The following is a 72,089-nucleotide window of genomic DNA, read 5'->3' as shown; positions in this document are numbered from 1 at the left end:
ATTGGCTATATATGTTTGGGTTAATGTCTGGAGTCTCTATTCTGTTCCACTTGTCTGTGGCTCTGTTCTTGTGCCAGTACCAAACTGTCTTCATTACTGTGGCTTCGTAGTAGAGCTTGAAATTGGGGATCTAGATCCCCCACCCCCCCACTTTATACTTCCCTCTCAGGATTGCTTTGGCTATTCAGGGTCTTTGACGGTTCCATATGAATTTTTGAACTATTAGTTCCAGTTCATTGAAGAATGCTGTTGGTAATTTGATAGGGATGGCATCGAATCTGTATATTGCTTTGGGCAGGATGGCCATTTTGACAATATTAATTCTTCCTAGCCAAGAGCATGGGATGAGTTTCCATTTGTTAGTGACCTCTTTAATTTCACTTAAGAGTGTCCTGTAGTTTTCAGGGTATAGTTCTTTCATTTCTTTGGTTAGGTTTAGTCCTAGGTATTTTATTCTTTTTGATGCAATTGTGAATGGAATTGTCTACGTGATTTCTTTCTATTAGTTTATTGTTAGTGTATAGGAAAGCAACAGATTTCTGTGTGTTAATTTTGTATCCTGCAACTTTACTGAATTCACATAGTAGTTCTAGTAGTTTTGGAGTGGATTCTTTAGGGTTTTTTAATTACAATATCATGTCATCTGCAAATAGTGACAGTTTGACTTCTTCTTTACCAATCTGGATTCCTTGTATTTCTTTCTTTTGTCTGATTGGCATGGCTACGACCTCTAATACTATGTTGAATAACAGTGGGGAGAGTGGGCATCCCTGTATTGTTGCTGATCTTAGAGGAAAAGCTTTCAGCTTCTTTCTGTTAAGTATTATGTTGGCTGTGGGCTTTTCATATATGGCTTGTATTATGTTGAGGTACTTGCCCTCTATACGCATTTTGTTGAGAGGTTTAATCATGAATGGACATTGAATCTTGTCGAATGCTATTTCAGCATCTATGGAGATGATCGTGTGGGTTTTGTCCTTCTTTTTGTTTATGTGGTAGATGATGTTGATGGATTTTTTAATGTTGTACCATTCTTGCATCTCCAAGATGAATTCCACTTTTTCATGATCTATGATGTTCTTGATGCATTTTGTAATTGGTTTTCTAATATTTTTTTGAGTATTTTTGCATCTATGTTCATCAGAGATATTGGTCTGTAATTTTCCTTTTTGGTGGGGTCTTTTCCTGGTTTTGTTATTAGAGTGATGATGGCTTCATAGAATCAGTTTCTATGTATTCCCTCTTCTTCTAATTTTTGGAAATCTTTAAGGGGAATGGGTATTATATCTTCTCTGCATGTCTGATAAAACTCTGTGCTAAATCCATCTGGCCCAGCAGTTTTGCTCTTGGGTAGTTTTTTGATTACGGCTTCATTTTCATTGCTGGCAATTAGTCTGTTTAGATTTTCTGTTTCTTCCTTGGTCAGTCATGGAAGGTTGTATTTTTCTGGGAAGTTGTCCATTTCTTCTAGGTTTTTAAGCTTCTTAGCATATAGGTTTTCACAGTATTCTCTAATGATTCTTTGTATTTCTGTGGGTTCTGTCATGATTTTTCCTTTCTCATTTTGAATTCTGTTGATGTGTGTAGATTCTCTTTGTCTATTAATAAGTCTGGCTAGGGGCTTATCTATTTCGTTTATTTTCTCAAAGAACCAGTTCTTGGTTTCACTGACTTTTTCTATTGTCTTATTCTTCTTGATTTTATTTATGTCTTCTCTGATCTTTATTATGTCCCTCCATCTCCTGACCTTGAGCCTCATTTGTTCTTCTTTTTCCAATTTTGATAATTGTGACATTAGACTATTCACTTGGGATTCTTCTTCCTTCTTTAAATATGCCTGGATTGCTATATACTTTCCTCTTAAGACTGCTTTTGCTGCATCCCACAGAAGTTGAGGCTTTGTGTTGTTGTTGTAATTTGTTTCCATATATTGCTGGATCTCCATTTTGATTTGGTCATTGATCCATTGATTATTTAGGAGCATGTTGTTAAGCCTCCACGTTTTTGTGAGCCTTTGTTTTCTTTGTACAATTTATTTCTTGTTTTATGCCTTTGTGGTCTGAGAAGTTGGTTGGTAGGATTTCAATCTTTTGGAATTTACTGAGCTTATTTTTGTGGCCTCGTATGTGGTATATTCTGGAGAATGTTCCATGTGCACTTGAGAAGAATGTGTATCCTGTTGCTTTTGGATGTAGAGTTCTATAGATGTCTATTAGGTCCATCTGTTCTAGTGTGTTGTTCAGTGCCTCTGTGTCCTCACTTATTTTCTGTCTGGTGGATCTGTCCTTTGGAGTGAGTGGTGTGTTGAAGTCTCACATAATGAATACATTCCATTCTATTTCCTCCTTTAATTCTGTTAGTATTTGTTTCACATATATTGGTGCTCCTGTATTGGGTGCATATATGTTTACAATGGTTATATCCTCTTGTTGGACTGAGCCCTTTATCATTATGTAATGTCTTTCTTTATCTCTTTTTACTTTCTTTGTTTTTAGGTCTATTTTGTCTGATACTAGTATTGCAACACCTGCTTTTTTCTCTCTGTTGTTTACATGAAATATCTTTCTCCAACCCTTGACTTTTAATCTGTGCATGTCTTTGGGTTTGAGGTGAGTCTCTTTAAGCAGCATATAGATGGGTCTTGCTTTCTTATCCATTCTATTACTCTGTGTCTTTTGATTGGTGCATTCAGTCCATTTACATTTAGGGTGGTTATTGTAAGATATGTACTTATTGCCATTGAAGCCTTTAGATTTGTGGTTACCAAAGGTTCAATGTTAGCTTGTTTACTACCTTACTGTCTGACCTCACTCTCTTATTGGGCTGTTATAAACACAGTCTGATGATTATTTCTTTCCCTTCTTTTTTCTCCTACTTCATTCTTCATATGTTGTGTGTTTAGTTGTGTGAACTTTTTAGGAGTGCTCCCATCTAGAGCAGTCCCTCTAAGATACCCTGTAGAGGTGGTTTGTGGGAGGCAAATTTACTCAACTTTTGCTTGTCTGGGAATTGTTTAATCCCCCCTTCATATTTAAGTGATAATCGTGCTGGATACAGTATCCTTGGTTCAAGCCCCTTCTGTTTCATTCCATTAAATATATCATGCCATTGTCTTCTGGCTTGTAAGTTTTCTGTTGAGAAGTCTGATGATAGCCTGATGGGTTTTCCTTTGTAGGTGACCTTTGTACTCTCTCTGGCTGCCTTTAATACTCTGTCTCTGTCTTTGATCTTTGCCATTTTAATTATTATGTGTCTTGGTGTTGACCTCTTTGGATCCCATCTCTCGGGAGTTCTGTGTGCCTCCGTAGTCTGTGCAACTATTTCCTCCCCCAGTTTGGGGAAGTTCTCAACAATTATTTCTTCAAAGTCACTTTCTATCCCTTTTTCTCTCTCTTCTTCCTCTGGTACCCCTATAATGCAGATATTGTTCCTTTTGGATTGGTCACACAGTTCTCTTAATATTGTTTCATTCCTGGAGATCCTTTTATCTCTCTCTGCATCAGCTTCTATGCGTTCCTGTTCTCTGGTTCCTATTCCATCAATGGCCTCTTGCATCTTATCTATTCTGCTTATAAATCCTTCCAGAGATTGTTTCACTTCTGTAATCTCCCTCCGAACTTTATCCCTTATCTCTTGCATATTTCTCTGCAGCTCTGTCAGCATGTTTATGATTTTTATTTTGAATTCTTTTTCAGGGAGACTGGTTAGGTCTGCCTCTGCAGATCCTTTCTCAGGTGTAACTATCTTGGTCTGGACCAGGTTTTTTTGCCTTTTCATGGTGATTGCAGTGGCTGTTGGCAGATTGCGGGTGTGTCAGCTGGGAGAAGAAAGTCCTTTCCTGCTTGCTGGATGCCTTGCCCTTTTCCGCTGCCTGTGATGGCTACCTGCACTCCTGGAGCAGCCACCAGGTTAGTCTCCTAAGCTGCTTTGGGCGGGGTGTCTGTCAGAGCAGCGCAGAGCCCTGTGGGGAGTGGCAGGCACACCAGGTGCTCTCCTCAGTGCTAGTGGCAACCCTGCCGGGCAGCTGTGTGGCATCAGCGGCCTTTGGGTTTGGCCCGGGTGGCTGTGCATTGGGCTGGGATTCTGGTCAGCTCCTGGGAGCGCACCTGCTCCCTCTGGCTCTGCTGCTGGTGTGTGCGGGGCTTTTCCACACAGGCTTCTACCAGGCTGTGGCTTCACTGCTGCTGGTGTGTGTGAGCCACGCCCGGGCTGTCTGGTTGCACTGCTGTGGGCTAGCCCTGTGTCGCACGGATCTGCTCTCAGTTCCTTCTAGCGCTTCCACCCCCGGCATGCGCTCCCACTCTCCTGCTACTGGGCCCATGTGTTGGGATCCATGCTACTTGGAGGAACGACTGGCAGGCTGCCTATTCCTGTGAGGGTCTTCAGAGCTACACTGCCTCCATTTAGGGTGCCTAAGTTTCCCCGATGTTCCCAGCTGCCGGGACAACTTCTTCCAGCTATGGGGTCCCTGTCTCTTTAAGACTCGCAGAAAGCACTCGCTTTTCTTTTGTCTCAGGGGCGCCGTTTGTGGGGACCTGCCCACAGGTTTTGCTTTTCTGTTTCTCTAATATCCATCACTCCATGCACCTTGTGTCTGCGTTCTGGGTGCGGATTTCTAGAGCTGGTTGTTTAGCAGTCCTGGGCTTTCACTCCCTCACTGTTCTGACTGCTTTCTTCCTGCCGGGTCTTGGGGTAGGGGAGAGTTCATGTTCCTTCCTGGCTGCGGCTTGTATCTTACCCCCTTTGTGTGATGCTGAGTTCTTGCATATGTAGATGTATCCTGGCTGTGGTACTGTATCCACTGGTGTCTCTTTTAGGAATAGTTGTATTTATTGTATTTTCATAAATATATATGTTTTGGGTAAGAGATTTCCTCCGAACTACTCACACCGCCATCTTCCTGTGATCCCCCACAATAATTCTTTAGAGAGAATTCAATAATATAACATACATAGTTGGTTAGGCAGATCTTAAAGGACTAGAAATATAAGAAAAGAACACCTAGATAACACAAATAGTAAATACAGGATGCAGCCACCACCCATTATACTACAGAATAAAAGGAAGAGATGGGGGTTACACAAACATGGAAAGTTGGAGGAGAGCCCTGAGGAGCCAGATCCTAAACCCTTGATGAGTGAAAACTGTCCAGTTGGTGCTAGTGTATTAGGAATCCAGAAGAGGGGCTCCATAGAGCTAGCTCTTGGACTTTGAAGAAGGAACTCTGGCTGGTGAGACACCATGGATCTGGGACTAACTACTTGCTTCCAGGGGGAAGAATTATTGCTTGGAAATCATGGATCAGAACTTCAGGCAAACATAAATAAGCAATTATTTTCTCCCTCCTGCTGCCTTATAGTCTTCTTTTAATGTCTCCTTTTGGTAGACTCTAACTGGAAGCCAGCTGGAAAAAGGAGAAATTTAGTTTGTAGAGTTTTATACCCTGCATAACAGGGCATAATATGGAAGCTGTTGATTGAAACTGAGGGACCATAGCTTAATAACCAGCTCCTATGATATAAGCTAAAATTATAAAAGAAAGACTATGTCTTTTGAATTTGCATTTTGGCTAACTCTGGTCAGTATTCTCTTTTTTTTAATTCTGATTGATGCATACTTTAAATGACACTGTCTTCTAATTGAAGTGAAGAAACATAAGCTATAAACTGAATTGGAGGAAAAATATTCAGAGTCTAAAGGATCTTCTAATTAGAACTGAATACCCCTTCAGAAGGTGGAATAAGCTCTGATATAGAACATCTAAGAAGACAAAACAGAGTCCATGTATCCAATATCTTATCAAAGACTTCACACATTTCAAATGAGCACTTCCCTACTCCTTTTCGTTTCTTCAGGCTAGAGACAAGTAGATAGAAGAATACTCAGTTAAATAGTTGTAGTTTAGAAGGGAAAGCAAACAAGTCACTGAACAGTGGGAAAGAAAGACTCACCTTATATTAGAGCTGATAATAACTATGGAGAGTGCTCCAATAATGGACAAAATAAAATAAATAGTAAATCTACACTGAAGGACAGTGACTGCAATGGGGTGTGAGGATGACTTGATAATATGGGTCAGTGTTGTAACCACAACATTGCTCGTGTGAAACTTTCATAAGATTGTATATCAATAATACCTTAATAAAAAAAAGAAATAGTAAATCAATTATACAAATTTAACAGAAAAAAAAATAAAACACCCAGAAGTTAAACAAAAATTTCTAATAAAATTCCAAGGTCATAATGTCCATGATATGTTATAAAACATAGAGAATGATGGAAAATTACCCAATTTTAAGAGACCAGCATAACTGTAATATCAAACTAGACAATAATTTGAGATGAAGACATACAGTGAGAACTATAAAATATTACTGAAGAAATTAAAGAAGACCTAAATAAATGGAAAGACATGCCATATTCATGGATTGAAAAATTTAATATTGTTAAGATGGGAATACTATCCAAAACAATCTACAGATTCAATGTAACCCCTCCCAAAATCCCAATACCCTTTTTTCTTTTACAGAAGTGAAAAACTGATACTCAAAGTCATATGGAACTGCAAGTGTCCCTGAGTAGCCAAAACAATACCTTTTTTTAAAAAAGCACAAAGTTGGAGAAATCACACATGCCAATTTCAATACTTACTACAAAGTTACAATGATTAAAGTAGTATGGTGTTGGAATAAGGATAGACATACAGACTAATGGAATAGAATTGAGAGTCCAGAAATCTTCAGTTATGCTTAATTGATTTTCAATAAGGTGGCAAGAGCATTCAATAAGAAAAATAATAGTCTCTACAACAAATGTTTCTGGACACAAGTGGATAGTAACATGAAAAAGACCAAAGTTGTACCCATAACTCAAACTATGTATGAAAAAATAATTTCATTGATATGTCACTAAAATGTAAGAAATAAAACTATGAATCTCTTAGGAGAAAATACAGGGATAAATTTTCATGACCCTGGATTTGGCAATAGACTCTTAGATATGATGCCAAATGTAGGAGCAACAAAAGAAAAAAAAATTGGACTTCATCAAAATGAAGCGCTTTTGTATATCAAAGGCTATTTTCAATAAAATGCAAAGACAACTTACAGAATTGTAGAAAATATTTGCAAATCATATATCTAATGGTCTAGAATCAAGGTTATATAAAGAACTCTTACAACTCAACAATAAAAATGCAACCAAATTTTTTAAAATGGGCAAAGAACTTAAACATTTCTCCAGAGAAGATAGACAAATGACCAATAAGCACATGAAAAGACATTCAACATCAGTAGTCATTAGAAAAATGCAAATCAAGACCACAGTCTGATACCACTTCACACCCAGCAGAATGGCTACATAAAAAAAGAAATGAGACTGAAAGTGTTGGGAAGGATGTGGAGAAAGTAGAAACCTCATGCACTGCTGTTAGGAATGTAAAATGATGCAACAATTTTAGAAAACATCTTGGTCGTTTTTGAAAAATTTAAACAGAATTACCATATGACCCAGGAGTTCTATTACTAAGAATATATATATAAAAGGATTGAAAACAGGTGCTCAAGCAAATACTTGTACACACATGTTCATAGCAGTACTACTCACAATAACTGAAAAGAGGAAACAACACAAAAGTTTATTAACAGATGATGTTATAAATAGAATGTGGCATACATGTAGAGGGAATATTATTGAGCTATAAAAATTAATGAAGTACTGATAAATGATACATTTTAAAATGAACTTGAAGGCATTATGCTTAGTATAAGAAACCAGACACAAAAGGTAACATATTGTGTAATTCCATTTATATGAAATATCAAGAACAGTAAATCCATACAGTAAGGAAGTAGGTTAGTGTTTTCCAGGGACCCGGAGAAGAGTAAATGGGGACTGACTGCCTAATGGGTATAAGATTTTATTTTGGCTGATGAAATGTTTTAGAAAGGGTAACATCAAAAATATATAAAGAACTCATATGCTTCAACACCAAAAAATAAATAAATAACCTGATTAAAATATGGATGAAAGATCTGAGCAGACATTTTTCCAAAGAAGAAATACAGATGACCAATAGGCCATGAAAATATGCTAATCATCAGGGAAATGCAAATCAAAACCACAATAAGACATCATCTTACACCAGTTACAATGACTACTATCCAAAGGACAAGAAATAACAAGTGTTGGCTAGGATGTGGAAAAAAGGAAAACTTCTTACACTGTTGGTGGGAATGTATATTGGTGTAGCTGCTATGGAAAGCAGTATGGAGGTTCCTCACGAAAACTAGAAACAGAAATACCATATAACCTAGTGACTCCACTCTGAAGAATTTACCAAAACAAAATCTCCAATTTGAAAAGATATATGCACCCCTATGTTTATTGCTGCATTATTTACAATAGACAAGATATGGATGCAACCAAAAGATCCATTAATAGATCAATAGTTGAATGGATAAAGATGTAGTTCAAACACACAATGAAATATTATTCAGCCATAAAAAAAAATAAATCCTACCATTTGTGACAGCATGGATAGTCTTAGAGGGTATTAGGCTAAGTGAAATAAGCCAGGTGGAGAAAGACAAATACTATATGATTTCACTTATATGTGGAATCTAAAAACAAACAAAACAAAATGAACAAAGTAACAGTGACTAATTGACACTGAGAAGTGACTGGTGGTTACCATCGGGGAGGGGTTGGGGTGAGTGCATGGGTGGGGTGAATGTGGAGGATAAAAGGCACAAAAATCGCAATCATAATGTAAATTAGTCACGGATAGGATTACAGCACAGAGAATATAGTCACTGATTCTGTAACACCATTCTGTGTAGATAGAAAGTAACTGCACTAGTTGGGGTGAGGGTTTAATAATGTGGGTAACTATTGAATTGCTATTGTATACTTGAAACCAATATAATATTGGATAATAACTATACTGCAATTTAAAAAATGAAATATGTATTTTAAGATTGTGTAATAAAATTAAGAATTTGATTAAGAAAAAGAAATGTTTTGGACCTTGATATAGTTTGTGGTTGCACAACATTGTGAATGTACTAAATTCCTCTAACTTGTACACTTAAAATAGTTAATTTCATGTTCCATGAATTTCATCTCAATTTAAAAAATGACCAACAGTAAGAATATTAAACTATTTTAGTAACATAAAACTGAATGCAAAAATTCCAAATGGAATACTAATTATATCAAGCGTGATATTAAGAAATATATCATAACCAAATGAGATATATTTGAGGAATACAAAGATAGTTTAAATTTATAGAATGTTCCAAGTATTTGACTACAAAAAATTGTTGAATAAAAATCATGAAATTGTATCAATAAATGTCTTCCACCTAACTGCAGTTTATGAAATTCAAAACAAATTAATGAAAAATCACAAATTAAAAAAAACTAAAAAAACTTGGGACAAGACATTTTCTTAGCTGATAAAGGAGATGTAAGAAAATTCTAACAAATAATATGTTAGAAAACTTGCATTAAAGAAAGAACCAAGACCATGTTGCCTGCTGTCACCACTATTATGTAGCCTTTCACATACAGCCCTAGTCAACTCATTAAGGCAAGGGAAATAATGATGGATTTAGAAAATAAGGGATATCTTCATAAATAAAGAATCAATTGAACAACAATTGAGATTAATAAACACAGAGAATGATGAAGGAAATGAAAATATTATTTGAAAGTGACATAATAATCAGGAGCATTCATACATAAATACAATAAAAATCATCTTATTAAGCAACTAAAACAAAAATTTCAAATGATTAGGAAACAAACTTACAAGAAATATGCAAAAATTTTAGTATAAAAGCATGAAACTTTACTGATGGATGAAAATGAAATTCTTTGGGGAAACTGATAAACACCCTGATTTTTTTTTTGAGAGAGCATCTCTCATATTTATGGATCAAATGGTTGTTAACAACAATAAAATTCTGTATAGGGGACTCAATGCACAATCATTAATCAACCCCAAGCCTAATTCTCAACAGTCTCCAATCTTCTGAAGCATACCAAACAAGTTCTTACATGGTGAACAAGTTCTTACATAGTGAATAAGTTCTTACATGGTGAACAGTGCAAGGACAGTCATATCACAGAAACTTTCGGTTTTGATCACGCATCATGAGCTATAAACAATCGTCAGATATGATTATTCATTTGATTTTTATACTTGATTTATATGTGAATCCCACATTTCTCCCTTATTTATTTATTTATTTTTTAAATGAAATGCTGAAGTGGTAGGTAAATGCAAGATAAAGGTAGAAAACATAATTTAGTGCTATAAGAGGGCAAATGTAGATGATCAGGTCTGTCCCTATAGACTAAGTATTAATCCAAGCTAGACAAGGGCAACAAAACATCCACAGATGCAGAAAATTTCTCTCAAAACATGGGGCGTGAGGTTCTAAGCCTCACCTCTGTTGATCCCCAATTTCTCACCTGATGGCCCCCCTGCGACTGTGCCTGTCTTAGATTGTTCCTCCCTTGAGGAATCTTACCTGTATCTGGCTAACCAGCCATCTTTCAGGGTCATACAGAGAAATGTAAAGTTGGTAAGTGAGAGAAAAGCAATATTCCTTGAAAAGGTTAGCTTTTCACTTCTTTGCAGATTTATGCCCTGTGGCTTCTATGCCCAGCATTTGTCTTGAGGTGCTTTGCTACTTGGAAGAATTATGATACTCAGTAATTTTTGATATGAGGCATGAATTCTACTAACAGGCTGTAATTAGGAAGGAAGAAGAAAAGCTATAAAAGTAGCAGATGGAAGAAAACATGGGAAGATTGATTATTTCTTTGACATAACTTCTTGTAGAGTAACATAAGCATGTATAGGTTTTAACAAACTACTAATTAAATTGTGTACACACATTAACAGAATAGGAATACAGATACATATCAAATGCTGACCTACAATTACCAGCCATATCCAGTGAAACCAAGAAAACCAGTTAGGTATCCTAGGCATTTGTGAAAACTTATCAATAACATAATAGATATTGTCTAACTGAATTTGAATAGTTTGAGAAAAATCAAACAAATTGAAACAACACATTCATGGGAAACTGTTCACATACCATATGTTCTTTTAACAACAGACAGTCTATAGTAGCATGACTTTGAAGCACTGCAACTTGCACTTCTCCTAATTCTTGGTTGAGTTCCGACAATATAGATCCAGTCAAATTTGTTGTTTTACTGTATGCACAGGCCAGCTTAGATATCTCCTTCTTCACTCTGATGACAAGTCCAGGAACCAGCGGGATGAGTGCAGCTGCAACTGCAACAGTGCCAGGATCTTTGTTGAAGTTTTTTGATGATCATCTTCTGGAGTGACTCTTCCAGAGGATGTTGATGTTGGAAGTTCTTCTTCATATCATATCTTAATTCATTTTCTGGGTAGCCAAATTAGGCCTTGATCATCTGTATAAACACAAACAAACACTTTGCCCACACTTTGATATGACCTTTACACCACTGTGAAGAACCTATTGGAGACCATCACACCAGAACTGCTTTTTTTTCTTTTTAAGAGAAAGAAATATTATCAGAAAAATGTACTTCCACAGCTGATCATCCAACACCCTTTAAAAGATCAAAATTAAGGATATGTAAAGCATGCATTAATCATTATTTTGCAGTTAATTTTATCCTATCAGGGAGTAATCCCCCCCTTTTTTGTTATCATTAATCTACAATTACATGAAGAATATTATGTTTACTAGGCTCTCCCCTACACCAAGTCCTCCCCACAAACCCCATTACAGTCACTGTCCATCAGCATAGCAAAATGTTGTAGAATCACTACTTGTCTTCTCTGTGTTGCACAGCCCTCCCCTTGTCCTCACCCCCCACATTATACATGCTAATCATAAGACCCCCTTTCTTCTTCCCCGCACTTATCCCTCCCTACCCTCCCATTCTACCCAGTATCTTTCCCTTTGCTAACAATTAGTCCATTCTTGTTCTGTGATTCTGCTGCTGTTTTGTTCCTTCAGTTTTTCCTTTGTTCTTATACTCCACAGATGAGTGAAATCATTTAATACTTGTCTTTCTCTACCTGGCATATTTCACTGAGCATAATACCCTCTAGCTTCATCCATGTTGTTGTGAATGGTAGGATCAGTTTTTTTCTTATGGCTGAGTAATATTCCATTGTGTATATGTACCACATCTACTTTATCCATTCATCTACTGATGGACACTTAGGTTGCTTCCATTTCTTGGCTATTGTAAATAGTGCTGCAATAAACATAGGGGTGCATCTGTCTTTTTCAAACTGGAGTGCTGCATTCTTAGGGTAAATTCCTAGAAGTGGAATTCCTGTTTCAAACGGTAAGTCTATTTTGAGCATTTTGAGGAACCTCCAGACTGCTTTCCACAATGGTTGAACTAATTTACATTCCCACCAGCAGTGTATGAGGCTTCCCCTTTCTCCATGAACTCACCAACATTGGTTGTTGTTTGTCTTTTGGATGGTAGCCGTCCTTACTGGTGTGAGGTGATATCTCAGTGTGGTTTTAATTTGCATTTCTCTGATAACTGGTGCTATGGAGTATCTTTTCATGTGTCTGTTGGCCATCTGAATTTCTTTTTTGGAGAACTGTCTGTTCAGTTCCTCTGCCCATTTTTTAATTGGATTATTTGCTCTTTGTTGTGGTGCATAAGCTCTTTATATATTTTGGATGTCAACCCTTTATCGGATCTGTCATTTATGAATAAATTCTCCCATACTGTAGGGTACTTTTTTGTTCTATTGATGGTGTCCTTTGCTGTACGGAAGCTTTTCAGCTTGATATAGTCCCACTTGGTCATTTCTGCTTCTGTTTTCCTTGTCTGAGGAGATATGTTCATGAAGAAGTCGCTAATGTTTATGTCCAAGAGATTTTTGCCTATGTTTTTTTCTAAGAGTTTTATGGTTTCATGACTTACATTCAGGTCTTTGATCCATTTTGAATTTACTTTTGTGAATGGGGTTAGACAGTGATCCAGTTTCATTCTCTTACTTGTAGCTGTCCAGTTTTGCCAGCACCATCTGTTGAAGAGACTGTCATTTCCCCATTGTATGTCCATGGCTCCTTTATGGAATATTAATTGACCATATAAGTTTGGGTTGATGTCTGGAGTCTCTAATCTCTTCCACTGGTCTGTAGCTCTGTTCTTGTGCCAGTACCAAATTGTCTTGATTACTATGGCTTTGTAGTAGAGCTTGAAGTTGGGGAGTGAGGTCCCCCCACTTTATTCTTCTTTCTCAGGATTGCTTTGGCCATTCGGGGTCTTTGGGGTTTCCATATGAATTTTTGAACTATTTGTTCCAGTTCATTGAAGAATATTGCTGATAATTTGAAAGGGATTGCATCAAATCTGTATATTGCTTTGGGCAGGATGGCCATTTTGACTATATTAATTCTTCCTAGCCAAGAGCATAGGATGAGTTTCCATTTGTTAGTGTCCTCTTTAATTTCTCTTAAGAGTGTCTTGTAGTTTTCAGGGTATAGGTCTTTCACTTCTTTGGTTAGGTTTATTCCTAGGTATTTTATTCTTTTTGATGCAATTGTAAACACCCTGATTTTTGAATGAACATTTCAATATAATATATATGTCAAGGGTACCCAAATTATTTAAGAGAAAAACGGTCATCTTTGTGAAGAAGATATTGTTCTTTCTAAAGTTATTCTTGATTTGGATTATTTTCATTTTTCAAATATAATCTATTAATTATAGAATTAAAATTTAATAGGAACATTTTCCTTCATACCTTGTTTTATTTTCTGAAACTGCAATTACTTTTACTTACATTGTTGCTCAGGTACTTTGATAATAACAAATCAATTGTATATATTTTGTCTTGTTAAGGTGAATTGAGGTTTAAATTAAGAGTATGGATGGTTGATCTCCATAGAATGCTATGGGGTAGGGAATACTGAGCTGGTAAAAATTCACCCACTTTTGCTCAATTGCCTTTCTTTGTGCCATTCCACTTCTGTTAAAGATGATGAGGGTAATGTTTCAAGTTGTAGGACTTGTGAGCTTTAGAAAATCTAGGAACAGCATTTGTCAGTTTTTATTTTTGTTGGCATTTTTGAAACTAGCACAAGTAAATCAAGTATTCTAGAACTCCCACACTATTCTAGTAGCCTAACTAATATTGAATGGAGAAAACTTTGGCTTGGTGTTTTTGTAAAGTGAGAATAGATTACAAATGATTGGGAGAGTCCCCTCCCTCAAATTGTATTCCCTGCCCACTGTTAATGTTAATGAAAGTTCATCTTTGCTCAGATGGTAAAAGATAGGGCATGAACATGATTTACAGAAGCTATCTTACACTGATTACAAAGGTTTTCTCACCCTTTGTCTTTTTCATGTGTTTGACTTCTTTTTGTAGCATTTCCCATATGTATCACATGTAGCAGCCCAAATTAGTTAAGATGAACTAAGACTTGTTTTAATTGTTTCTTTTCAATTAATACCATACCTGGTATTCGATATTTTTCTTCAGACTCTGCAACCCAAGGGTGCACTTTTCCAATAACTCCAATTTTCTCTTCTTTAACTAGTTCCTTCCTCTCATCTCGAGTGTCTCCCATCCTTACTCTCTTAACTTCCTTTCTCTCTACCTTGACCACATACTTCTATCTGATGACACGCATTTTTTCATTTTACCATTCTAACCCAAACCTCTTGAAAGAATAACCTAACCCTATGTATACATCCTCCCCTCTCATTCATATCTCTACCCTCTCTCTGGCTTCTGCCACCAACCCAGCACTACAATATCTCTACCTAAAGTTGCTAGGCCCCTCAGATATCCCCAAAATCATTATGAAGTCATTACATTAAAATGTTCATGCTGAAGCATTGGAAAATTTTTTTATCATTGTCTCATTTTTAAAACTTAATAATTCTTAACTCACATAACACCACTCTTTTGATTCTCCTTGGGCCTGTTTTCTTCCTTTTTCCTCTCATTTTTTGTTCCATAGTTTCAGCGCTAAGTTTTCTTACTGTTTTATTGTACAGATTCTATTTGAGTAATATAGTTGCTATTTATGTTTTAACTAATACCTATATGTTGAAAATGAAGATCTATATCACCACCAAACCCACTATTTAACTTCAAATATGTACATCACACTTATTATTGCTAGATATCTAACCCTAGATATCACACAGGTAACTGTAACACAGAACGTCAAAAACTAAACTCTTCAACTTCATTATGAAAAATTCTGTCTCAGGAATAGCTATTTACTTTCCCCTTAACTGCCTGAACAGGAGGCACCTGTACCCTGTACCAGGTGAGAGCTAATATCAATTGTAACTTTTATCAGAAAGATTTATTGGCAAGGCATGCCAAGCATTTGTTTAACATTTGTTCTCTTCTTCCTGTGAATTGTCTTCCTCCCCCTTTGAAGTCTCCTACCCCTATTCTGCCCTTCTTAGCTCAGGATGGCATGTAATCCTCAATTTTCTGACTGTCTTTGGGGCTCCTGTACTTAGAACATTTGTTTTTCTCCTGTTCTGTCTTATGTCAGTGTAATTATTAGACTAGTAAAGGAACCTAGAAGGGATGGAAGGAAAAGTTTTCTGCCCCTGCACTTCCGTTCAGTCTTGTGAGGTTGCAAAATCAGAAGTGGTGTCAGCAACATATGGCTTCACCTGTTCAGGCATCTGTTATAACCAAGTGAAGAACAATGCCATCTCTTACTTTGAGCCTCTTCCTCAGTGTCAGTGTAATATTGGATTTTTCTCATTGCATAACCCACTTATTCATTCTTTTGTCACAGCTACTATTTTTCCTTCTCTCCACCTATACCCAAATATTTCTGCATTTTGAAGGAACGTTAGTTTGGCCACTGTGCTCATGTAGATGGAAGGCAGCAATACTAGCCTAGCATGTCTCTCCTTTCAGTCCACTTCTATTCATATAAGGTAAAGATATATAGGAGTAGAACTAGTGATCTATTTTTACCACCAATCAATTTAGCTGGATTCACTGTTAATTCCAATTATGTCAGATGGGGTGAAGGCACATCCTGACCCAAAAGTCTTTATGAATTCTGATGTAAAGGTTGAAAACATAATTACAGTTCCTTGCTTAGGAATCACCCCCATTTCTAGCCTTTGTAATTTCAGGCATGGTCCTTTGACTACTGCACTCAATAAAAATTCAGATCAAATGGGGAAGAAGAAAAAAAAGTATAGTCATTATACCAGTATTCTCCCTTGGCAAGAATTACATAGCCATATCAGTATCTTTCCCAACCCTTCTTGCCCAGATTGACCAGAACAACAGAAAAATATATCCAGTGGAGACACTCTTTTGTTCCCACTCATGTGAAGTGTGAGCACACACTCATGAAGGTGTGTAAACCTACCTTTCATGCCTTTACCTTCCCCATTTTAGACAATCTTTGTCTCAATTGACCATTTCCATTCTTTATCAAACTACTCTGAGGAAAATAGTTCTCTGCCCATTGTTGGAAATTATGCGCTATAAAACATATTCTTTGGTCTAAAGGAATGACAGTAATCAAAATTGGTAAAGTTTCTTCTGTTCTGTTTTTTTTTTTGGTTTTTTTTTACAGAACTCTGAGCATTTGCATCTACCACTGGGTAAACAAAGCCTAGGCCAAAGTCAGTGTCTATTCCTGTCAGGACCCATTTGTAGCCACCAAGGACTATCAGCATTTGTCTTACTTGCCAGCTATGTTCAAGGCTTTCCTGCACAAAATCTATCCCATAGACTTTTTTTGTCTCTGTCTCTTTTCCTAGCAGACAGAATAGCTTTCAATGTCATATTCTCCCTGAAAGGGTGCAAAAAGACTATGTCTAGATTCAGCCCATCTTGGCATTGCTATAGTATCCACACATCCACACATTTCATGGACTAGGTGGCACCTAAAGTGACCACATAGGGAAAATTTACTGATTCCAATCACCTTATGAACCTGGAAGGTGGTTCTTCTGATGGGCATGCGCATGTCCTATTTTAATGCAACCGTCAAATGTGCACAGTGATTTCCATGTCCCATATTGATGACATTTTAATAGGACAGATTTCCATTGTCCTCCTGTCTAACCATATTGCCAGGACACTGACCACTACCCATGAGTCAGTAAAAACCCAAACAGGGTTTTTTCTACTATTCAATTCTTTCATCACTGCTAGGAAAGCAGAATGCAGTTCAGCTCACCAAGCTAATTTGTTTTTACCTGCATTGCTCAGAGTGGAGGCCTTCTAAACAAGATAATGTCAACCACAGTGGAACTTCTGCCTACAAGCTAAGCAGCAAATTATTGGCCAGCTGAGAGTAGTTGATAGGACAGTGCCCAAATGACAAAAGAATTCAGCAACTCCTCACAGTTTCAAAGCCAGTCTTACAGGAAAAGATATTCCCTTCCTCTGCCTACTCTTTGTATTCTCCCAGTATTAAGATCTGGTATAAACCATTTCCATATTGTAATGGAAATCTTCTAGGCCCTGCAAACCAAATTAGAGTGTTTCTTCTCCACTGTCATTATTTCAGGTTTCAAAATCATTTTATGTTCTTCAGTCATAGGGGTAGCTTCAAATAATGTCTGATAGCAAGATAGTAAATGGCTCTCAAAAGGAATTTCTCTAGTCCAAAATCCCAATTGTCTTCACTGGGAGGTGCTCACAGGCTTTTGCGATAAGCCCCACTCTATGTTTCACATAGGGATATCCCATGGAGAAGCTTCCAGCTTCTATTCCTCAGTGCGTGGGCTCAGGCATTCTTACTGATTCCTATTTAGCATTTCCAATTAATATTGCTTAACGGGCAGATTTTTACATGCCTTCTGTTTTATAGTTCTATGTAGGGGAAGTATTCCCCAGAATGGCATAATATCCATTCCCATAAAACATTTAGGTAAAGGAGAAACAAATTCTTTATATAAAGCCCATTTAAACATTCCAACTTTCATAATCTTACTGGTTTTTCTCTTACATGTTTATGTTCTGTCAATCTAATTGTAGCCCCAGCAAGAGCTTCATCAGTGGGTTTTGGTACCACAGTAAATGAGGTTCCTATATCAACAGGTCCTGGAAACTTTTCTTCTTTACCCTCGGACCTTTTTACACATTCTTGTGCAAAAGGCTTTGGTCTCCAGCGAGAGGTTAAGCCAAGGGATCCTGGCCCTTTGGTTAATCTTTAACTTCCCTAACTGGCTTAATCACTGCCACAACTGATTATTGGTTAAATTTCTTTGTACTTTCTACCTTCCATCTTTTTAAATTTCTTTAAATTAAAATAAATAGAGTGGACTTGTTTGGGGCCTTTTAATTTTGGGAGACCATCAAGGTATCACTTTGGCCTACTCATCTTTTTGTAGTGTTATATTAAAATATTTTTTAACCCCATCAATTTCTGTTTTATTTATCCCATTTCTTAATAATTACATAAAGATTTCCAGCTTGTTGGGATGAGTCCTATGACACTTCTCTTTTTCTTCTTTGTTCCAATCCTATCAATATCTATTCACCTTATTCCTTAATAACCATTTAGAAATTTCTATACTGCTGAGACCAGTCTCCTGATTCTATACTCATCCTTTCCCAATTCTCTTGTTAATTAGCTTAGCATTTTAATTAGCATCTTTAAGACCCATGAAGGGAAGCTGAGATAGCAAATTCAATAAGGTTTCCTGAGCTGTCCTTTGGTTTCGTAATGATAAAATTACAGTAAATGCCCATGTGAAAAAGGTCCCCTTAACTCAAGCATTTGCCATGACCTGGGTAACCAATGGGTATATTCAGCAGGTGAGTATCCCTGTCACCATAAAGGCTGTCATCCCACATGGGTTGCATATGAAGCATGTCAGCTGCTTCATCTGGGGTGTTCCACTTGGCACTTATAGGGTAAGTTGTGCAGTTAACCTTCTCATGGTAAACAGACCTACAGTGGCTTTTAATCCAGTCTACCAGGCTGGATGATCCTTCAAGATAACCTCCTGTGTGTCGGGATGTAGGCCTGGGGAAAGGAAATCCCAGGGCAAAATACCCCTAAAAAACCAAAATCAGTCAAAGGGAGAAATAAAGTTTAAAACCTGTTTATTGCTCACAAACTGAAGTCTCAGGCTGTCTTTTTTTGCTCCAACAGCCACAACACTGGCCTGCCCCCTTACCTCTCAGGTACAGATAAGACCTCTGTTGCCCAGGTAATCACCCATTGATATGGAGATGAACTTCTCCACCCCGAGGAAATATGCAAATGCACTAAAGCCATACTTCTTTCCACCTCTGAATGCCTATTGATATGCAGATATAATAAAGCCAGTCAAGATATTCTGGAAATGTTTCAATTTTACCCACAATCCACCCTTCCAGAAATCTCGCCCTACAATGTAATCAATCCCCCTCTTCCGACCAATCTAGTAACATGCAAAAGCAACAGCAATAAAATCTTAATAATCCTCAAACCAGAGGATTCAGCCTATGCAGATTAAGCAAATGTACTTTACAGCACAATCTCTCACTAAGCACAAAATGCGTTTCTACACTTGTTCTCTCATTCCTAACAATCATGCTAAATTGCTCACAAAACTTTTACCAAACATTAGACAAAGTCTAGACTCTCTTTGAACATTATTTTCTTGACAACAGCAACACAATCATAATTCTCAAGCCAGAGGATTCAGCTAGGTTCAAAGTCCCATGCAGATTAAGTCCAAAGCTCGTCCATTCCAGCCATCACATGGCAGCTGCAGCTAGGGGGTGCATCCAGGACACAAATACTGTAGAAGCAAATAACCATGATTGTAGAGGGCCAATTTGCTGTTATTAGAGGAATACACTGAAGGCCAGCTTCCAGGCCTTTTCCCCAAGGTGCCAGAAGAGCCAGCCATCACCAATCCATGTGTTGAAATGTCCAGGGCCACATCCATTTTACTCCTAAATGCTGCACCCATCCTTGCAACACATGTCCAATAAAGTGGGTGGTCCAGTCTCACACCCACTCCAAGATGGGATAGGAGGTTATTTCCTTGGTCAGAGCTCTTCCAGTGATGGGCTCTGTAGCCAGCAAGGCATGGTACACAGCAGCCAGTTGCTTCAAGGTGACCTGGACTTCTGCTCCTTTCCATGGTTGTAGCCAGGCTCCAGCTGGCAGCAAGAGCAGCAGCACTGGCAGAAGCAGTAGCCTTAGGCTCAGGCCATGGGCTGGCATCGGTGTGGCCAGAAGTGGTGGTGGCGCTCCATGACCACATGAGTATAGACACATGTCCCTCAGCAAAAGCGCCACTTCTCCCCATCATTTCTAGGAGCGGCCCTCCCAAAGGTCACACCCATTATGACAGGTTTGGGTTCAGAGGAACCCTGCCAACTGCGCCAATTGTAAATACAGGAAGAGGAAATCCTCGGGCAAAATACCCCTAACAAACCAAAATCAGTCAAAGGGAGAAATAAAGTTTAAAACCCGTTTATTGCTCACAATCTGCAGTCTCAGGCCGTCTTGCTTCTCTGCTCCAGCAGCCACAACACTGGCCCTCCCCCTCACCTCTCAGGTACAGATGAGCCCTCTGTTGCCCAGGTAATCACCCATTGATATGGAAATGAAGTTCTCCACCCCTGAGGAAAGATAGAAATGCACTAAAGCCATACTTATTTCCACCTCTGAACGCCTACTGCATATCAGTGCAGATATCCTAAAGCAAGGTGAGATATTCTGGAAATGTTTCAATTTTATCCACAGGGTACCTCGATCGCTCTCGGTAACCAGCAACTGACTATAGGCTGCACAGAGATGCTCTAGGCCCCTGTTGGTGGTTTGCTGATCTGCACAAAGTGCAGGGGACTCCTTCCAGGCTCGGCTAACTTCCTCAAAGGTGAAAAACAAGACACACTGATGGTCCCACATTGTCTTTTGAAGTGTCTGTGCCATGCCACTCTGTAGCCTTTGGGTCCAGTCTTGCACCCACCCTGCAATGTGATAGGGGGTTATTATCTTGGTCGGTGGAGCTGTTCTGGCAATGGGCTCTGTAGCCAGCAAGGCATGGTACACAGCAACCAGTTGCTTCAAGGTGACCTGGACCTCTGCTCCTTTCCATGGTTCTGGCCAGGCTCCAGCCAGCAGCAAGAGCAGAAGCACTGGCAGAAGCAGTAGCCTTAGGCTAGGGCCATGGGCCGGTGTCGGCATGGACAGCAGTGGTGGTGGCACCTCCATGACCACACGAGTGTAAACACATGTAACTCAGCGCGAGTGCCACTTCTCCTCATCATTTCTAGGGGCACCCCTCCCAAAGTTCGCAACCATTAAGACAGGTTTCCGGTTCACAGGAATCCTGCCAATACTATGCCAATTGTAGGCCCGGGGAAAGGAAATCCTGGAGCAAAATACCTCTAAAAACCAAAATCAGTTAAGGGGAGAAATAAAGTTTAAAACCCGTTTATTGGATGGGATTAAAGATGCCGGCATGAGAGGAGAGACAGAGGCTTCCTCCTAAAACTGGATACAATGAGAAAATTTGATTGGCACAACTAATCCTGAGAGAGCAACAGGAAAGAGGACGGCGTCCAAATGCATACACCTGGAGAAAAGAGCAGACCTCACTGAATGGGGTAACATACCAGAGCTGTGTCTCTGTGGGACCTGAGCCCCTCCCCCACCCCAGCTCACCAGTGGGAGGAAGAGAAACAGAGCAGGGAGGGAGTGGAAGGCTTGGGACTGCTGAATACCTAGCTCTGGAGATCTGCTCTGGGAGCACAAACCTACATTTCATGGTGCTTTTATGAGACTCGCATGACTACTGGGTTGGAAAGTTAATACAGGCAGAGTTACTGGGGAGACTGGGATTCAGGCTACTTGTGGAAAGCAGGGATCCATATCCGGCTGCTCTGGGACAAAAACATACCTGTGTGACTGGCCCACTGGCTCAGGCAGTGGAGACAGGCACAGGAGCCAGGAGGCGGGGAACAGCTCTTTCCTCCCAAAAGGCACCAGTACCGCTCCCCTGCGACCCCTGACATTGCTTCAGGGGATGAGCAGCTCCAGAATAGAGCTTCTGGACACTAGAGGGTGCCATATACAAACATGAAATGCCAAACAAACCTTGTCCAGAGTAAAATTATTAATACAACTCCTGAGAAAGATTTAAATGATATGGACCTCGTGACTCTTCCTGAAAGGGAGTTCAAAATAAAAATCGTCAATATTCTAATGGAGGTATGGAAAGACATCCTGGAACTTAGGAATGAATTCAGGTTGGAGATTCAATCATTGAAGAGCACAATGGAGGCTATTAAAAGCAGGTTGGATATGGTGGAGGAGAAAATAAATGAAATAGAAACTAGAGAAGAGGAATACAAAGAAGCTGAGGCAAAGAGAGAAAAAAGGATCTCTAAAAATGAAAGAATATTGAGAGAACTGTGTGACCAATCCAAGCAGAACAATATTCACATCATAGGGATACCAGAAGAAGACAAGAGAGACAAAGAGATAGTGTCTTTGAGGAGGTAGTTGCTAAAAACTTCCCCAGTCTGGGGAAGGAGATACTCTCTCAGGCCATGGAGATCCACAGATCTCCCAACACAAGGGATCCAAGGAAGACAACAGCAAGACACATAGTAATTAAAATGGGAAAGATCAAGGATAAGGACAGACTGTTAAAAGCAGCCAGAGGCAGAAATAAGATCACATACAAAGGAAAGCCCATCAGGCTAACATCAGACATCTCAGCAGAAACATTATGGGCCAGAAGGGAGTGGCATGATGTATTTAATGCCATGAAGCAGAAGGGCCTGGAACCACGATTACTTTATATGGCAAGATTATCATTTAAATTTGAAGGAGGGATTAAACAACTTCCAGATAAGCAAAAGCTGAGAGAGTTTCCCTTCCACAAACCATCCCTGCAGTCTATTTTGGAAGGACTGCTATAGATGGAAGTGTTCCTAGGGTTGGATAGCTGTCACCAGAGGTAGTAAAACCACAGTAGGGAGGGTGGAGCAGCTGATTGTGAGGCAAATGGAAAATTAAATTGACTATCCCCAAAGTCAATCCAGGGATAGACAAAAAGTACAGAATTTGATACCTAATATATAAACAATGAAGGAGGAAGAAAAAGGAGGAGAAATAAAAAGGAACATTTAGATAGTGTTTGTAACAGCATGCTGAGTTAAGTTAGACTCTTAGATAGTAAGGAAAGTAACCTGGAACATTTGGTAACCATGAATCTAAATCCTGAAATGGCAATAAGTACACACCTATCGATAATCACCCTAAATGTAAATGGACTGAATGCACCAATCAAAAGACATAGAGTCACTGAATGGATAAAAAAACAAGACCCATCTATATGCTTCTTACAAGAGGCTCACCTCAAACCCAAAGACATGCACAGACTGAAAGTCAAGAGATGGAAAAACATATTTCATGAAAACAATAGGGAGAAAAAAGCAGGTGTTGCAGTACTAGTATCAGACAAAATAGACTTCAAAACAAAGAAAGTAACAAGAGATAAAGGACATTACATAATGATAAAGGGATCAGTCCAACAAGAGGATATAAGCATTATAAATATATATGCACCCAACACAGGAGCACCAACATATGTGAAATAAATACTAACAGAACTAAAGGAGGAAAGAGAATGCAATGTATTCATTTTAGGAGACTTCAACGCACCATTCACTCCAAAGGACAGATCCACCAGACAGAAAATAAGTAAGGACACAGAGGCACTGAAAAACACACTAGAAGAGATGGACCTAATAGACATCTATAGAACTCTACATCCAAAAGCAACAGGATACACATTCTTCTCAAGTGCACATGGAACATTTTCCAGAATAGACCACATACTAGGCCACAAGAAGAGTCTCAGTAAATTCAAAAAGAATGAAATTCTACCAACCAACTTTTCAGACCACAAAGGTATTAAACTAGAAAAAAATTGTACAAAGAAAGCAAAAAGGCTCACAAACACATGGAGGCTTAACAACATGCTTCTAAATACTCAATGGATCAACAACCAAATTAAAATGGAGATCCAGCAATATATGGAAATAAATGACAACAATACAAAGCCCCAACTTCTGTGGGACACAGCGAAAGCAGTCTTAAGAGGAAAGTATATAGCAATCCAGGCATATTTAAAGAAGGAAGAACAAACCCAAATGAATAGTCTAACATCACAATTATCAAAATTTGAAAAAGAAGAACAAATGAGGCCTAAAGTCAGCAGAAGGAGGGACATAATAAAGATCAGACAAGAAATAAATAAAATTGAGAAGAATAAAACAATAGAAAAAATCAATGAAACCAAGAGGTGGTTCTTTGAGAAAATAAAGAAAATAGGTCAGCCTCTAGCCAGACTTATTAAGAGAAAAAGAGAATCAACACACATCAACAGAATCAGAAATGAGAAATGAAACATCACTACAGACCCAAAAGAAATACAAAGAATTATTAGAGACTACTATGAAAACCTCTATGCTAAGTAGCTGGAAAACCTAGAAGAACCTTCCAAGACTGGAATACCTAATACCAACCTTCCAAGACTGACCAAAGAAGAAACACAAAATCTAATCAAACCAATTACCAGCAAAGAAATTGAAGCAGTAATCAAAAAGTTCCCCAAGAAAAAAACCCCCAGGTCAGATGGATTTACCTGAGAGTTTTATCAGACATACAGAGAAGATATAATACCTATTCTCCTTAAAGTTTTCCAAAAAATAGAAGAGGAGGCAATACTCCCAAACTCAATCTATGAAGCCAACATGACCCTAATACCAAAACCAGGCAAAGACCCCACCAAAAAAGAAAATTACAGACCAATATCACTGATGAACATAGATGCAAAAATACTCAATAAAATATGAGCAAACCAAATTCAAAAATATATCAAAAGGATCATACAGCATGACCAAGTGGGATTCATCCCAGGGATGCAAGGATGGTACAACATTCAAAAATCCATCAACATCATACACCACATAAACAAAAAGAAAGCCAAAAACCACATGATCATCTCCATAGATGCTGAAAAAGCATTCAACAAAGTTCAGCATCCATTCATGAAAAAAACTCTCAGCAAAATGGGTATACAGTGCAAGTACCTCAACATAATAAAGGCCATATATGATAAACCCACAGCCAACATCATACTGAACAGCGAGAGGCTGAAAGCTTTTCCTCTGAGATCGGGAACAAGACAGGGATCCCCACTCTCTCCACTGTTATTTAACATAGTACTGGAGGTCCTAGCCACAGCAATTAGACAAAACAAAGAATTACAAGGAATCCAGATTGGTAAAGAAGAAGTTAAACTGTCACTATTTGCAGATGACATGATATTGTACATAAAAAACCCTAAAGACTCCATTCTAAAACTACTAGAACTGATTTTAGAATACAGCAAAACTGCAGGATACAAAAGTAACACACAGAAATCTGTGACTTTCCTATGCCAAAAAAATGAGCCAGTAGAAACAGAAATCAGGAAAACAATTCCATTCACAATTGCATCAAAAAGAATAAAATACGTAGGAATAACCTAACCAAGGAAGTGAAAGACCTATCTATAGCCTGAAAACTATAAGACATTCTTAAGAGAAATTAAAGAGGACACTAACAAAAGGAAACTCATCCCATGCTCTCTTGGCTAGGAAGAATTAATATTGTCAAAATGGCCATCCTGCTCAAAGCAATATACAGATTTGATGCAATCCCTATCAAATTACCAACAACATTCTTCAACAAACTGGAACAAATAGTTCAAAAATTCATATGGTAACACCAAAGACCCCAAATAGGCAACACAATCCTTAGAAAGAAAAATTAAGTGGGAGGGATCTCACTCCCCAACTTCAAGCTCTACTACACAGCCATAGTTATCAAGACAATTTTTTACTGGCATAAGAACAGAGCCACAGACCATTGGAACATATTAAAAATGCCAGACATAAACCCAAACATATATGGTCAATTAGTATTCATAAAGGAGCCATGGACATACAATGGGGAAATGACAGTCTCTTCAACAGATGGTGCTGGCAAAACTGGACAGCTACATGTAAGAGAATGAAACTGGATCACTGTCCAACCCCATTCACAAAAGTAAATTCAAAATGGATCAAAGACCTGAATGTAAGTCATGAAACCATAAAACTCTTAGAAAAAAACATAGGCAAAAATCTCTTGGACATAAACATTAGCGACTTCTTCATGAACATATCTCCCCAGACAAGGAAAACAAAAGCAAAAATGAACAAGTGGGACTATATCAAGCTGAAAAGCTTCCACACAGCAAAGGACACCATCAATAGAACAAAAAGGTACCCTACAGTATGGGAGAATATATTCATAAATGACAGATCCGATAAAGGCTTGACATCCAAAATATATAAAGATCTTACTCACCTCAAGAAACAAAAAACAAATAATCCAATTAAAAAATGGGCAGAGGAGCTGAACAGACAGTTCTCCAAAGAAGAAATTCAGATGGCCAACAGACACATGAAAAGATACTCCATAGCACCAGTTATCAGAGAAATGCAAATTAAAACCACACTGAGATATCACCTCACACCAGTAAGGATGGCTACCATCCAAAAGACAAACAACAGCCAATGTTGGTGAGTTCATGGAGAAAGGGGAAGCCTCATACACTGCTGGTGGGAATGTAAATTAGTTCAACCATTGTGGAAAGCAGTATGGAGGTTCCTCAAAATGCTCAAAATGGACTTACCGTTTGACCCAGGAATTCCACTTCTAGGAATTTACCCTAAGAATGCAGCACTCCAGTTTGAAAAAGACAGATGCACCCCTATGTTTATTGCAGCACTATTTACAATAGCCAAGAAATGGAAGCAACCTAAGTGTCTATCAGTCGATGAATGTATAAAGATGATGTGGTACATATACACAATTGAATATTATTCAGCCATAAGAAGAAAACAAATCCTACAATTTGCAACAACATGGATGGAGCTAGAGGGTATTATGCTCAGTGAAATAGGCCTAGTGGAGAAAGACCAATACCAAATGATTTCACTCCTCTGTGGAGTATAAGAACAAAGGAAAAACTGAAGAAACAAAACAGCAGCAGAATCACAGAACCCAAGAATGGACTAACAGTTAACAAACGGAAAGAGACTGAGGAGAATGGGAGGGTAGGGAGGGATAAGTACAGGGAAGAAGAAAGGAGGTATTATGATTAGCATGTATAATGTGGGGGGTGGTGGAAAGGGGAGCGCTGTGCAACACAGAGAAGACAAGTAGTAATTCTAGAACATCTTACTATGCTGATGGACAGTGACAGTAATGGGGTTTGTGGGGGGGACTTGGTGTAGGGGAGAGCCTAGTGAACATAATGTTCTTCATGTAATTGTAGATTAATGATAACAAAATAAATAAATAAATAAATAAATAAATAAATAAATTTAAAAAATCTGTTTATTGCTCACAAACTGCAGTTCCTGACATTCTTACTTCTCTGCTCAAGCAGCAACCACTCTGGCCTTCCCCCTCAACTCTCAGGTATAGATAAGCCCTCTGTTGCCCAGGTAATCACCCACTGATATGGATATGAACTTCTCCACACCTGTGGAAAGTTGCAAATGCACTAAAGCCATACTTCTTTCCACCTCTGAACGCCTATTGATATGCAGATATACTAAAGCCAGGTGAGATATTCTGGAAATGTTTCAATTTTACCCTCACTGGATCACATATAACCATCTGTGATTGTTCCACAGTGAGGTGAGGGTCCTGTATCAGTGCAGACATGCTCTTCTCTGCAGCATTCAAAACCAGACGGAGCCCTCAATTGAGTTCCTTTCATGATCCATTTCAAATGAATAGTCTTCAGAAAGCTGATGACACTGACGTATAAAATGAAACAAGTCCTTTATATTATACCCCCTTGTGTGAGATAAATTCTAGCGAAAATAAGCAGGTGATGAGAGGTAACATAGGGCCAGGCAGTTTATTTGAGCGCAATTCCTGAGCAAGGTTCACCAGTATGAAACACAGGCTGGGGAAGTCGTGCCCAGGAGGGGAGGTGGGGAGTTTTTAAGAGAACAGGAAAGGGAGGGGGAAGTGGGCCATGCTAGGGGTATGTGGGGAATTTTTTTATTGGCTCAGGGTCTGGTGATGGACAGCCAGAGGTCTTCTCCTTCTGGATGGAGGGGGTCTGCATCTGGGGTTTGTCAGCACCATCACGGGGCTGGAATCCCAGAAGAGCTGTCCATTCCTTCCTTATATGGCACAGAGCTATTTGGTGCTGTCTTTGTTCCATTTGGACTGTCCTCGCTTTCCTCCCTCTAGTGCCTCCAGCCTTACACCTTGTTTCATAGTTTCTTGGTTTTGAACCCCCTACATATTGATGACTTTCTTGGGGACCACAGATTTCAGAGGTACTTTCTGTTGTTTCTGCAAAATTTGTCCCTCGAGAAGCAATTTATCTGTTGTGTAGTTTGCCAGGGCTCCATGAACCCCATAATATTGGGATTTTATGGAGGCTATCTTACATAGATATCAATTATTAATTTCATTTCTAGCCCCTCTCCCTTCTCTAGACAAGGGGAGTGAAGCAAAAAATTCCAAAGTTGTATCCATAGCTTGGTCTTTCTGCTGATTAGCTCCCAAGCAGGAGTTATCCAGGAGCCCGTAAGAGTCACCTCATTAGAACAAAAGACACTCCTATCACCTAGGAAATTTCAAAGGCTTTAGTTGCCCTGTGTCAGAAGCCAGGGTCAAAGACCAAATATTAGAGCAAAAGATGCTTCTGATGCTCTTATCATTTAAGAATTTACAAAGCTTTCAAGAGTTCTTTGCTAGAAATGGGACACAGACCAATATATAAGTTTTCTATTATCTTATAGTCTGTATGAAGAATTTAATACACATGTTAAAAACACCATTATTTCTTTTTCAATTTTAATAGCCTAAAACTAAAAATATCACCATGTGTTATGGGCTGATATGTCCCACTCAAATTTATATCTTGAAGCCCTAACCCTCAGTACATCAGAATGTCACTCTATTTGGAGATAGAGTCTTTGCAGATGTAATTATGGTTAAATGAGTTCATTCGGGTGGATCCTAATCCAATATGACTAGAGTCCTTTTAAGAAAAGATTGGGGTATAGGCATGCATAGACTGATGGGTAACCACAAGAAGGCACAGTGAGAAGGTAGCAATTTAAAAACAAAGGAAAGAGGCCTTGAAAGAAAACAACTATTTAGACGCCACAGTCTCACATTGCTAGGCTTTAGAATTGTGAGAAAGTAAATTTCTGTTGTTTGAGCCCCCCAACCTGTGGTACCTTGCTACAGCAGCCCTGGCAAACTACACAACAGATAAATTGATAAGTAAACTTTCATATAGCCACACAATGGAAGACTACTATACAAAGAATTAACTATTGATATATGCAATGTAGATGAACCTCAAAATAATTATGCTGTACAAAAGCCAGCCAGCCATATAAATGTATCTATTCTGTGGTTCCATTTATATAAAATTCTAGAAAATGTAAACTAACTTATAATGACAAAAAAACATATCACTGGGTGCCTAGGAATGAGGGGAGAGGGCAAGGAGGGATGATAAGGAAGAATTACAAAGGTGCAAGAAGAAATCTGGGAATAATGGATATACCCACTACCTTGATTGTAGTGTTGGTTACAAAGGAGTACATCTATGTTAAAACTTATCAGACTGTGCATTTAAATATGTTTAGCTTATAGTATATCAATTATATCTCAGTAATGCCATTTACAAAAGAAACTATTACTTAATTAGAAGTGTTGCTACTTTAATAAAACAAGGTAATTGCATAAAGGTTCTCTAAAGGAATACTTGGGATTGAGCAGTAAGAGAACGCCTCACTGCAGCTTTTTATTTGAGACCTAAATAGTCGAGCTATAAACAGATTAGGGGATATCAATTTCTAGGTAGAGAAAATTTAAATGCTTTAGATAGAATTACCTGTTGTGGTTGAGGAACACAGAATTGTTAGTATAGCTGGACTGTAATGAGAAGGAGAGTGGTAGAATATAAACTGACATAGGCACTGGTCAGATCTTATGAAAGACATGGCCGGTCAAGGAAAGAAGTTCTTTCATCCCTCCCAAGTGCAATGGGAAACCATTGTCAGATTTAAAATAATGGATTGATACATAATTTCTGTCTCTTTTTAAAAATTCTTAGTTTATTTTCAAATCATTAATTTATTTGTGTCATCTAGAACTCAGATTTTCAGTATTCCTCCTAAACTTTTACATAAGCAAATTCAGATGGATAGAAACCAGGCATAACAACAGCACCACATCACAAAAACATGTAAAATTATTTAAAATTCTGGCAATTGAAGAGAATGATAATCTCGAAAAGCAAAAAATTAACATTTTTTCCTGAACTGTAAAGCAGAAAAATATAAAATCCTAATAAATGACAATGGTTTAATAAAGGAAAACTGAATTAGAACAAATTGGATAATTAGTACAGAGCTGCAAAGTTTAAGCTTCTGCTTTCCTCATAACTATTTTATTTTTAAGGGGGCAAATACAATATAAGAAAATATACCCTATTTTAAATGTGGCATTATAATTTTTAAAACTGGCTTAATTAATTTAAAAAGTTAATTATAATGGAGAATCTCAAGTTTCTTAAGCAGACCATACTTAGGTAAATGGGAAAAGACATTTACAGCCAGAACTTTCATAGACACTTCCTTGGGACTGATGCCAACAGAAATGTTAACATGGCAGTCTTATACTTAAGCCTAAGCTTTTGGAGATATATTTTTAGGTCTTCTTTAATGTGAAAACTGAAAATATAACTGCTATGATACAGTAAAGGGAGTTAAAGAATGTAGAGCACTCATGTAAAGATAAGAACATACTTTCCTATTAGTTCTTCATAGTCATATTTTAAAAAGTTTCTAACAATCCCAGGCTATGAGTAGATTGGTCACTCTTCACTTTGTAAATTTAACTGGGCCATATGAAATTTGATACCAACTGATTAAGATTTTTAAGTTTCAGTTATAGATGTAAACTCTCTCAGCTCAGTTTTTTATTCCCATAATGAGTATGCAGCATATGTACACAAACTTTTTATCAGCTAGCTATATTAAAAAATAAACACTGTCATAATTCATGTGATCTAACATGTGCAAAAGCAAAAGATTAATTACCCAACAAGGAAGAAAGTTTCAGACCTATAAAAATGATAATACTTAGAAAAGCATTTACTTTGAAGTGTTCACAATATCAATAAAACTGTTGTATTTTTTTCAATTACAGAGTGGTATTCAATTAACAGAACAATTATTTCCTCTATGCTGCATCAGAAACAACTGAAGATAAAAAAAAAAACCTACCATCCCCATAAATAACTAATTTGTGCTGTGAACCGGCAAGAACCTGCTTTCCATACCAATCTACAATCCCCATAGCATACCAAGCAAGGTTAGTGGCTCTTGAAAATACCACCAGAAAGAGGCTATCTAAAGACATATTTGGTAGCATATTAACTATATAAAAGAGACACTGTACAGTTTAAAAACAAACCTTACATAGCTTTATATTTTGATTTTTTTAAAGGAGTGAATTATGTATAGGAGGATTAAAATATTTATAGACAAGAAAAAAACATCTGTATTAGAATTAGCTTATTCATCATTCGTCCTCTTCTTCCTCCTGCTTCTCATCCCTTTTCTTGCCCTTTTCAGTTCTGTTGATTCCTTTTTTTTTATTTTGCCTTATCAGGCTTTCTTTAGGTTGGTATGCAGTAGTATCCTTTTCCTATTTTTCTTTCACTTTAACAACCCCCTTTTGTAAGTTTGCTGATCATCTGCAGCAAGATATTCCAAATCCCTCCCATTTTCTTTGCAGCATCACCAATGAACAAGCTAGGATATCATTTTTTTATTTTTGGGTGATATTCAGAACAAAACAAGAGAAAGGCTGGAGGAAGTCTCTTGGGTGCATTGAGATCCTTAAACTATTGTTTCGTTAATGTTGTTTATTCTTTAAGGATATAGATTTTTATTTCCCTTTCATTATGGTCCTTGTCCACCTTTGCTATGTCTTCACATTTTCCTTTCTTTTTAGTAGGCATGGTCTTCTAACCATCTGCGCATTTCTTAGAAAACTGAAAAGTTGATTGAAGCAAGCATCTAGGTGCTTTTACTTGTGCTCCTCCAGGCAAGTTTGCACAAAGGATACATATGATGACATTTTGCCTTTCAGTTTCTTAGGATCTCCATTTCACCTGTTTAGTTACTTTTCCTCAGCAAGACACAATCTTCCAGTGCCTGCCCTGCTCTCACTTGCCTTGGTCCTATCTCCATGGAGTCTAATAGACTGTAGTGGATGTAAAAGTTCATTTACTTTTTAAAAAGATCACACAGGCATCTGTGTAGAGAATGGAATATAAAATACCACAAATGGAAACAGTGAGACCAGATGGGAATCACAGTCTGTGCAGTATGATGCTAGCTTGTATCAAATAGGTAGGCATGGTAGTGGAAATAAATGGATATATTTGGGGGTATATTTTGGAGGTAAATTTAATATTTCATGGTTTATTGGATGTGGGTATGTTAGGGAAAGGAAAAAATGAAGGGTGTTTTCTATTTTCCTCTTCTTGAGAACCCAATTGGATAGTGGCAAAATATATTGAGATGGGCAGACCTTCGATAGACCAAGTTGGGTGAGGAGAAATCCAGTTATCATTTTGACATGCTAAGATTTAGATTCCTATTTGATATACATATGAGATGTCAAGGAGATGATTGGTTATCTGAGTACAGAGATTAGGAGAGAAGCCAGAGTTAGAAATATAACGTTGGGAATCACAAGATTATAAATTGTGATTAAAGCCATTTATTTAGGGAAAGATAGACAGAAAGGTAGGAACACTTGAATGGAGGTTTTGGTAACTCCAATACTTAGAAATCAACCAGAAGAGGAAAATTCACCAAAACAAAGAGACAAACAAACAAACACTGGATAAACTGCTGCTTGTGAGGTGAAGTAACCCAGGAGAGTTTGGTGTCCTAGTAGTGAAGGGAAGAAAGTGTTTCCAAAAGAAAGTACTGACCTTCTCAAGTACTACTTAGTAATTGAGTAAGATGACTATAAAAGTAGGAACAGTATAACTAGCAACATGGAAGTATTCAGTGAAACTGACAAATTTATCAAAAGTGAATGTGTTAGAAGGGCTGAGGAAAGAATAGAATGTAATTGGAGGTCAGCACTATATAGCAGCTCTTTGAATAAGCATAAATTTTAGGTGATAAAGAAATGGGTAGCAGCTGAAAGTTGATGTAGGGTCAAGAGCAGTTTGTTTCATGACAGACATTATAACATTATCTCCTACCCCAGATATTCCCATAGCCCACTCTCTTCCTTCAAATATTTGCTCAACTATTTCCTTCTCCATGAATCCTATACTGACAATCATTTGAAATTTGAATACCTTCCCCATTTTCAATTGTCCTTACCATGCTCTATTTTTCTTTAGCTCTTATTATCTTCTAACTTATTGTATAAGTTATATTATGTATACATAAACTTTGTACATAATATACATTTTCATGGTATATAGTTGGTTGTATATTAGGCCCAGTTACATATTCTGTTTATGTTTTGCTTCCCCTGCTCCATCACAGCAGATATATTTTTTTGTTTATTACTCTATACTTGACAACAGGGAAAATCTGATATACGGTGTTACATATTGCTTAAATTATTAAATTAATTAATGATATACAACATATTTGCTTGGTGACAGGAATTACCTAATAGAGATAAACCATTGATAATAGGGAAGAGAGAACAATTATAAAAGTGAATTTATTAACAATTTGAGAATAAATTGGATTTAAAGCCAAACACAAATATGGCCTGATGTAGGAGCAGGAGCACTCCACCTATATTAACAGAAATTAAAAGCAGAGTATTTGGGGGGAGATGGAGATAAATTTGTTAGTGGGAAGATAAGATATCATTTCCATTTTTTTGTTGTTTGAAATAAGAAATAGAGTCATTAACTGGGACTGAGAAAGAATAAGTTAATATTGGTGGTTTGAGAAAAGACTAGAAGATGTGAAGTAGTTGTTCTGGTGAAAAGGAAATGTAACATATTAGAGAAAGCAAGTGAAATTACTGGGGAGTGTTGGTATGCATTTGAGTTTTGTGTGCACTACTGGTTTTTCTCATACATACATCAAATTCTCCAAAGAGTAGAAATTCCAACTCTGTGTCAATTAGATCATTTTTATTATTGTGTAAACATTCCATGTCACTAGCTCCCTTGTGGCCTACCAAAAATAAAGCACCATTTTAGCACTAAAATTCAAACATATGAGAGAGTACTATTTAGCTGCCTTCTTTGGGTTTATGATTTTAGACCTTTCCTTCCTCCAAATGTCTTTCTTTCTTGCTTTATGACCCTGTCTGGTCTCCTACACTCACTACTTATGTCAGTGGCTAAGACAGAATTGGGGTTTTTCTCAATAATTTCATACTTCTCATTTTCAGGTCATCTTTCTTTGCATTTATGCTATGAGTCAATTTAATTACCTTTCAACCAATACCTTTACATTGCCAATTATGTGGCCTAGTACTGAGCTGAAAGCTTAAGATAGAAAGATGAATAAAAGAGTAAATGTGGATTCAAAGAATTTTTAATATGCTATAGAGACAGTTCTACAAACAAAAATGAGCTTATACCATAATTTCAGCTGAGAAAAGTTTATAGAATTCATATTTTTATTTCTTCATTCAATACATCTAATGAGACAGAAATTTATTGAAATGATGGTAGTAAGGTTAGATTTCACAGATGAAGTGTTTGAGAAGTCAAAGGAAATAGAAAAAGTAGAAAGGAAGGAAGAAAAGAAGAGAAGGAGGGTTTTCACTAGTTAGACAAATTTTGGAGAGGGAATATCATTCAAAACAGAAAAAGCAATACACAATGAATGAGACTTGAAATAGCAAAAAGATGACTTGGAATATATGTGAAAGATTTGAAAGAATAGAATTAACCCCATGTACCCTCCCCTTTCCTTTTTCAGGCATTAAGAATATTGAGCAAATTTAAAGTAGATGAGAATGGTCAAAGGACAGATGGATGAAATTGACAGTGTATAATGATAGTAAGGAGCTATGGTGGGACTATAACTCAAACCACTTAGCTTCTGGTAGAGTGTTATTTACACTTTACATTGGTTAAGTGAAAGGTCTATAAATCCAGTTTCTTCATTGTTACCTATAGTCTTCTCTAAAAACCTCAACAGTTAGGGCAGATTATTATCAACCCTCAGATTGATAAAAATGACTAAAGCTGAGTATCACCTCATGTCTTCCCTTAGACAATATTTAATATTTTGAATTTTCACCTTTCAGCATCTCTTTTTATTATGAAACATCCAATTCCTGTAACTAAAGTGCTTACTTGAACAAAATAATTGAAATTGTTACACTGATTAGTTTTGAAAGCCTACAGACGATCTGCTAATACTACAACAATCTTGCTAAATAAAACATGACCATGCAAGTGAAAGTAGTAGGTTTTTATCAATAAAAGTATGAGCTTCAAAGAGTGAGACAGGTATGAGCTCAAATTTTGGACTTGCTATATAACTGAAAGTGTTCAAATTTCTTCATAAATGTTGGTATTTTCCAAGTCATAGGGTCTATTTTCTTCTCACCATACACATGCTTCCTGATGTTAATATCTACCTCAAAGATTCAGTTATGATCTATATGTTGTATCCCCAGCTCAAATCATTCTGTGAAGTTATATCATCACCTTAAACATATTAATTGAAAAATAATGCCTTTTTCCATTATCTTACTGAATTGCAGTACCACATACACAGTTGTAGAATTCAGAAATGTGGGACACACTCTAGGTCTTCCTTCCTTTAAAATTTCTGTTGTATTTCATTTGAACAAATTTTCCCAGCATTTACTCAATTTTTTTTTCTGAGAGGGTGGAAAGCTGAAAACCATATTTCTAAGCCTTCCATGAAGATAGTGTTTTTTTATTATGAATTAAGTTTCACTAATTAGATGCACTTTTGTGAGATTTGTAAGGAAAATACAGCATTGGACATCTTCATGTGGCCCTGGCAGTTCCTGTTGACAAAATTTGAAAATGTGATAATTTCTTATAGTATTGACAAATAAAATTTGGAAATGTGATAATTTCTTAGAGTTCTTTCTCTGGTACAATGGGCATATAAAAGTATTATTAAATACAGCACCTCTTGATCCTATTTCCTAATTCTTGGACAGCACCTTTGGGTGCCTATCAAATAGTTTTCGGGGGAGATAGTTAAAACAATGACCTCTTGCTTTCTGCATACAGCTCTAGTTTGCTTTCATAGATAGAATTTCCTTCAGTGAATCAGTTCTCTGTTTTTCTTGGAGTCACTCCAGGAAGTTCAGGCTAGAATGTAAGCATTTAATCTTTTCCTGCTTTATTAAATTTTTTTTTCTGTTTGAAATACCTGATTGGGTATTTTGATATGGGTGATGATTATATGAGTGTGTACACATGTCAAAAATAATCAAGCTGTATATTAAGATCTGTGCATTTTATTATAACTACCTCGATTTTTAAAAACTCTAAGCAAATAAAGTAAAATACCTGATTGTTTTCTGTTTCCTACACTAAACCCTGACTGATAAGCTTGCCATTGCAATTACCAAGTTCCATTGCTTCTACCTCTTGAGTATTTCTCCTATTCATATCCATCAGTAACATCAATGCCATAATTCGCATCCTCACATTTAACCTAGATTATTAGAGCAGACTCTTTAGTGTTCTTTCTCCTTTTCCTCTTGCTTACTTCATGCCTCCAGTAGTTTTTAAAATCAAGTTTTATTATAAAGTACTTCTTGCAGATAAAGAATGAACATTGTTTAAAGTGTAAGAATAATAAAATACATAGACTGGATTTCATCAGTCAGATCAAGAAATAGAATATTAAAATTATTTTTAAAGTTTCCTATGATTTCTCTTCCCACAGGTCACTCTTTTCTTTATACCAAAATATACACTCTTGTGAATTTTTTGCTTATATTGCTTCTTTAAAAAATATTTTTTCATGTTAATTTACTACATAAGTATATGTTTCTAAAAGATATGTTATTAAACTATATATTTTTGGAGTATTAAATAAATCATACCATATATTCACTCCATAACTTTCCTGAGACTCTCATATCATGGATGAAACTACAGCTTGTCTATTTTCACAGAAATATATGGATGCACCTTTATATGAGTATACCATAAATTATTAGACCATTTCCTTATCATTAGATATTTTTACACATGTTTTCTAGTAGGCATGTCAAAACACATAGCTTAGGATATATTTATTATCTCCATTATTAAGTTTTGTGTATGATATGAGATATCAACAAACTGTTATGTTTCCCCCAGATGCATAACCAATTGCCTCAGTACAATTTTGTGAGCACTTATCCATTCTCACTGAGCTGTGATGCCACTTTTGTCACCTACCATATTTTTATATATTTATAAGTCTGTTTCTGAGCTTCCTATTTAGTTCTGCTCCATTATTTGTCAACCCCTGGGCCAATACGACTCAGGTTTACTCATGGCAAGTATATGATGATTGATGGCTAATAAAGAGTTACCCTTGACATTGTTATTCTTATTCAGTAGTGTCTCAGAAGTTTTTGGCTTTTGCTTACCATATATGTTTTAACATATTTTAAAACCAGAATCTAGGAAGTACCCTTTTGTGATTTAGAATAAATATTTAGATATGTTTCAGGAAAACTGAAGTTTTTTCAATTAATTCTTCCTATGAATGAATGACTTTCTATCTGTTTGAAGATTTAACAGTTTTTAAAGATGTTTTATGATTTTCTCTACAGAGATATACACATCTTTTAATGGATGTATTCCCATATAACTTATATTTCATTGCTATTAGAAATTATATCTATTTTCTGAATTATATATTATTTAATGTTTAGTTGTGGCCTATCACAGTGCAATTTTGTGTATGTAATTTCTTTTAGTATTTTTACCCAGCTATTTTATTAAACTTTATTATTGCATTTTTTTCCTTCATCAGACTTTCTCCCAAGGGTTTTTCACTTCTTCATGAAAAACAGCCTTTTTGGTAGTTCCTTTAACAAAGGTCTTTGCTAGTAAATATTTGCTTTTCTTTATATGATAAGGTTATTATTTTGCCCTAATTTTTGAAATATAATTTTTCTTGGCATGAGTTTCAATTTGGAAAATGATTATCCTCCGGAGTTTTAAATGTATTATTCCAATGTCTCCTGTGTTCTCATATTTCTGTTGAGAATTCTGCTTTAATCCGAATTGTTTTACTTTTATTTGTGGCTTTTCTTTTATTTCTAGCTTTCATTAATGTTAAGAAATCTGCTGTTAATATAATTTTATTCCCTGTGTGGTGATTGATATATTTACCTTGAATACTTCTAAAATCTTTTTGTTTGTGTGTAATTCTGCAATTGCGCTACCATGTATCTATATATAAATTTGCATTTCTTATAATAGATATATATTTCTTGTACTTGCCAAATTCATATGTTGAAATTTAATCCTCTTTGAGATGGTATTTAGAGATGGAGCTTTTGGTGGGTGATTAGTGCCCTTATTAAAGTGAACACACAGGGCTCCCCTGCCCATTCCACTGAAGGGGAACATAATATGCCTCCCAAGATATACTTGTTTGGCATAAGGATTATTTTGAGCTGAAGGTAATCAAGAACCAAAAGACTCAGGAAAAGCTTTTTACTCCTCCCTTAACTGCCTAAAAAGTGTTTAGAAAGTTTGCCTGTATGAGGAAGATAACTATTGCCAAAGATAACTTTTTCATCTGAGAGACTTATCTGTATGGCATGGGAAACATTTGTTTGCCAAACATTTGCTCTTTATCTTCCTCTGAACTGTTATCCTCCCTTTTGAAGTCCTAGACCATTATATTTTCCCATAGCGTAGGATGGTATTGAAGCCTCAATTGCCTGACTGCCTTTGAATCAAACCTTTGTGGAGCTCCTGTACATACAAAACTAAATGTGTTTTTCTCTAGCTGATTTTGTTATTTTTTATTATATTATAGAGAAGTGTCAGCCAAAAACCTAGAAGGAAAGATGAAAATTATCTTTTCTCCCCTATACCACCATGGGAAGACAGTGAGAATATCTTATCTATGAACCAGGAAGTGGATACTCATCAGACATCATGGGCCTGGAAAGCAGGACCTCTGCCTCAGGGTGTCTTGAAGGTGGGACTTCCACTCCAGTGGACCTAGGGAAGAGAATATCAAGCCATAGAGTATTCTTCTTGATTCTTAGGCCTAATGGAATTTGCTCCAGTGGAATTTCCATAAGCATATAAAAAGATTCTCTACAGTATATGGCATCAGAGAAAGACAAATTGAAACAATGAGAGACTACCACAACCCTATTAGAATTGCCAAAACCCTTAGAAGTGCAAATGTGGACAAGGATATGGACCAACAGGAACACTCATACATTGCTGATGGTAATGTAAAATAGTACATCCAATTTGGAAGATCATCTGATGATTTATTATAAAACTAAACATATTGTTACTTTATGATACAGCAATCATAAAACTTGATACTTACTCAAAAAAGTGGAGAACTTATGTCCACACAAAAAACTGCACAAATTTTTAAAGCAGCTTTACTTATAATTGCAAAAGTTGGAAGCAACCAAGATGTTCTTCAGTAGGTGAATGGGTAATTAAACCATGAAGACATCCAAACAATGGAATATTATTCAATGCTGAAATGAAAGAAGCTATCAAGCCATGAAGACATGGAGAGAATTCAAATGCATATTGCTAAGTCAAAGAAGCCAATCTGAGAAAGCTATATACTCTTTGATTCCAACTACATGACATTCTGAAAAAAGCAGAAGTATGGATACAGTAAAAAGATGAGTGGTTGCCAGGGGTTGGGGGGATGAATAGGTAGAGCACAGAGGATCTTTCTCAGTTTTATTGAGAGCCAATTAAAATACTTCCCTGAATAAGTTTAAGGTGCACAGCAAGATAGTTTGATCTACCTATATTGTGAAATGATTGGCCCAATCAGTTTAGTTAACATCCATCATCTCATATAGATACAGTACAAATAAAAGAAAAGAAATTCTCATTGTGATAAGGACTCTCAACAATTTTCCTACGTATCATACAGCAGTATTAACTAAAGCCACCATGTTATAGATTACAGGAGATTTTTAGGGCAGTGAAAATACTCTATATGATACTATAATGATGGACCCATGTTATTTTACATTCTTACAAACCCACTGAATGTCTATGAAGAACGATCTGTATGTTGTAACTATGGTGAAGATGATGTGTCAGTTCAGGTTCATCAGTTATGATAAATGTAACACTCCGGTGGGGAATGTTGATAATGGGGGAAGCTATGCGTGTGTGGGTCAGGGTGTATATGGGAAACCTTTGTACCTTCTCAGTTTGGCTTGAACCTGAAACTGCTCTTACAAAATTGTCTTAAAAAAAAGACTAATGGCATTTTGCCCTGTTAGGTTTTGGAATTGCTTGGGAACTGATTTATTTCTGAAAGGCCTTTATTTCTTTTGATTTCTCCGTTTTGGAATAGAAATGTTCATCCAGTACTTGTCCTGCCATTGTGTTTTGAAAGCCAATATCTTGTTTTCTGGTTTCACGAATTTATGGCTAGAGAAGAATTTTTCCTGCAGATGACTTCTACCTTTAGTCTCACTCTTACCTGACATAGATGATGTCTGACAAAATTTTGATGAAAAGTTGATGCTGGATTGGTTTAAATATTTGGGGTATGTTAAGATAAAGTGAATATATTTTACATGTCAGAAGGACATGAATTTTGGCGAGGTAAGTGCATGGATTATTTCAAGTTAAATTTTGTATCCCCAAAATTCATATATTAAAGTCCTAATCACCAGTGACTCATAATATGACCTTATTTTGGAAATAATTTCTTTACAGGGGGAATCAAGAAAAAATGAGGCCATTTTAAAAGGAAGCTTTAATCAAATGTGACTGATGTCTTTATTTAAAAAGGAAATCTGAGTGCAGAAACACCTACAGAGAAAAGACAATATAAAGACATGGAGAAAAGACAGCCATCTACAATCCAAGGAGGGAAGCTTAGGAGAGATATTTCCCTCACAGCCCTCAGAAGACACTTTGATTTTTGACTTTTAGCCTCCAGAATTGTGAGACAATACGTTTTCCTAAGCCACCAAGTTTCTGGCTCTTTGTTATGGCTGCCCTAACAAACTGATGCACTATGCAGTACTACTCAGCAATACAAAGGAGCAAACTATTGTTACACCCAACAAATTGAATTAACCTCCAGGGAATTAATGTTTTTAAAAAGCTAATCTCAAAAGTTACATAGTGCATGGTTCCACTTACATATAATTTGAAATGCCAATTTTTTGAAATGTAGGACAGGGGTTTGCACTGGGGGCTGGACAAGAGGCAGGTGTGTGTGCTTATAAAAGGGATCATGAGGGAGCCTTGTGTTGATGGAACTCTTCTGTATCTTGACTGTTGTGGTAGCTATGCAAACCTATTCATGTGATAATTGTACAGACCTAAATTTGCACACACACATACTTACACACACATGAATACACGTAAAGCTGGAAAAATCTGAATAAGATAGGTATTTTGTATCAATACCAGTATCCTATTTGTGATGGTGCTATAATCTTGAAAGATTATGTATGGGAACCTAGGTAAAGCAAAGACAGGATCTCTGTTATGTCTTATAACTGAATGCAAATATATAATTATCTCAATAAAATGTTCAGTAAAAAAGTTATTTCTGATCATACCCCCATATAGATTTATCTCAAAAGCATTATGCTAAGTTCAAAAATCTTAACTAAAGAATCTCTATATTGCATGATTACACTATATGAAGTTCTAGAAAAGTCAAAGCAATAATGGCAGAAATATTAATCATTCATTGCCTTGTATCAGAGATATGGGGATAGGGAAGGTTCTCTATCATATTCTAGTGGCTGTGAACTCCACATTTTTCAAAACTCATTGAGTTATACTTTAATAATAGTTAATATTTATTGAATATAAATTATTCCTCATTATACATGAGTAAAATAATAATTTAGAGTGACATCTAAATACCAATTAAATGTAAGCTACATTTTGCAGTCATATTTTTTCAATTCAAAAAGGATTATGTTACACTGAGAATATATATGCCCTACCGTAAAAACTAAAACCCACTCTTTTAAAAATCATTTTATTCATTGTCAAATTATTGGACATAATTACTAAAGTTTTCTCTCTTGTTTTATATTAACTGAACATTTATAAAAGCAAGTGTGTAAGCTGTTTCATTTTAAGAATGCACTGATTATAAAAATGTATCTCCAGTTAGGATGATAATCTTTTGCATTGGTTTTAAGTGTGTTTTACCATGTGTACATTGTAATTTAATTTTCCTTAATCAACAGAATGCTTTCATCCAATAATCTCCTTCATTTTCATTTTCAAGAAAACATTTTATTTTCCTAGCATGTATTGAACAGGTTTTATATTGACTAATGCAAGTTGTATAGCATTAAGAAATCCTGCCATAACTTTTTGAAGAGTTATGGAACAGTCACCCTGTATTTGGCACATCCCCTTTGGCTCCTATTAGTGTTAAAAAATATGCAAAAATTAATACTGTTTCCTGGCATGCTTCAATGTAGATATTCAGCAGAGGGAAAAAAGCTTGGAGATCACAAGGAAATTAGAAATGCATACAATTTTGAAGACAGAGCAAGTCATGGTTGGAATTAATGTACATACTGTTGATTAAAGAGAGAGGATTTTTCTCATTTGACAGAATAGAATTAAAGGATGAATGGTGAAGTTGTTTGGGCAAAAAAAACCTCATTGAACTTTCCAGTACATGTGTCAATCTGTGTCTTTAAAATTGGATGAGTGACAGGGAAATAATCAGATTTTCTGAACTTGCTTCTTACTGCATTAAAAATAATTAATTATGTTGCTCTTTAGTACTCATGTTTTAATCTTGGTCTGTCATTTAGCAAAGTATTGTTATTCTAATTTATAGTTTGTAAGAGTAAGAGTATGTAAACCTGAATTAGAATATGTTTACCATGCTAAAACTGAAGATTATTCATCCATGACTATATATGGACAGTTTTAATTTCCAAGCATATAGATATTTTAGTCAGTAGTCTTTGAATATTTTCCTCCTAAATTGTCCATGCCAAATTTGTTTCCAAAACATTTAAAAAATATTCAATAGTTTTAGAGATATAAAGTTATTAATCACAAAATATCTGCTAGTAATATACTTTATGTATAATATAGTTGCTTTGCTTTGTATTATCATACAATCTTAGAGAACAAAAAACTGTTCTTAGAAATTTATATGTCACAGAGCATTTTAGATAGCTTTGATCTTGTAACTCTCATCTGAGCATGTATGATCACTAGAGCAGGCATAAATAACTTAAACCTTCTCTTCTATGCTTCAATCTATAATAGTTTATTATACTTACATTCCCTCAGCCAGACAGAACCTGTTAATTAGCCTCTGTTTTCTCCAAAGGGGCTATCAATAGAGGTGAGCAAATAGAATATTTGTAAAACTTTCTGGAAAACTTGTACATTACCTTCCACTTTGTCTAAATGTTTTCAACTCTTTTGTTTAAAAACTTTTTTTTAGTTAATGAGTTAGCCCTTTTAACTCTCTGATTGCTCCTTTTTAAGGCAACTTCTCTTTGTTTAGAAATTTGTTGGAGAATTATACTGAGAACTTAAAAAATTATTAATGTCAGAACATTCTGTTGGCTTTTTTTTTTCATAGAGACTAATTTCCGTGATACCTGTTTTAGATTTCCTAACAGAGTAATTCCACTTACTTAAGAATAAAAATAAACTAAACAAAATCTATATTAACTGAACTATAAGACTTTTTTGATGTATATAAAAAGCACAACTAAATGGAAAGATTATTTCTCTGAATTGGGAGAATCAATATAGCCAGTGTGTCAGTTCTCTCAAAATGAAAATAAATGGTTCAATATAATTCAAATCTAAATTCTGTGGCTTTTTAATAAAACTTGAAAAGCCAATTTTAACATGTATTTTGAAGAGGAAATCATAATGTTAGCCAAGAAAATTAAGCAGGAAATCAACTGAGTGATTTGTATGTGAAATAGTATCTCACTGTGGTTTTGATGTGCAATTCTCTCATCAGTGAAGTTAATCCTAAAATCATCAGATATTGGATTTTCCTCTACTTTGAATTTTCCATTAATTTGACTATACTGATTTCCTATATTTCATATTTATTTTATTTTATTGTATTTTTCATCTTTATTTTTGATCTATTTACTTTGAATTATAATGACTACTTTTTTAAGTTTTGAAATAGATACTGGATCATTAACTTTACTGATCTCTTCTTTCCTAATATATGTATTTAAAGTTACAAGATTTCCCTCTAAGCTGTCTTTAGCCACATCTCACAAGTTTCATTATCATTCGGTTGAAAATATATTCTTATTTATATTATAGCTTTCTTTGACTTATGGCCCATTTAGGAGTCTCTTGCTAATTGCAATCATTGGGAATTTGTCTTATTGATTTTTTGCTTAATTATATTCCAGTTAGAGAACATTCTTTCTATGATCTCAAGTTTTTGAAATGTTTTGAGTTTTACTGTATGGCCTGCCATATGTCAGTTTTGGTAAATATTATGTGTGCACTTAAAAATAATGCGTTCTTTCTATGTTGAGAGCAGTGTTGCATTATGCCAATTAAATCAATTTTTGTTATTTGTGTTATTTGAGTCTTATCTTTTGCTTCTTCCCTCCCTCTTTCACTCTTTTGTTCCCTCTTTCTTTCTTGCTTGCTTGCTTGTTTACTTTTGTTTTTTTCTTTCTTTTTTTCTGTCACTAAAAGAGGTTATTTAAAATCCTCCACTATGGTTCACTCCAGCCAACACTTAAGATTTTGAAGCATGTTATCATAGTAACTGCATACAAATTTAGATGTGTTATACTTCTCAGTGAGCTTACATGCTCATCATAATGAAATGTCCCTCTGTTGTTGGGTAGCTGCCTCTGAGAAGGTCTCTCCCTGTGCACTAGGTGAGACCTCAACCTGGACAGGGGATGGTTCTTGACTGATCAGGAAAGAATCCTCAAGCAGGTTGGACCAATGTAGGTACAGAAAGAATTATTTAAAGTGAGAGTAGCAGTGAATGGCAGTAGCCTGCGGGCAGCAGAAATCAAGGAAGAACAAATGGAGGAAAGGGAAGCTCATTGAACTCCTGCTTGGCATAGGGCAAATCCCTTGCCAACTCCTGAGCCAGAGTCATCCAGAATGCAGTGTTCACTTGAATCTGCATGGCATGGGAACTAAGCCCCTACCACCCTACGATTTGGGGAAGCCACAGAGCACTAGATGGAGTGAGATTATGTTCTGAGAATTTCCCAAAGACAAAGAAAGGAGATTTTTAGACAGGCTACCAAGGAGCATTATCGTACAGCTGCAGTCCTGTATGGGTCACCCAGGCAATGGGAACTTACAAGTCCAAATCAGAGATCTCAGTAGCCCTTCCCTACTTGTCTGAAGTAGAACAAAGAGAGAGAAGACTTGTGCTTAAGTCTAGAAAATTGAATGAAATAGTGAACTAACAAAGATACCACTAGAATGGTGAATAAATGAAACACAATTAAGTTGAGCAGTGAGAAGTCTTTATTTAAGGTGAAGTCCACACTTGAAGAAAGGGGTGTGTGGACAACCTCAGGGAAGGGCTTAGGATTCTGTCTTCTAAGGCTTTCAAGAATGGTGCAAAGGGCCAGGGGTGCATGTAGGATTGACATGTGGTCTCATGATATCTATCTCCAGTGACAGACATTATATCAACATGCATAGTCTGTCCTCTACACATTCTGTAAGGTAAACTTAACACAAGAAATTTCTTGATCCTGTTCTTTTCCAAGATAGTGGCTACCCTCAATCAGTGGGGACATACCATTTAGGACCATTTGCCCTGATTTAAGAAAGGATAGTTTATTGACTGATTACCATAAAATATCTTAGGAATCTTACTTCCTAACTCCCTGGTTTTTAAAATGGAATCTTAGCTGTGGGGGCCCGGCCTATGGCCGAGGCTGAGCCCCACTCTAGCTGAACAACGCCGTAAAGATGGCGCCCATTTCCTGCTCACCACCCTTTCCCCTCTTCCCTGTTGGGGATTGGCCCAGCAGACTTCCGTACCTGTGCACAGCTCGTGCTGCCCGCTTAGAGTGGCGCGTGACACCTATCCGCTTAAAGGTCACGCATGATACTGTCCTGGATTGGTTGGGTGACTGAATATAAGGGAGCCTGCTGGGAGGGAGAAGAGCTGCCTGACAACTGCTGTAACTGCCACGAGAGATTAGACAATAAAGCCTAGAGAAGAATCAAGACCTTGGGCGTGTCGCTTCGGTCCCTGAAGGGTCGCGACAAGTGGTGCCGAAACCCGGGAATCACTAAACCTCGTCGCGACCTGATCCGCTGACCCTGGTGCCTGCTGATGAATGTCGCTGGACGCCGTTCGGTCGGCTGGCCAGACCGGGAGAGGGAACCGAGGAGGGTGAGTGGATCGGCGAGTAAACTGAAAGTATACGTGGCAGGGCAGACAGCAGGCAGTTGCGGTGGGTGTTTATGTGTAGTCTGTGTGTCCTGTTAGTGTTTGTGATATTATGTGTAGTGTGTGTGTCCTGTTAGTGTTTGTGACATTGTTTATTATAATATATGGAATGAGGAGGTGCCAGTGAAGGTTCGCAGAGCAGCGACGAAATCAAAAGGTTCGCAGAGTGGCGACGAAATCAAAAGATTCGCAGAGTGGCGACAAAATCAAAAGGTTCGCAGAGTGGCGACGAAATCAAAAGGTTCACGGAATTAGCGACGTAGTCCATCTAAATCATAACTAGGATACTTCCCCCTTTAGAGAGAGGATGGGGACGGAGGACCAGGATTGGGTTTTTCTTCGGGGACACTGAGGGAAAACAGCCTAAAAAGGCCTGTGTGGGTACCTCAGTGGCCCCTCACCAAAGAAAAGAAGGAAGCAGCCCACACTTTAGTACAAGAACAGATAGCAGCTGGTCACCTCCAGCCCTCTACCTCGCCATGGAACACACCTATTTTTGTAATTAGGAAAAAGTATCAAAGACTGTTTCTTCTCCATCCCGCTTCACCCCAGAGACTGTCAAAGGTTTATTGCCACAGGGCATGGCTAATAGCCCCACCATGTGTATGTAAAGAAGGCCTTACAAACTGTCAGGAAACAGTTTCCCCTGATAATCATCTATCATTATATGGATGACATCCTTTTGTGTCATGAGAGCAGCAGGGAGCTAGAGACAACCCTCAGGGTCAGGGTATGGTGGAACGCACCCACCTCACCCTCAAGAATGCCTTATATAAACAAAAAGGGGGAATAGGAGAAGACTTTAGAACACTGGACAAAAATGGCCACAGTGCAGCAGAGCGGCACAGCCAACAATCCAATCCAAAACACATGCCTAAAGTTTTGTGGAAGGATGTGTTGGAAGGAACATGGAAAGGCCCGGACCCAGTGATAATCTGGACCCGAGGCTCGGTTTGTGTTTTTCCACAGGACCAGCAGAACCCCGTTTGGGTGCCTGAACGTCTGATACGCAGAGTGGAAAACCCCAGAGCGGAGGTACAAGATGATCGCACTGCTTCTGCTCCTGCCGTGGATCCTACAGCAGGCGACGGCGGAGCTGAGCTGCAGCTGCAGCCACTGCCGCGCTATCACCATTCCTATGGCAGAGATGCTGAATGGTCTGTCCCAGGCCACTGCCTCGGCAATGACAACGCAGAACATCATCAACGGCCATTTTAAGAATGGGATGGCCTTGGTCAACCAACGCATGAACCTTCTTCAAGAACAATTTGACCTCTTGGGGGAGGTTTTGTCTGTGGGCTGCGTATATGAGGGTGTATTACTGGTATTCCTTCTCATAATTATTCTAAAGCTGCCAACTTGTCCAGATAGTTAGGCAAGATGTTAAACGCCACCAAAGCCTGGTCAGGTGTAGGTGTCATAGGGATATTGCTAATTGTGGGCCTCTCCTGCTTGGGAGGAAAGTCTGTTACAAAAACAGCAACGGGGAGAACGGAAGGTCCTGTTGCAGGCCATGGCAGCGCTAGAGGAAGGTATCTCCCCTAGAGTATGGCTTAATATGCTGGATCAGTAGTCAAGGATGGGTAAGATCGGGAGCTGCGCATATCAACCTAAGACAGGGCACAGACCTAAGCTGTCTGTTGCCTGAGGACGGGTAAGAATGCCACAGACTCCGGACAACCTAAGACAGGCATGATCCCAACAGCACTTTGGTTATAAAACAATAAAGGGGGAGATGTGGGGGCCCGGCCTATGGCCGAGGCTGAGCCCCACTCTAGCTGAACAATGCCGTAAAGATGGCGCCCATTTCCTGCTCACCACCCTTTCCCCTCTTCCCTGTTGGGGATTGGCCCAGCAGACTTCCGTACCCGTGCACAGCTCGTGCTGCCCACTTAGAGCGGCGCGTGACACCTATCCGCTTAAAGGTCACGCATGATACTGTCCCGGATTGGTTGGGTGACTGAATATAAGGGAGCCCGCTGGGAGGGAGAAGAGCTGCCCGACAACTGCTGTAACCGCCACGAGAGATTAGACAATAAAGCCTAGAGAAGAATCAAGACCTTGGGCATGTCGCTTCGGTCCCTGAAGGGTCGCGACACTTAGCCTTAAGGTGGAATCCCTCCTGTTGTTCTTACTATACTACTTATATCTCAGCATTTCATCACAGGCAGGAAAGTTAATCATAATACTTGTTACATGTCTCTGTCCTACCTCTTCCCTTCCTCATGAAATGTATTCTTGCCTTGCCTACTTTGTCTGATATTACTAGAGCTACACCAATTTTATTTTGCTTGTTGTTTGTGAAATGCATCTTTTCTCATGTTACTTTCATCCTTTCTGTGTCCTTAATTTAATTGCATGCCTTACAAATAGTATACATTTTAGTTGAATCTGTCAATCTTTACCTTAAAATAGATTATTTAGTCTACTTTATTTGGTAGTAAGTAGTTGGTAAATATAAGCCCAGATATATCAGTAATATTACTATTTGCTTTTTTGTTTCTTTTCTCCTGTGTTCCTTTTTCTTTTTCATTACTGTTTTTAAATAATTAATGATGAGTGTAACTCCATTTGCCTATCTAATAGTTTATTTATATATAAATTTACTATTATTTTGTGAATGCCTCAAAGAATATTGTAACTTATCTTTATGAAATTAAGATACAAATTACTTCTTTTTACACACCCTGAACAAACTAAGGGCATTGAAACAATTAGTTCCATTTATTTTCTATTGTCTTTTGTATTATTCTTGCCATGTATTTCAGTTCTACAGAAGTTTTTAATTTCACAAGATATTTTAAATATAGTTCTGTGCAGCCAATATTCATTTAGATTTATCCATGATTTTATCCTATCTGTTCCTTATTATCCTTTTCTGAATTTCTGTTCTTATTTTTATTTCTGTAATTGATTTTTTCCCTCTTCAGATCCATGAGATAGACAAAATGTCTCCTTAGTTGCTTCTGTCTGTGTGACCTCCTGCTTCCAGGGAGTTGTGCTATGCCAGTTACCAGTTAAAAGACATAGAAAACTTCAGTGAGTTTCTGTTATCCCCAGTCCTTCGAGTTCTGTCTTTATACCACTCTGGTGATTCAGCAGATTTTTTGCAATATTTTTGCTATTTTTTCTTATTATTCTTTCAATTCTTGAAATAATAGTGTCAGAATCTCCTAGTTTAATTTTCAGCTAGTCTATTTATTCATGAAGGTTAATTGATATTTGCTTTTGTATTCTGATATCATCAAAGTACACTGGAAATATCTGGGACAGCTTATAAGATATTGGATTCTGAGGGTACAAAATAAATATGTTGGAAAAATGAAAGTTAATTTATATAGCAGCACACTTCCTAACAGGATTTAACATCCTAGCAGTGACCCCTGGAGGCAGTGTTAAAATATTGGTTGGTTTTTGGGAGTTTGGAAAAATTGATGATTCATACAAAATGAAGCAGAAATAAACAAAACTAATATGATAGTTCAAAAGGTTCAAGGGTTCAGAAAAGTGAGCATATTTGTATGGATATTCTATGTAAGATTGGAAAACCCTCCAGCTAATTGTGTTCCTTAGTGAAGGCATCGAAGACACTCTATTTACCAAGCAATAAGAACTCTCTGATGAAGGATCTGTTGGCATCATTAAGAAGCTTACTGGTGGTGATCATCTGTAGAGTGGTGATGACAGTAGGGAATGTTTTGTTAGAACTGGACTCATTGACATTAATGAGGGCAATATGATCTTAAAATAATAGAAATTATATGGTAGTACTTACCAATAGGAAGTAAGAGGCCACATTTTCATAATGGAACACAGGGTCAGAGTGACAGCCAAAGGACTGGACCCCACAGAGAGCTACAGGTATGATTAACAACATTTTGAAGACAATACAGATGGGCAATTAATAGGGGAATTACTTATTTGTACGACCATAAAATCCTGGGTAAAATCTGAGATGGATGATCAAACATATTAAACTTGCATTGAACCTTTTCATTCTGTCATTCCTGTCTCTCTGCGTCATGCTTTCTATTTCTTTAACTCTTTGTGATGCATTCAGGGTAATCACCTCAGATCAATATTTTAGTTTACTATCTCTTAATTCACTGTTTTATAATGTTTTATATGGTTTTTATTTCTTAGCTTTTTTTTTCATTTCAAGAACTTATATTGTTTCCTGAAAACCTCCTCTTAGTTTTATTATTTTATACTCTTTTTTTGTTCTCTATTTACTTTATTTCTTCTCTGATCTGTATTATTTCCTTCCTTCAGCTAACTTCAGTCCTAGTTTGTTCTTCTTTTTCTAGTTCGTTGAGGTGCAAAATTATGTTTATTTATAATCTTCCTATTTTCTTAATATATGCATTTACTGCCATAAAGTTCCCTCTCAGAACTGCTTTTGCAGTATTACATAGGGTTGATATGTTTTTATTTCTATTTTCATTTGTTTGGGGATACTTTTTAAATTTCCCTTTTAATTTCTCATTTGACCCTGGTTATTCAGGAGTATGTTAATTAGTACACATATTGATAGATTTCCTAGCCTTCTTCTTATTGATTTCTAATTTTCTACCATTTTGCTAGGAAAATATATGTGGCACGATTTCAATCTTAAATTTGCTAAGACTTGCTTTGTGTCTTATCATATGGTCAATCATGGAGAATGTTCCATGTGCACTGGAGAAGAATTTGTATTCTGCTTCTGTTGGATATAATGTTTTATAAATGTTTATCAGGCCCATTCCATTTAATGTTTGTTTCAAGTCCAAATTTCTTTGTTGATTTTCTGTCTGGATTATTTATCCTTTGCTGAGAATGAGATATTGAATTCCCCTCATATTATTGTATTGTTGTCTATCCCTCCTTTGAGATATGTTAGTATTTGCTTAGTATAATTAGGTGCTTCTATCTTGAGTGCATGTATATTCACAATTGTTATATCTTCTTGTTGAATTGACCCCTTTATCATTATATAATAACCGTCTTTGTCCTTGTTACCATTTTTGGATTAAAGTCTATTTTGTCAGATATAAATGTAGCTACCCACACTCTTAGTGGTTTCTACTTGCATGGAATATACTTTTCCATCACTTCAATTTTAGAATATGTATGTCTTTAAAGTGGTAGTGTGTCTCTTGTAGGCAACATATACTTCAGTCTCTTTTTTTTCTCCATCCAGCTACTCTATGACATTTTATTGGAGAATTCAACCTGTTTACATCTAGAGTAATTATTGATAGGTAATGACTTACTAATGCCATCATATTACTTGTTTTCTGGTTGCTTGTATTTCCATTGTTTCTTTTTCTCCTTTTATTACTTCTTGTAAATTGTTGATATTCCATAGTGGTATGCTCTGTTTCCTTGTCTTAATCTTTTGTGCATCTACTCTAGTTTTTTGTTTTGTGGCTACTGTGAGGCTTACATAAGACATTTCATAGATAAAACATTTTAAGCTGATAGTAACAACATAGATCTACAAAAGCTTCACCCTTTTACTTCCTTGCATTTTATTTGTTCATTTATCATTTTTGACACATTAAAAAAATTTTGTTTTATACTGAGGCACATACAATAAAATCCACAAATTTTAGTGCACAGCTCAATGAATTTTGATACGTGTATATACTCACATAATCAAGTTCACTATGAATATAATGAGACAAAATAATAACAGAATGTTGGGGGTAAAAAGAGGCTCATATGAAGCTTTACTCTCAGGATAGTCACCTGGCTATGTACAAGCAACAAGCCCATTTCCATCTCTGGCCTGGCTACAGCTCCTGCTCCCCAGGTACTGCATCTGCTGGTGGCTCTGTCTTCTGCTACCCAGCAAAGGGCTCTGTGCCTTCTTTCTCTGTTTCTTCCTGCACCCAAACATGTGACTCTCTTCTCCCTACTTAGCACCTGTGCTTCATGACTTCCCTCTGCCAGTCTCTGCTCTCTCCTTCTTCTTAGTATGAGGTTCTGCTACTGCGGCTTCTGGCTCCCCTCTGCCCTTCCCTCAGCTGATACTTCCATGACTGAAAGTTTGCTCTGGGTGGCTCTATCAGCCAATAAACAGCTCACTGCCAGCAGGCATGCAAGCAGGCTAAGTATGTATACAATGGGTGACATTAGAATCAGTTGAGAATCCTGGCCATAGAATTTCCATTTTCCCTACAGTGTGGTACTCCCACAGAATCATGGGTGAACTCTGTTAAAGTCCTAAGGACAGTAAATAGGAAATGTGTCCCTTTAATTCCTTTTGGTATTATCTTCCTCTTACCCAGTTCCTCTCTCCTCCCTGTCAAGGAGGCCTCATCTCAGTGCTCTGAAAGCTATGGGATTCAAATGGCATTTTTCAGCTGTGTCCTGCATTCCTGGGGCAGCCAGGTGCTCACTAACTGCTCTCCTTTTCCCTTGTGGGATAGGTCACTGCTGCCTGATAGTTCAGCTCAGTACAGTGTAGTTTGGGGCAGACTGGCACTGGTATAGCTTTTTTTTTTACCATCTCTGCTGTGTCCAAACAGATTTTTTTACTCCAATGGCATGCTGGAATCTCCCATCATAAACCCTGGACTTCTTAAATTTCTTTCTTGTCCATGGATACCCGCCCAGGTCATCACTCTACAGTTTTTTTTTGTTTTGTTTTCATTATTTACTTTCATTTTTACTTTGGTAAGAGATGTTGGGGAATGTTTGCTGCTCTGCTGATTCCACAGCCCTTACCAATGTCTGTGTGACTATTACTAAATGCATAAGTTGATGAGACTCCTCCCAGGTCCCTTGGCATGGCATATGGTATTGGATCTCACAGTTCCCACAAAGACACCTTTGCTCATAGATGGATGCCTAATACTTTGTTGAAAAGGGGGAACAGTAGGAAAAACATCTTAAGCCATCATAATGCTGACATTAATCTCCTTTTTTAAGCTTTAATTTTCCTCATATGTTCTTTGTGAAATTTGGAAATAGTATGATTGGTATAAATAAAACTTAATTCCCTTTCTGTAAGTGAAATCATAACCTATATGCTTTAATATGTCATAATTGTCACATAGTTTTTAAATACAAAGTTTAGATGGTAATATAATTATCCTATTTTTATTTGAAATCTGTTGTTCAGTGATTTCTTGCAAATTAATTATTTGTTTTATTTGGTTTAGTATAATTCATTCATTTATTAGAGATTGTGTCCTGAGAAAAGAACTCAAGCGATAAAGAGTGGAAAGCAATATTATTTACCTGTGCCTTTAAGAGAGGTACTAAGAAAAGAAGTTATAACTCTAATTTACAAATATCATTTGCAAGTTGTACATGAGTGCTACATATCACTTATTTAATGCTGCTTCTCACAATAGACTGGAAATTATGATTTATATTTTTGGTGTGATTTTCATATTGTTGCTAATAATCTTCTAGATTATTTACATTCTTTTGGCCAAAACAAAGAACCAAAAACCTTACAATAATCATATTTTATTTGAGAATTTCATTTTGCATTACAAGTATGATTTAAATGTTATTTTTCTCTTAATTCACAAATAGCTGAATTTAATTCAATGGAAAAAAATATTCCAGGATATTGTGAAATGAGAGACTAATTAACATTTAAATGCAGATAATGAAGTAAAGTGATTGGTCCAAGGTAATCTAGGAAAAAAAAACAAATCTGGACTAAAATAGTTGCTTTCACAGTCTCATTTTATATCCTATTAGGCTAAAATCATACTTAATATGGTGTATACAGTTATCCAGATTGTGAAAATTGCAGAAATCTGAAATGCTCTTCCTTTAGTAAATAAAACTGCACTACCCATTAATAACCTGAATTTTGTTGACACATAAATTTTTTTTGCAGGTAACATAAGCTATGAAATTAAGAAGTAGAACGACAGCAAATATCACTATTGACATGAGACTTTTGTTTATGTTTGCTTTCTTACTCTACATAGCTGAGGACCTGAAAAAGAGTGAACTATGTTAAATTATACCATGAAAAACTAAGGTAAACATTAGGAAAGACTAAATTCCAGAAAACTTTCTCAATAGCAGAGAGTAAAACAAAAGATGAACATTTAGTTGGGGAATTTGAGCATTGGAGACTATAAACCACTGCTCTAGAAATTTAGTGAAAATAAATATATTCTGAACGTGAGTCTTTAAGTCTCAAAATGATTAAAAGCATTCAAAGAAGGCTATGAAATAATTCCCTGCAGACTTAACAAATTCACACCTATCTGTCTGTAGTAGTTAAAAAAAACAACCCATGTGAATGCATAGAACATATATTGATAACCTTGGAAGCTCTTGATATTCTGAGATCGTAGGAAATTCTAGGCACTGTGTGTGCATCCAAATGCAATGTATTAAGTGCACTGGTTTGGCAATTGCTTTGTGAATTTTGTTTGTGAGATATCCCATCTAGATAAACATGAAATTCAAATGAAATATTGATGAATTCTGTTTATAGTTCTCAGTAAGCTTTGCCAAAGAATTTTATATTGATTATCCCAGCAAACTTCCAGTGAATTATATAATTTTGATATTTTTTATAACAAGAAAAAATCTATTTCTGTATACTTAACTCTTCTGTACAGAGCACTAACAATTTCATTAAGTGATTCATTAGCTGATTAATGAATTAATTTCATTAAATTGGATGCCAGAAATAATATTAAATGCATTTCAATGGTAACAGACGTCAGTGAATTATTCATGAATTCTTTTGCAATGCATTTGAATATTTGAAAACATTAGTTGATTTAATGCAACACGTTCTCTGAAAACATTTCCAGTAGAAAGACTAATACCTTGGTAAACATTTTTAATACAACACATGATAAATAAAAGTTCTTAAATTTCAATCAAAGTGATTCTTTTCATTTTGATAAATTCCATGGCTTCCAGCATCTGGGCATCAGCTAATATTTAATCTGTTAAGGAGGTATCAAAGAATTCAGTTGTATTCATAATTATTCAAATTAAAGGAATTCTTATCTTTCCAGTACGGCCATCTCATAGCAAGAGCAAAGCTGCTGCTTTTAGTAATATTTTTTTTCTCTACTTCCTAAATACATTTTTCCTTCTGGAGGATTCACCTTTGGGATTTTAGTTTTGAATGGCATTATCTTCTCTGAATAGTTAGGTATTTCCCACAAGTTATTTTTGTACTGCAGCATGTATTGCAAATGGCAAAAATATCTAAAGATGTTGGCAGATAGATTTTTCTTTAGATGCTATCTTGGGGACTATTGTACAGTGACTAATTCCCATTGCTTGACAGACTTTAAATTACCAACAGCTTAAAATATGTTTACACATGCAATGCAATCACAGCAGCTATGCTTTAGATATGAAATTCTTCTATAAGCTACTGCTCTTGACAGCAGGTTTTCAGGGCATTACTAAATGTAGCCATAATCATACATCTGAGATGCCTTAATAGCAACTCTTGGTGATCTCCTTTTTTCCACTATGGTATTACTAAAGAACTGTAAAAGAAATATACAGTTTGTTAAACTATTTTATGTTTGTTTGTTAAACTATTTTAATGATTTTTATTTCATCTACCAAAATTCTAGAATAGTGTTATTGATGCTGGAGTTCTTGTTTGCAGAGTTGAAGAATGAACTTTGCAAACAGTCAAGGTAGGAGAGCAAGGTACAGGCTTTTATTTAGAAATAAAGTGAGAGGAAAGAGTTCCTGGTTTATGCCAGGAGGGGACAGAAGAGTCCATGTGGTGTGTTGTCTAGAGGATTTATAGGCAGTTGAGGATTTTTGGGAACTAAGGGCTTAGGGTGTGGACTTGTACCACCTGCCCTGCCCTCAAGGTGGGCTGGGTTATTCTCTGTTTGCTAAGGCTGTTTACAGTGAAGTCACAGGTTATGCTGAAATACCCTTGCAGAATACTCAAACATTCCAAGCCAAGTTGCTCCTGGCCTTTTGACCTTTAACTAATTTCACTGAAGATATCTATATTCCTAGTCTACTATCTTTACCCTAGAGAATTAGTGTGACTTGACTTTGCAACATGGTGAACAGAGTTTCCATAGGGACTTTATACTGTTACATTGCTTTGACTGTAAATATCTTGCCTTGCTTTTTCCAGAGGCCCTCACCCTACTCTGTCTAAGCCCATGGTCCCTGTCTCACTATTATGTTTCTTGCAATTGTATGAGGGAATTTTTATTAAAAATCATTTGAAATGTATTGGTTTCTGATTCTGTTTAAGTAGTACCTTAGTTTTACATACCAATAGCTCATTTTGTTTTAAATGTAGATTAAATTAGCATTTAATTAAATGTTTTTTAGCCTTAACTATTTTAATCTACACATTAAGTTCCCTTTTGAAAATTTTTCAGTTTTTTTACCTATGCACACATCCCTCATTTTCATTCACTTTTTATAGCTGCAGATGGGACATTAGTTTCTATATATTATTCAGAGCCAGAATTTTTCCTTGGTGTAAGTGGACCAAATTCCCATGATACAAAGCCATGGAGATATTAGGGGAGGTTTGTGTATTTTCCTCAGTTTTGTCCCTGCTGAAACAAAGAATAGAAAGGCAGAGACCCAGTAGTCAAGCAGAGTAAAAGTTTTATTTAAAGTTACTTAGAGAAAAAATACAGGCAACCTCAGGGAGGACAGGTGCCCTGAAAGGTTTAAGTTTTATTTAAAGAGAGATAAAGTCTACCCACTTAAGTGTACCTCAGAGACTACCTCAGAGACAGGATCCTGAAAAATTTAAGTTTTATTGAAAGAGAGAAGGTCTATTTACTTAGAAAGTGTGGACAACCTCAGAGAGAGGTGTGCCCTGAAAGTTTGGGGAATCCCCCTTTTGAGGATTTTTCAGGAATGTGACAAGGGGCTGGGAGTGCAGTCTTGTTAAGTGGTCTCAAGATGTTTATCTTTGATGAGACACATTCAGTTTCTTATGATTTCTCTGGGTAATTCTGCAAAACTAACATAAGAAATTTACTGCCCTGGTCCCCTCCCAGGATAGCAGCTTTCTCAATTGGGAGTATATGATGGTGCCTGCCGTCAAAGTCAAACAGTCTGAAGGGGAGGCGTGGAGCTGAATATATGTACAACTCACTCTGAGAGGACACCCCACATTGGGCGCCAGATGTAATGTGCTGCTCATCTTCTTTGGGTGAAATGAGAGAACAAAAAACACAGATAACACAGACAGACAATGGCTGCAGCCCCAATGTGGCACAGCACCTTTATTTTTATACTGCCTTTCTCGGACCTCAGCCAAGTGCTATACTCATCTTTCCCTTCTCAGGGGGGCAGGCCAGAGCACCTTGTTAATTTTCTTAGAAGCTGCCTGGTAAGCAGGGACGGTGTTTTCACACATCCTCAAGGTCTCCCTATTTTCAGAGTGAAGAGTCTTGGCTCGTCTTTGAGGACAAGATATGTTTTTGTGGGCAGATAACTTCCAAGGACTGCACCGGTTGTTCTCAAGCTTGTGCTTTCCCATGCTGCATTCAGACATGGGGGAAGGTGCTTTCCCATTTTGCCTACAAGCATGTGAGAAGACAAAGGCCATCCCCAACAAGTATATCAATTAAGACTGCCTGCCCAGCACCCAAGATAGGCTGAGCTATTGTCTGTTTGCTAAAGAGTAAGTAAAGAATCTTACTTCTTACTTCCTGGGTTTTAAAATACAATCATCTTAAAGATGGAATCCTTCCTGTCTTTTACTATGTTGTTGATGGCTGAACCTGCATGCTAAAGTAATTGCCCAGATTGCAAGTTACTTGATTAGGGCTAAAGGAGGAAAAAAAACAGCATATAGGTAAAGTTAAAAAATAAGCTGGGCCTGCATGATTAACACACTAAAGACATAGGCTATGCTGAGGTACCCTCCTTTATCTGGGGAATATTCAAACATTCTAGGCCAATTTACTCCTGGCATTTTTAGCTTTAACTGATTAACTGATCAACTCTCTCTTTTTTTTCTTTAGTGGGCTTTCCTGGTCTTATTCTCTTATGCCCTGATCATATCTATTTTCCTGCCTAACAGAGAGGAACATAAAATGTACCAAATAACTCAGTTTTAATTATAATTGTGACTTTTTCTATTATCTATTGGATTATGGTATCTATTGCAATTTAGACTAATTTATTTTATTAATTTATTCATTTTACTAATTTGCTACATTTTCCCAGCCAATCATGGACAGGTGCCTACAGATAGATGATAGATGATAGATAGATAGATAGATAGATAGATAGATAGATAGATAGATAGATAGATACACACACACATATATTATCCTCCTCGGTCCAAGTGTCAGACAAGTCATCAGTCTTCTCTGCCACAACAAAAAGAATGTGTACCCTAGAGAGGTCAGTGAGCTACTTGCATTCTTTCTTTTTGCCCCCTTACGTTATTTCTAGATACCCAGATAACAACTATTTCCAATCCTTTAGTGTGCCTTCAGTAAAGAGAAGGTATATTATTCAAATGATTTAAACTCTCAGATACACCCATTAAAATATAGTAATTTACATGTATTTAGCTTGGTATTTGCCAAGCCCCATTTTAATCTAATGCCTCATTTACCCTAACAACATCCTTAAAGGGTATGCATTATTATTTTCCCAACTTTATAAATGAGGTGGCTTTGTCTAAATAATTTCCCAAATGGTATGTTATCATTAAGTTGGAAAGGCAGTACCTCAAGCAATGACCAGGCCCCAGAGCATGTGTATTTAACAGTTAAGCTATACTATATTGTCTTCCTGGAGGTTCTCTTTACCAATAATGTACATTAATACATTAAATTTTTAGTTCCTTCCATGTTGTATACCATCCCATAATAATTTACTTGAGATTTCTACAGTTAACTACTTTCTTTTTCTTCACTCACATCATCATTATGAAATATTATTTATTGGTGAACAAAATTAAGACTTCTTATCATTGTAATTTTGTGATGATAAACAATAGTGTTTTCAAAGATAATCACAACTATATAGTGAAACAGAATTTTGCATCACAGAAAATGCTGGCACTCACACATCAATGTAATGCTATATTTTTTCTTACAATGGGTACTAGCTGAGTTTGACATTGTTTAAAAATCTATACATGATGCCTGACTCATTCATATTTTCAACTATATCTTTAAATTCAGTAAGTATTCCACTTTTATAAGTATCCAAAAATATTGTTTTATGATCTAATCTACATGTGGTTTAAATGCTTTAAATTTTGCTTATAGCTATAAATTTTTAATAAATGTAATAGCAGCAAAATTTTAACACAGGACCTTTGGGTCTCCTGAGACATAAATATATTAACATTTAATGTTTTAACAACTAAATTCACCTGTATAGGAAGTTCAAGTTATATTATAGAAAAGGATAAAACCTATTAAAGTGAGATGCCTTACAGAAGCCATATTAATGGAAATCTAAAACTTTAATGCATAGACTGGATTTTGATTTCAAAACTTTATTATGTGGCAAACTGAAGGGGGCTACAGGGAGAGTGACCACAGAGTGTTCTGCCCCTGTGTTAACTATAAAGTTCATGTTTTGGCCTCCCACTTTCATTATGACTGTGGGCTCAGTGGGGCCGAGTGCGAGAGAGCCTGGTCCTTGTCAATCTGAGTCTACTCATGCCAGGCCAATGAGTCTTTCCCTATGAGACTCCTCCTGGTAGAGACTGGGCCTCAGGGCTTTGCCTTGGTTGGGGCATTCATTCTTCTAATGCCCTTTTTCTTTACAGTAAGCACACTGGTCTTTGGCTAAGGGGGTCCTGGACTTCACCCCTCTTGGTGGCTGGCTTCTCTCTGCCTTCTGCCCATCTCTCTCTTTCAGGGCAGCTGACAGGAGACTGGCCTTTTCCCTTATTTTTATTTCTACCTCTCTGTCAGCCTGAATTTCTCTGTTTAGATATACTTTGTTGGCAATTTCGATCAGCTGAGTGATATTTATCCCAGCAAAGACCTCAAGCTTTTGGAGCTTTCCTCTGATGTCTGGGGCAGCTTGGGCTATCAATGAGGTATTTACCATCTGCTGGCTCCCTGGTGACTCAGGATCAAAAGAGGTTTAGATGTGATAAGTTTCACACAGTCTTTTAAAATAGTCCCCAGGAAACTCTCCTGATTGTTGGGTGACTGAAAAATCTTTAGTCATGTTCATAGGCTTTTTGGACCCAGCTTTGATCCCCTGAAGGAGGGCATCCTGATATTGGTGGATCTGGTGCTGTAACTCAGGGGTGGTGAAGTCCCTCTTGGAGTGCTCCTTGGGGACAGCAGTTTCAGCCTGTGCACCACAACTAAGGACACCAGCTGCCTCCTCTCCTCCATTGTGAACAGGGTGCAGAGAAGCTGTTGACAGATTTTTTTAGTTTGGCTGATGGATTTGGAAGAGGGATTATATAAGATCAACCAGGGCTTGTGGCTTTTCTGATGGGGTGTTAGTTGTAGAGAAGGGTTGATAGTAAAATATAGACAGGCTGGTCTGGATGGTCCCATACTTATTATGTCTTTTGGGATCCTGTGTCTCTTGCACTGGCATCTGAAGGGCACCTGCTCCTGGCTGAGGGTGCAGTCTGGCTGCTGGTCTGGGGGAGAGTGGATTCACTGGTTCTGGAGTTGTCAGGGAGGCTGACGGTGGTGGGGTATCAAGGACCAGGAGCTGGGTGCTGATGGCTTGGAGGGACATAAGGTGGGGACAATATTAGCTCTTCCTCTGGGTCACCAGTAAAAATTTGCAGAGGCTCAGGCTTCTGTTGTTTCTTTGTAGGTTTCTTTGTTGAGGCAACTAAGACCCTACTCTGTCCCTGCCTGTTGCAAGCAAATTGCACCCAAGGGGGAAGAGTCTGGGCAACTTCTAACCAGAGTTAAAGTATGGGAACTAGTTAGGATGACCTGGATCTCTAGGGATGACCCGCAAGGCTCAGCGGATTGTTGTGACATCTAGGGCTACTTCTGGAGGCCACCCTACACTAAAGGTGGGCAATACAGATTCACACAGGGTTTTCAACCTGCCAGGAGTTAATTTTACTCTATTGTTTCCTGAAAATCCCTTCCTGAAATTCTTGATCATAGTGTCAAGGATTGTGGGTTTACTATACCCTCACCCCCTGACGTGTCTGTGGACAGTGCTGTGACAACAGATAAGGGAGGGTTGCCTCCTCTAGAGAGGAGACCAGTCAAATGCAAATCTGTTCACCCTCCTCACGGAGACTTTGGCCAGCCTTGGCTAAGGTGCACCCATATAAGTCCTGGGACAGGTCAGCTGAAGCTGAATCACCAATATGCCATGAAGGCTGACCACGAAAGTAGATGAGGACCCAACCAGATTCCATAGCTCAGGCCGTGGAATCACAGATTCAGTGCAGACTGAATGACTTCAGCTGCCCTGCACACACACACACACACACACACACACACACACACACACACACCAGAGTTTAAACCTTCTCCCCCTTGAAATGTCTACCTGTGAGACTTCTAATAAGACTCCAGGAGGTGATCAGGCTCCCCTTCCACTCCAACAGGTGGGACTGGCTGGGTCAGGTGCCCCAGGGCCTTACTGTAATCTGATGTCAGAACCAGGTCCTCACCTGCCAAGCCTCCTTGAGTCTGGCGGGAACAGGAGAGTGGGGCTGGCCTAGGGCGACCGAGCGGTGGACTGCCAGAAGGTCAGGCAGGGCATATCTTCTCCCTTGTGATCTCCTATTCCATCACCACCCTACTGTTGCCCCAAACCAGTGGCAACAAAGGGACAGCACAGTTGGGTTTCCCAGTAAGGGAACCAAATGTTACAGAAAATACTGAAAAAGCCTGGACTGGATCACCAAAGGAAAAACCAAGCGGCACTCAGAGGTCTTGGAGTGTGGAGGCCTTATTTCACACTGGTGGGGTCAGAGGGGAGTAATCTCCCAAAAAGTCTGAGCCCTGAACAAAGGCAAAGGGAGCAATATATATATTTTTGCTTCCATATCCATAACATTCCTATGTGCACAGCAAGCAAGCAGGCAAGGGGGAGAGAGTTTAGGGAGTGAACTTTAGAACCAGTTCACTGCAGAGCAGGAAACCAAGGGAGTATTTTGTTTGTTTGTGTTGAGCGGGGTGAGACAGAAAGCAGCCACCCAGGCTAGATTGCTGTCTTTTGTAAAACTTTCCCTATTACAAGCACTTAGTTATAGAGAATAAGAGGCTAAATCTTCTGATACTAAGATATGTTAAAAACCCTGCAAACACAGCCTTCATTATGTAAAGCTTTACAAATTATAAATTGGGTAAGGGGGAGCCTATTAGACTTTTACTTTATGAAGAGTTGACTAGGACAGATTTTTTCTTTATGGATAATAAATATGTTAAAAATGCTATATTTACTTTCATAATAAGCTATTTAATAGAATACAAACAAGATCTTTCATTGTTTACTCAGAAATAAATAATTTTTAATGACTAAAAGTTTGCTAGTTAGCAATTTGTATAGCACTGCTCCCTGCAAGGTTAATAGGGTACTAAGCTGATTAATTTTTCTTAAAATAATTGAATATTTTCATCATGCATCATTTGATTTTAGGAACAGGCACATGGAGAAGGCAGGCAAAGGATATAATGCCTCAATATGTAACTAGAAAATTATTGCACTTCTCCTAACATGATGAGCATTGGGCAAAGGGACAAATACACTGCCTAAAAGTTCACTAAGTACAAATATGACTTGCTGATTTAATAAACTAAGAAAATTCAAAATAATTTAATTGTGAACTATTAACCTCTGAATTTTAAAAGCCATGGTTGTTTGTATTTTATGAATAAATGTGTACTTTAAGAATATACCTTAGTGAAGAGAGAGGATTAAAGATGGCAGCATGAGAGGAAAGACAAAGGCTTCCTCTTAAAACTGTATACAATTAGGAAATATAGTTGGTGCAACTAATCCTGAGAGAGCAACAAGAAAGAGGATGGTGCAAGACTGCATACACCTGGAGAAAAGAGCAGACCTCATGGAACAGGGCAACATATCAAAGCTGTGGCCCGTGGGACCCAAGCCCTTCCCCACCCCAGCTCACTGGAGGGAGGAAGAGAAATGGAGCAGGGAGGGAGTGGAAGGCCTAGGAGTGCTGAATACCTAGCTCTGGAGATCTGCTCTGGGAGCACAAACCAACATTTCAAGGTGTTTTCGTGATACTCGCATGATTATGGAGTTGGAAAACTAAAGCAGGCAGAATTCCTGGAGAGACTGCGATTCCAGCTGCTTGTGGAAAGCGGATATCCATATCCAGCTGCTCTGGGACAAAAGCTTATACCTGTGAGCTTGGCCCACTGGTTCAGGCAGCAGAGACAGGCATAGCAGCCGGGAAACAGGAAACAGCTCTTTCCTCCCCCCAGGCATGAATACCGCTCCCCCGAGACTCCCAACATTCCTTCAGGAGCTGAGCAGCTCCAGAGTAGAGCTTCTGGACACTAGAGGGTGCCATATGCAAATATGAAACACCAAAGGAACCAGGTCCAGAGTAAAATTAATATAACTCTGGAGAAAGATTTAAATGAAATGGACCTTATGACTCTTCCTGAAAGGGAGTTCAAAATAAAAATCATCAACATGCTAATGGAGGTACAGAAAGGTATCCAAGAACTCAGGAATGAATTCAGGTCAGAGATACAATTGTTGCAGAGCAGAATGGAAGGTATTAAAAGCAGGTTGGATATGGTGGAGCAGACAATAAATGAAATAGAAACTAGAAAAGAGGAATACAAAGAAGCTGAGGCACAGAGAGAAAAAAGGACATCTAAGAATGAAAGAATATTGAGAGAACTGTGTGACCAATCTAAACAGAAAAATATTCACATTATAGGGATAACAGAAGCAGAAGAAAAGAGAGAAAGGGATCGAAGGTGTGTTTGAGGAGGTAGTTGCTGAAAACTTCCCCAATCTGGGGAAGGAGATAGTCTCTCAGGCCATGGAGATCCACAGATCTTCCAACACAAGGAACCCAAGGAAGACAACACCAAGACATATAGCAATAAAATTGGCAAAGATCAAGAGTAAGGACAGACTATTAAAAGCAGACAGAGAGAGAAATAAGATCACATACAAAGGAAAGCCCATCAGGCTAACATCAGACATCTCAGCAAAATCCTTACAGGCCAAAAGAGAGTGGCATGATGTATTTAATGCAATGAAGCAGAAGGGCCTGGAACCAAGATTACTTTATCCAGCAAGATTATCATTTAAATTTAAAGGAAGGATTAAACAATTTCCAGATAAGCAAAAGCTGAGAGAATTTACCTCCCACAAACCATCTCTACAGTGTATTTTGGAGGGGCTGCTATAGATGGAGGCGTACCTAAGGTTTAGTAGCTGTTACCAGAGGTAATAAAACCAAGGTAAAGAAGACAGCTAATGACTAAGCAAATACAAAATTAAATTAACTATTGCCAAAGTCAATCAAGGGATAGACAAAGAATACAGAATATGATACCTAACATAAAAAGAATGAAGGAGGAAGAAAAAGGAGGAAAAAAAGAAAAGAACCATTAGATTGTGTTTGTAACAGCATATTAAGTGAGTTAAGTTAGACTCTTGGATAGCAAGGAAATTAACCTTGAACCTTTGGTAACCAAGAATCTAACGCTGCAATGGCAATAATACATACCTATCAATAATCACCCTAAATGTAAATGGACTTAATGCACCAATCAAAAGACATAGAGTCACTGAATGGATAAAAAAACAAGACCCATCTCTATGCTGCCTACAAGAGACTCACTTTAAACCCAAAGACATAGACAGACTAAAAGTGAAGGGATGGAAAAAGATATTTCATGCATCTAACACAGAGAGAAAAGCAGGAGTTGCAGTACTTGTATCACACAAAATAGACTTCAAAACAAAGAAAGTCACAAGAGACAAATTAGGACATTACATAATGATAAAGTGGTCAATCCAACAAGAAGATATAACCATTATAAATATATATGCTACCAACACAGGAGCACCCACATATGTGAAACAAATATTAACATAATTAAAAGGTGAAATAGAATGCAATGCATTCATTCTAGGAGACTTCAACACTCCACTTGCTCTGAAGGACAGATCAACCAGTCAGAAGATAAGTAAGGAGACAGAGGCACTGAACAACACAATAGAACAGATGGACCTAACACACATCTACAGAACTCTACACCCAAAATGAACAGAATACACATTCTTCTCAAGTGCACATAGAATATTTTCAAAAATTGATCATATATTAGGCCACAAAAAGAGCCTCAGTAAATTAAAAAAGATTGAAATTGTACCAACCAGTTTCTCAGATCACAGAGGAATGAAACTAGAAATCAATTATGGAAAGAAAATGAAAAATCCTACAAACACATGGAGGCTTCACAACATGCTCCTGAATAACCAGTGGATGAATGACAAAATAAAGAACAGATATCAAGCAATATATGGAGACAAATGACAACAATAATTCAACACCACAAAATCTGTGGGATGCAGCCAAGGCTGTGCTAAGAGGAAAGTATATTGCAATACAGACCTACCTCAAGAAAGAAGAACTATCCCATATAAGTAGCATAAACTCACAATTAATGAAACTAGAAAAAGAACAACTGAGGACCAAAGTCAGTAGAAGGAAGGACATAATAAAGATTAGAGCAGATATTAATAAAATTGAGAAGAATAAAATAGACAGAATCAATGTAAGCAAGAGCTGGTTCTTTTTTAAAATAAACAAAATAGATAAACCCCTGGCCAGATTTATCAAGAAAAAAAGAGAGTCTACTCACATATGCAGAGTCAGAAATGAGAAAGGAAAAATCACTACGGACACCACAGAAATACAAAGAATTATTTTAAAATACTATGAAAAATTATATGCTAACAAACTGGGTAACCTAGAAGAGAAGGACAACTTTCTAGAAAAATACAACCTTCCAAGGCTGACCAAGGAAGAAACAAAAAATCTGAACAGACCAATTACCAGCAATGAAATTGAACTGGTAATCAAAAAACTACCTAAGAACAAAACTCCTGGACCAGATGGCTTCACCACTGAATTTCATCAAAAATGTAGTAAATACCTAATACCCATCCTCCTTAAAGTTTTCCAAAAAAATAGAAGAGGAGGGAATACTTCCAAACCCATCTATGAGGCTAGCATCACTCTAATACCAAAACCAGGCAAAGACACCACAAAAAAAGAAAATTATGGACCAATGTCCCTGATGAACATAGATGCAAAAATACTCAACAAAATATTAGCAAACCAAATTAAAAAATACATCAAAAAGATCATCCATCATGATCAAGTAGGATTCATGCCAGGGATACAAGGATTGTACAACATTCGAAAATCCATCATCATCATCCACCACATCAACAAAAAGAAAAACAAAAACCACATAATCATCTCCATAGATGCTGAAAAAGCATTTGACATAATTCAACATTTATTCATGATAAAAACTCTCAACAAAATGAGTATAGAGGGCAAGTACCTCAACATAATAAAGGCCATATATGACAGACCCACACCCAACATTATACTTTACAGGGAGAAGCTGAAAGCTTTTCCTTTAAGATTGGGAACAAGACAAGGTTTCCCACTCTCCCCACTTCTATTTAACATAGTACTGGAGGTCCTAGCCATGGCAGTCAGGCAAAACAAAGAAATAAAAGGCATCCAGATTGACAAGGAAGAAATTAAACTGTCCCTGTTTGCAGATGACATGATACTGTACATAAAAACCCCTAAAGAATCCATTCCAAAACTAATAGACCTAATAAGTGAATTCAGCAAAGTTGCAGGATACAAAATTAATGCACAGAACTCTGTGGCATTCTTATACACTAACAATGAACTAGCAGAGAGAGAAATCAGGAAAACAATTCCATTCACAACTGCATCAGAAAGAATAAAATATCTAGGAATAAACCTAACCAAGGAAGTGAAAGACCTATACTCTGAAAATTACAAGACACTCATGAGATAAATTAAAGAAGATACTAATAAATGGAAACATATCCCATGCTCATGAATAGGAAGAAATAATATTGTCAAAATGGCCATCCTGCCTAAAGCAATCTATATATTCAATGCAGTCCCTATCAAAATAACAACAGCATTCTTCAATAAACTAGAGAAAATTGTCCTAAAATTCATGTGGAACCACCAAAGACCTCGAAAGCCAAAGCAGTCCTGAAGAGGAAGAATAAAGCAGGGGGAATTATGCTCTGCAACTTCAAGCTCTGCAACTTGAAGTGGTTACCAAAGGGTAATCAAGACAATTTGGTACTGGCACAAGGACAGACCCATAGACCAATGGAACAGACTAGAGAGCCCTGATATAACCCTAACTATATATGGTCAATTAATATATGATAAAGGAGCCATGGACATACAATGGGGAAATGACAGGCTCTTCAACAGCTGGTGTTGGCAAAACTGGACAGCTACATGCAAGAGAATGAAACTGGATTATTGTTTAACCCCATACACAAAAGTAAACTCGAAATGGATTAAAGACTTGAATGTAAGTCATGAAACCATAAAACTCTTAGAAGACATCATAGGCAAACATCTCCTGAATATAAGCATGAGCAACTTCTTCCTGAACCCATCTCCTTGAGAAAGGGAAACAAAAGCAAAAATGAATTCATGGGACTACATCAAACTAAAAAGTTTTTGTAAGGCAAAGGACATCATCAACAAAACAAAAAGGAATCCTACAGTATAGGAGAATATATTTGTAAATGACATTTCCAACAAGGGGTTAACATGCAAAATATATAAAAAATGTACATGCCTCAATACCCAAAAAGCAAAAAGCCTGATTAACAAATGTTCAGAGGATATGAAGAAACAGTTCTGCAAAGAAGAAATTCAGCTGGCTAAAAGACACATGAGAAGATGCTCCACATCACTAATCGTCAGGGAAATGCAACTTAAAACCACAATGAGATATCACCTCACACCAGTAAGGATGGCCAGCATTGAAAAGACTAAGAACAACAAATGCTGGCAAGGATGTGGAGAAAAGGGAACCCTCCTACAGTGCTGGTGGGAATGTAAGCTAGTTCAACCTTTGTGGTAAGCAATATGGAGGCTCCTCAAAAAAACTAAAAATAGATATACCATTTGAACCCAGAATCCCCCTCCTTGGAATATACCCAAAGAGTACAACTTCTCAGATTCAAAAAGACATATGCACCCCTATGCTTTTTGCAGCACTTTTTACAATAGCCAAGATATGGAAGCAACCTAAGTGTTCAGCAGTAGATGAATGGATAAAGAAGAGGTTGTACATATACACAATGGAATACTATTTAGCCATAAGAAAGAAACAAATCCTACCATTTCCAACAACATGGATGTAGCTGGGGGTCATTATGCTCAGTGAAATAAACAAGGCAGGAAAGACAAATGCCAGATGATTTCCCTCATTTGTGGAGTATAACAATGAAGCAATACTGAAGGAACAAAATGGCAGCAGACTCAGAGTCTCCAAGAATGAACTAGTGGTTACCAAAGGGGAGGGGTGTGGAAGGGTGGGTGGGGAGGGAGGGAGAAGGGGATTGAGGGGTATTATGTTTAGTACACATGGTGTGCAGGATCACAGGTACAACAGTGTAGCACAGAGAAGGCACACAGTGGATCTGTGGCATCTTGCTGCACTGATGGTCAGTGACTGCATTAGGATATGGTTGTGGATTTGATAATATGGGTAAATGTAGTAACCACATTATTTTTTCATATGAAACCTTCATAAGAGTGTATATCAATCATACCTTAATACAAAATTTAAAAAAAAACTAAACAAGAAAAAAAAATAGAATATACCTTAGCAACTATTATTTGCAAAACATAAATGTATTTTTGAATGTATGGACAAAACATTCATTAATACCATAATACCATCCTTTTGGAATAGTGTTTTGGTGTTTTGTTTAAAATATACTGGGATAGTAAAATTAAAAAATCAAATAAAATAATATTTAGTTTCAATGAAATAAAATAAATTACCTTCCTATAGGTCAAGTTAAATGAAATAAAAGTCACATCTATAATAGAACTCTATAAAAACAGTATAAAAGTTAACCTTATACAGCTTTGAAATGAAAAAAATTCCCTTATAAGTTTATTCTGAACATTTTATTCTTTGCAATTACAGTTATATGGAGCTCTTATCTTTCTAAAGCACTTTCATAATTATCAATTTATTTTTATTATTCTAAAGCAGGGAGAGCTTTATAGTTTTAAAAGCAATTTCACATAGGTTATCTCACTTGATCCTTATAAGAATCCTGTCAGTCTGTCTGGGATGATTCTATTATCCTTAATTTACAGATAAAGAAGGAGGCTAAGTGAGGTTAGTTGGTTGCACTGGGCCACAGCTGATAGATGGCAGAGATGTGACAACCCCAAGGTTTCAGACTCTGTCACTAACTTTCTTTGTGACCTTAGTAAAAGTCTCTAAGTCTCTGTTTCCTCATCTGTAAAATAAGTTTTTAGTCAAGATGGTCCTTACTGTTCTCAAATCTCATATGTCTGTGATTCTTTGACTCAACATCCAGCCTTCTTTCTACTATAGCATATATTTTTCAATTGAAATTTCTTGTGATTATAATTGTAGATTTACATGCAGTTTCAAGAAATGATACTTAACATCTTTTCATATGCTGGCATTTTCTCCTGATGATATTTTAGGGAAAGTCCTTGAGAAGACATGAATGCCAGTTGACCCATGGGCTGGTCCACAGCAATCAGAGGTTCCTTATCCTTCCTGTAGCTCCAGGGAGAGGAAATGCAGGGGCAAAATACCTCTAAAACTGAAATTAGTGAAAGGGAGAACTAAAGTTTAAAATCTGTTTATTGCTCACAAACTGCGGTCCAGGGCAGTCTCTTTCCTGCTCTGGCAGAAGCAAAGGAGACCTCCCACAATCTCTCAGATTCAGGTAAGCCCTCCATCACCCAGGTAATTACCCATTGATATGGAGATGAACTACTCTCCACCAGTTAGGAATTCCTGATGATATGCAGATGCACTAAAGCCAAATGAGATATTCTGGAAACATTACAATTTTACCCACAGGCTACCCATCCAGGAATCTTGCTTTACAATCTACTCACTCCCCTTCTTCTACAGTGGTCCTTGGGTGAGAAAACTGGAGCATTTTGACCAGACTAATGACATACAGTAGCAACAGCAATAAAATCATGATAATCCTCAAACTAGAGGATTCAGCTAGGTTCAAAGTTCTATGCAGATTAAGTCCAAAGCTAGTCCATTCCAGCAGCCAGTAGCTGAAGAGGTAGAGAGTTCAGAGAAATCATGACACAGCAGCTGCAACCAGGAAGCACATCCAGGTCACAAGGACTGTAGAATAAAATAAGCTTAAAGGTGATAAGATACATGTTTTAATGACACCAGCATAGGTAAACCTTGCCATCAGGTAGGATGCATGCAAGACATTGGTCCTATGATAGGACAGTGTCAGAAACGGGATCTCATCCTGGTCTAGTATACCAGACTTCCAGCCCCCTCCCATGGGAGTTACAGATGGGTCAATATATATGGCTACAGGAGGTACATGCACTGGCTATAAAGATAAAACAAAATTTCCCCGCAAGTTGCTATTACATACTGGACATTTTGGGTACACTACCATGATCTTTGGGGGGCACTCTGCTTTACTCCAGGAATACACATCAGGCCAGCTTCTAGGCCTTTTCCCAAAGGTGCCAGAAGGGCCAGCCATTGCTGGTCTGTATGTCAAAATGTTCAGGGCCACGTCCATTCAAGACTGTCTACAGGGTTTAATGCACTAAGGGCTGGCAGCAGGATGTTTCTCTGCTGGCCATATCCTGGATTCAATAACTCTTCTTTGGTTTGCACATCCAGTTTTGTAAGAGAGGAAGCAAGGTGTGTTAGCATATCCACAGGGCTCAAAGCTCCTTTACATGGCTTTTTATTCAAACACCACAGCACTGTCCATAGGCAAACTGACCAGCCCTGTAGACTATTGTGTCTGACTTCAGGCCAGATTTCAACACCCTCTTGATCATTCTTGCCCTGGTAAGGTTATATGGTACGTGAAGCTTCTACTTTATTCCTAATTGCTGCACCCATCCTTGTGATGCATGCCCGATAAAGTGGGCACCTTGATCACTCCCAATCACCTGTGGCCAGCCAGAGGCTGCAAAGAGACACTCCAGGCCCTTCTTGGTGGTTTGCTGATCTGCATGACGTACAGGAAAAGCAACCAATAGTCCAGTATCCGTGCCCACACAAGTCATGGCATACCGAAATTTTTCTGATATGGACAGAGGCTCAATATAGTCTATCTG

General features: G+C 37.4%; 1 pseudogene; it reads right to left on the bottom strand.

The window, feature by feature from the left end:
- Positions 1-31,678: 31,678 nt before the first annotated feature.
- On the bottom strand, positions 31,679-36,795 carry LOC108390091 (putative high mobility group protein B1-like 1; annotated as a pseudogene).
- Positions 36,796-72,089: the final 35,294 nt, after the last annotated feature.

The sequence above is a fragment of the Manis javanica genome, chromosome X (genome assembly GCF_040802235.1).
Source record: "Manis javanica isolate MJ-LG chromosome X, MJ_LKY, whole genome shotgun sequence".
NCBI lineage: Eukaryota > Metazoa > Chordata > Mammalia > Pholidota > Manidae > Manis > Manis javanica.
Note: the sequence above shows the minus strand (reverse complement) of the source record. Positions and strands in the feature narration are given on the sequence as shown.